At 34.3% G+C, this 72,089-nt stretch overlaps 1 protein-coding gene across 1 annotated transcript; it reads left to right on the top strand.

The window, feature by feature from the left end:
- Positions 1-33,965: 33,965 nt before the first annotated feature.
- LOC143224166 (ectin-like) lies at positions 33,966-65,353 on the top strand. The gene is made up of 5 exons (XM_076452603.1): positions 33,966-34,136; positions 38,028-38,106; positions 48,436-48,492; positions 53,034-53,219; positions 65,182-65,353. The coding sequence occupies exons 3-5, from the start codon at positions 48,459-48,461 to the stop codon at positions 65,253-65,255; spliced, it is 294 nt and encodes a 97-aa protein (XP_076308718.1). The 5' UTR covers positions 33,966-34,136; positions 38,028-38,106; positions 48,436-48,458; the 3' UTR covers positions 65,256-65,353.
- The last annotated feature ends 6,736 nt before the right edge of the window (positions 65,354-72,089 follow it).

The raw sequence follows: 72,089 nt of genomic DNA, 5'->3' as shown, positions 1-72,089 counted from the left end.
GCTCTCCCCATCACGGGTATCGAAACCCAGTTTTTAGCATTGTAAGTCCGCAAACATACCGCTGACCCACTGGGAGGCCACCACTCCATGAGCAACTGTTTGTGCTAGTAATTACTAACTGTAGCATTCAAACCTCATTGAAATTGATTTCTAAAAAGTTAATATTTTTTATTAAAAAAACTTGTTTTGGAACTACTGCATGAAAAAGTGTTCAGATTCTGCTTTTAAGTCATATGCAACTCACTGCATTAAATGAGTGAATGTACAGTGCTTGATATAAACTGTAACATTTTTATACATTTAAAGTGATTCCATTTATTTTACAAAATAGTTTCTACGAACTTCAGTTTCTCAGTACTACATTTAAAAATTACAGCAATAAAGATATAATCAAACTTTCATGCATACATGTGCAAAGAGAGTACTTTTAAATAAAATTGTGTTCTATTATAAAGAAATGATTGTTACACATACCATAATTATTTTTCTAACTGCCTGATTCTTGAATACCCAAACAATGAAATTTTTTTATGGATTTTTGTTTGTGGTGTCATTCAAAAAATAACACAAGATATTTGGTTACATACATAGATACTGACATACACACCATGTTTATTATAGTAGAGATGTTAAAATGTACCTGACCATGAAAAAGCTGCTTGAATATATTAAGTCTACTTGTTTTGTTTTAAAAATTAATATAGCATTAGTTTATGTTTAAACATTCTACAACACATGAAAAATTTCTTTACTTAAATTAACCCTGCTTAAAATACCTTTTCTTGTTGTTACATTTAACCATTTTACTATTTTGGTCTCTTCTGGATCCTCCACTTGAATATTCAACTGAAAAAACAATGGCATTTTGTTTCTACATTTATCTAATATTCAATAAAGACTTTGAAATTAGTTAACTTTAGTATGATACTGGTAAAATCACTGATGTTGCACCTACTGTGCTAAAATACTACAAAATAAACAAACAAACAAACACAAAATGATTTTGCAAATATATGAGTACTTCAAAACTATAATCTGAATATATTCTGCTCATATAGTAAATTGACCATGATGTTTAGATCATAAACCTTGTACAACTCCAGCTTTTTGTATTATGCCTCATGCCAGTATGAATGTACATTTTAAAGTTATTCAAAGTAAAAGATTATTATGTCTGTTGAAAAGCAGCATTAATATACATTCTGTTGAAAACACTAACATACATTCTACATACACATTATAATGCACCCATGGTTGAAAAGGCAAGCATGTTTGATGTGACAGGATATCAAACCTGCAACCCTCGGAATACAAATAGAGCACCCTAACCACCTGGCCATATTTTCTATGTATAAAATCCAAAATCCTATCTACCCTAAAACTAGCAACAGCACACTGCTTGATGGTTACAAGAGTGATTAAGCATAACATCAATATCATTTTCTTCTATAACACTGTCATTTTCATCAAATTTATACTTTTAAGTTATGATAACTCATGTGCATTGTCTGAAATTTATTGTAGTTAAAAACTATCTGTTATTTATTCATAAATTAATGACATGCTCTATGTCTCTCGCCCTGAGGCACCTAATCGTATACAGTTGAATAAACTTCATTGATAACAACCCTTTGCTTTTTTCCATCCAGCCCTTTTTCTATCCAATCATCTCACTTATCCTTCAACTCTACCCACAGAGATTATTTTTAACATGTGTTTGTTGCCCAAAATAAACCCACACGATGATCACTGAAGCATAATCTGAGAGGTACTTTGAGTACTTTGAAAACCTCTGAATATAGTTCAAGCAATTCAGGGCCATTGATCTATTGTTCAGAAGTTTAGGCCTCTCCTTGAAGGGTAATGACATTTCATAATACCCTTCTTCATTTTAATGGATGGACTGATCTATGATCTTCTTGAATTTCAAGTCATCCTGTGAGAATAGTTGATTTCTCTCTGCATGGACGCCATTGAACCTGGCTCGAGGGTCCTGTTGGTTTCTAGAGTGGTGCAAATTTCTTCCCATATGGATGTCTTGTACACGCAGTGGACTTCATATTTGGTGCTCCCTCAATGTGCCACTTGGAATGCCTCTGGGATTTTTCTCACAAGTATTCTGTGAGAAACTCCTATCATGTCTCATGAGTCCTCTGCCAGGTCTATGCACCTCACATTGCTCTATCCCAATTCAGTCTATGGAAAATGGCTGGTTGCCCTTACCAGTAATAAAGTTCTTTGGGGCTAAAGCTATTGGGCAGTTGTACCCAATCAGAAGGCAAATCTCACAGTTTTACAGCAGTGCAATTTTGTCCACTGCTCCACAAAGATGGAGCCAAGATTTAGCTGTTTCAGGGGTCAGAATATGTGACACTTCGACAGGGATGTAGTTCCTGGAGTAGGCAGATGGCAAATACACATTTGTGTAAGAGTGCAAACTGCATACCATCAGGTTCTGGACTTGAAAGCAGCTAACCTTTTGGTCCTTAGACATTATTGTTGTGAGCCTCAAAGTTGTTGATTCTGCTTGGGCTCCAAGTCTGTCTGCTGAGTCTCTCAAAATGAAGGTGGTATCAGACTGAGTGTTCAGGAGTGCATAAATAAGATGTTCCCTGGTTGGGTCATGTGCACTAGCACAAATGACAGATACAATCATTGAGCAGATGACAGGTTCATTCCAGGACATCAAAACTTCACGGCACACTACACTCTGAGTTCATCCCTAACTTGGCTTCTGCCGGTGTCTCAAGTGTCTCTGACTGAAGTGTCTCTTGTCTCACTGGATATTGTCTCGCAGTGAAGTCTTGTTGGGTGTTGTTGCATTTTTGGTAAATGCACTTCTTGGAGCATTTTCAAGCTAAGTGTTCAGCTGTGAGGCATCCATAGCATAGGCCATTTTTTAATGTAGTCCTTTTTTCAGACACAGCTTTGTAGGAGAAAGTCCTGCATTCCACCATAAAGTGGTCTTTACTGTCACAGTACAGGCAAGTTTCATTCTGCATTGTCTTTTTGGGTGTGTCAGTTGTTGATGTAAAAACCTTGGCAGCTATAATCTGTTTCTCTCTTTGGTTTGATGACTGATCTCCAAAGATCCTAGTGAAGAATTGAGATCATGGGCCATCTCTGCTTCACTCATCATGAAGAATGCAAACTGGTGAAATGATAGGTATCCACAACTGGTAGTTTTTTGTATACACAACCTTCAGCCATCTTGTCACAACCTAATCTGGTAGTTTTCTGAGGAGCTTCTGGTTCTCTCTGCTGTCATTCAGGATGTCCAGACCTTTCACTTCAGCCATGGCTGCTTTGCATTGATTCAAGAAATCTGAGAACTTCTTGAATACTTCCCCATCTCTTCCTTTTATCTTGGGCATCTTTTCTAACTTGTTACTGAATGCCTCAGTTACAACAAATGGATTGCCTTATTGTTTTTCCAGGACTGCCTTAGCTCACTGGAAGGCGTTCTCTGAGCTGAGCATGAGATAACCACTGATCTCATTTCTTGCTGCTCCACCAATATATCTCTTGAGGTAATATGTTTTCTCTGCATTGCTCACCTTCTTTGTTTCAATGAGGGACTTGAATGCCATGTTTCAGTCATGATAAGTGAGTGGGTTACCAGCAAATACTGAGGGTTCAGGAAAAAGGAGGCGACTGAGGCTGATTGTTGTGGCCAATGTCTCAGCTAGTTTCTTGATGTCCATCTCTTCTAAGCAGGATTGCGAAGTGTGTGCAGACACCGTTGTTGGTGTTCTCTCATTGTTATTCAGTTCCATATTTTGGCTTGCTGAATCAAGAGGGATGACACAGCTGTTTTCGACCCAGTGTCTGTATAAGAGGAATGTTGATGGCTGTCTATATTGTGAACAATTTGGAATTATTCTTGGTTGCTTTCAGTTCTTCTGCATATACCTGATATCTGACATCCTCCACGCACAGTAATTTTTAGATCTTTCATTGTTCCAATGCCTGTCATTTCCTTTTCATCTGGGATTCTGCTTCAGCTCTTCTCCTTGTTTCTTTGAGCTCCAGTGATTTCAATACATCTTCTTCCCTTATTTCAGCCTTCTTGCCTCCAGCTTGACTCTGTGGGCAGCCGCGTTAGCTGTTGCCTCTATCCTCTTCATGGTGATTGAGGATCTTGTCGAGTTCCTTGATGATGTGGATGAAACTGATTTCCAAGAGTGAAGAGATTTGGGGCACTTGTCATTATGGGAGGGGAGTCTCATCAGGATTATCATCATATGTGTGATTGGGTTTCTGGATCGTTCCCCAATCCAAATCAAACTGGATTCATATAGAAGGGCATTAAATTAAGATACTGTTAGGATTTAGATTTAAAAAAATGAAATTGAGTTAGCTATGGTTACAGTATTTATATGGCACCTTATCAAATTCCTTTTTTAAAATTCAGACAGACTTACCCACATTATTAATTTGTCCAAAATAAGAAAACTTAAATTCCAGTACTTAGTATATATGATCCACTAAATTGTTTAAATATGATTCTAGAAAAAGTATCTATCAAAATATATTTAACTTTATTTCAATAGTTTCCTTAAGATGAAAGATACTAGGTTCCAAGTTAAAACTATTATAAGTTACACATTACAAGAAATTCGTGTAATTTTTCATTACTTTTGAATCATTAAAATTGTAACTTCCATTAGCAGAATTACCACAAGATATATGTATATTGTTGTAAGCAATATATTTAATTTCTCAGTTTAGAGATTTTATGCTAAAGGTTGTATGTTGTGACATCATTTACAATCTCATGAATGTTACAATGTAGGTCTAGAAGTTTTCCTGAAGTACAAAATAAGTAATGATATAAATGCCAGTTAGTAAGTTAGTTAACCAATGAGTTAATGGGTAAACCAATTCAGTGCCAGTCAAAAATATTATATATAAATATTTAGCTCTTTGATTTAGTTAGCAAGAAAATAGTAAATTAATCAGCATTTTCGTTATTGATCAATGCAAGAGGGATGCACTTAAAATATTCTAGTCAAGTACCATAAAATACAAGTAAGTTACTGACACCATAAATTGTAAAACTTATATCTGAGAGTACCTGTTTTTGAACAGGATAGAGGTCTGCATCAATGCATAAAACTCTAATGTGAACTGAAAAAAAAATAAGAACATACATGTACAAGTGTATAGTTGAATTTTTCATTGCAATGGAAATATAAGAACAACTTAATCAAGTACTCTGTTAGACAGCTACCATAAATTAAACTTAATTAAACTACTAAATCATCAGAATTTAAAGAAGCAAAATTTAAACTTCCATCTTACAAATTCTAACTGCTTTTAATTAATACAAACAAAAAGATAGCTTCATATGAAAAGCAAATAAGTTTGTGATTCGTCTATATCCCGCTAATTCCATAATTTGTTTTCATCTAAAGCCCTTCATCCAAAAGATACACTAATAAAAAAATTTTGATAGTGACAAAACATTGAGCATGTATCTGTTTTCAACAGAAATCACACAAATAATAAGACCTCTCCAATATTATATGCGGCCCGGCATGGCCAAGCGTGTTAAGGCGTACGACTTGTAATCTGAGGGTCGCGGGTTCGCACCAAACATGCTCGCCCTTTCAGCCGTGGGGGCGTTATAAAGTGACGGTCAATCCCACTATTCATTGGTAAAAGAGTAGCCCAAGAGTTGGCGGTGGGTGGTGATGACTAGCTGCCTTCCCTCTAGTCTTACACTGTTAAATTAGGGACGGTTAGCACAGATAGCCCTCGAGTAGCTTTGTGCGAAATTCCAAAACAAACAAACAAACCAATATTATATACACAGACACACCAAAATGCAATCTGAAGATGACCTAAAAAGGTTGAAATGTTGCGCTGTATTTTATTTTAATTAAGGTGTTAACAGCCGTACCTGCCGTCTTCATATGAGTTTCTCATCACACGTCAAAACTTATGACTCTCATAAACGTCACGGCAACCTCTCATTATGAAGTCACATATTAACCCTTCCATGACTTATTTGAAACTCGTCATACTTTTAAAAGATACTGTTTGTTTGTTTCTTTTTTCTCAATAAAAATATATACATCATTGAGTAAATAAATTTTATTTCGTCTCTAATAGTACACTGAGAGGTAACGAAATACAAAAAGATTAAGTGTCAGAAATTGTTTAAATGCATGATAATCAAAAGTTGTTCAAAATATTAAACTGGTGACAGTAGGCGAGTACAAACATGCCAAGTAAAAATTATAAGGCAAACTCATGTACTCTTGAAAGTAAAAAATATCTGAGAATTATCATGTTGTGTCAGGATAAAAATGTTCTACTATGTCTCATAGGGGAAAATAAGCGATATCATGTTATTTTGTTATAATTATATTACAGGAATTTGCCGACAAGCGAAGTCGTAGAATACATTTGATTCGTTGGCGCCCACGTATAACGAGTTTCGAAATTACACATTATGTAAATTGCCAAACAGCACTAGTTAAGTGTTTCTGTAAATTTGGGCATTATTGTGTGTGTGTTTTCGTACAACAAATCCGTATCCAGCTATCTGCTGTGTCCACTGTGAGGAGTCAAACCCCTGATTTTATCGTTGTAAATCCGAAGACTTATCGCTATTCTAAGAAAAATAGGTACGCAACACTTCATGAGTGAAAAGTGTAGTATCTGTTTGTTTTGAATTTCGCGTAAAGCTCCTCGAGGATTATTTGCGCTAGCCGTCCCTAATTTAGCAGTGTAAGACTAGAGGGAAGGCAGCTAGTCTTCACCACTCACCGCCAACTCTTGGGCTACTCTTTTACCAAAGAATAGTGGGATTGACCGTCACATTATAACGCCCCCATGGCTGAAAGGGCGAGCATGTTTGGCAAGAGCGGGATTCGAATCCGCGACCTTCGGATTACGAGTTGAACGCCTTAACACGCTTGGCCATGCCAGGCCAGTGTAGTATTGTTTTCAATATGTAAATAGCATGTGTTACCGCTTGGTCTCAATTACACCTTCAAAATGTCCCCAAGAAAACGTAGTACCTGTGACCTCTTAGAAATGTATATGTCACGTAATAAACTGACGTAACACAGGTACCAAATTGTGACTATAGAGTGTCGTCTCTGGTGGAATTATTTTTTGTATGTTATTTATAATAACAAACATTCAAACTTTATTTTACAATAAATATTTGTATAAAAACAAACAAAGTAATATTGATATTTTCTTTCAACTATACATGCTAAGACATATTTCAAGTAACCATTTTTGTGTTAAGTCTTCACTGATGCCACAACTTGTTAATACTTTATAACAAAATGATTTTATGCATAGATACCTTTTTCACCAGGTGAATATTTTGACTTGTCAGTGTCAATAAAGGTGAGCACTCCTGCAGAAGAAATTTGAACTTTTCTTTTTTCGCTGATCTTAAAATGTGAATTTGACAGGAAGTCCACTTGTACTCGAAGCTCAGCCTTCTTAACTTTGACATTATTAACAGGCAGGTGAGAACAAGAAAGAAACAGATCACCATCTAAGTGAAATAAAAATTAATTAGTTAAACGAGCAAAATATCTTGAACTTTGTGTAATATCAAACGATTCTATTCATACCAGTTATTTATGTTGTTAGTAGTTTCTGTTGCAATAAAAATGCGAGGCCAAGTCACACAACCGTGTCTTTTTAACTTAGATATTTTAACATTAAATTTTTACAAACTTATACATTTTTATAAATCTTGGTTCTTTTTGAAGATTATAAGTTTACCTAAATTGTAATTTTAATTGTAAGCACAACATCTTTTTGTGGTTGGTTCCTTTAATAAAATTAAGCTATTTTTTATTTTTGTATGCAAAACGTTTTTGTTAAATATTACTACTTTTATTTGAAAATTATAATTTTAAATAACACATAGTCTAATTTCAAGGTTTATTATTTGATATAAAACATGTTTTTATCAAATTATGAAGATATTATACCTGCTTATCCAAATCGTTTAAAATTGTTTTTGTTTTTTTTTGGAATTTCCCACAAAGCTACTCGAGGGCTATCTGTGCTAGCCGTCCCTAATTTAGCAGTGTAAGACTAGAGGGAAGGCAACTAGTCATCACCACCCACCGCCAACTCGTGGGCTACTCTTTTACCAACGAATACTGTGATTGACCGTCACATTATACGTCCCCGCGGCTGGGAGGGCGAGTATGTTTAGCGCAACGCAGGCGCGAACCCGCGACCCTCGGATTACGAGTCGCACGTCTTACGCGCTTGGTCATGCCGGGCCAAATTAAGTGTGTGTTTTTCTTTTAGCAAAGCCGCAAAGCCACAAAGGCTATCTGCTCAGCCCACCGAAGGGAATCGAACCCCTGATTTTAGCGTTGTAAATCCGGAGACATACCGCTGTACTAGCGGGGGGCAATCGTTTAAAATAATGAAACTGATTTTCTTCAAAATTATTAAAATCACAATGAATGTTCATGTATATGTTTCGTTTAATTAAAGAAGTATGAAATGTTTTAAAGTAAAAATATTTTTGGATTGATAACGCTGTTATCGTTTTGACAATATTGCTATTAAATTTAACGCCTTAACAGGATGATGAAATGAAAACAAATTTTAGTATATTGTTAATAACATATTAATTTCAGAACATCCTAGAGTGACAAAACCATGTATTCGCATTCCCAGTTCAGATTTATATGGAGCAGATGTATCGGTACTCCTTTGTTTACTTTTTTATCATCTGCATAAAGACAACATTAATTTTACGACTTCTTATTTATCATTTCTCTTAATTTATAATAGGCATAAGGCCAACCTTTCTATTTGATATTAATAAAGCGTTTAGATCTACCCAAAAATATAAAAGTAGTGTCACTATAATATAATATTGTGTGTATATATTCAGTATATCTTAATACTGCCTTTTTACAATTTTACTAGTTTGTTGTGACTCTTGATTGTCAGCTTCATGGTAACAGGTCATGTTACACTCTTGTGCTAATTAATTGAAACAAATAGTCATTTTACAATATTTTCAGAATGGCGGCCGGTGTAGGCTCGCTGGACCCGCTGATTTCCTTTAATCGTCATTTTTTCACACAGACGGCGTCATTAGCTGTGTTTTGCAATATGGTCGATCTATTTTTGGTATATATGACGAAATTTTGAAGAATATTACGTCATTCAAAATTGCGTTAGAAGGGCAAGGCGACGAGTCAAAAAGCAACTTCTTACCAACTCATTGAAGAAAAAACGGTATCAGTGGGGTCTGAAATACAAGAACTGGACGCAAGAACAATGGAAGAAGGTGTTATTCAGTGAGGAGACTCATTTCTTTGTACAGGGTCAAAGAAGTCTGCATGTTCGCAGATCTCCAAGTGAGAAACTTCGAGAACCTCACATCAATCAGTTCCAAAAACATCCCTTGAAGAAGATGTTTTGGGGCTTTTTCAGCTACTATGGCGTCGGAGGCTTACATATCGTAGAAGGTATGATGCGAGGATCACAATACATCGAAGTTTTGCAGGAAGAGTCGTTCCAGAATTGAAAAAGAGATTTCCAGATGGATCTGGTATTTTTCAGCAAGATCTGGTTCCGTGCCACACATCGAAACTTGTAAAGAATTTTATGACTACAAGGCGAATAAAGGTGCTGGACTGGCCTGGAAACTCTCCAGACTTAAATCCTATTGAAAATCTTTGGGCGATTTGTAAAGAAAGACTTCGGGGAAAAGACTGTACTACGAAAGATAAGCTAATTGAGGCCATAATTGAGGTGCGGTACCGCGATCCAAAATTAGTAAAGATTGCAGTCAACTCGTGGACTTGATGTCAAAGCGGATTAATGATCTTCTGAAAAATAAAGGCGGTCATATCATGTATTAATTTGTTAGTAATTTTTGAATTCTCAGAAATAAAACGCAATAAAATGGAAAAAATCGTAATTTTCCGTCTTGTTTCAATTAATTTGTACAAGGGTGTATATTGAAAGCTGAAAGCTGATCATTGTTTCAGTGATGACGTTTTGTTGTGGTCAGATTGGGGTTTATTTCCATGATACTTGAGCTGCGGTAACTGAGTTTGTAAAAGTGCTAGGGTGAGCTACTTTTCAAGGATCCAAACTCTGGTTAAAGAATATTTCTTAAAATTCTAAAACTTTATAATATATAAAACAGAATGTTTATGTTTAATATTTTATGACAACTTAGCTTGGTACATAAACGTTATGTTTCTTTTCACACATTTATGAGATATCACAAAATCATTTGTTCTATTTTGTTGTTACTTAAAATATATCATACAACTTGTTCTTTTGTACAATTTCAGTTTAACAGCAGATATATTCAAGAACAATGAAATAATAAGCCAGAGTTATACCTGGAGTAATTACGTCAAAAGTCTCTGCAAGAACAGTGCCTGAAGGTATTTCATGAAGAGACACTTTCAAATTGCCATTTCCTGGTGGCTCAAATACAATTAAGCAAATTTCAGGCTTAACACCGTGAAGAACTTTAGGTACTGTAATTACATATCCACGTTGTCTGAAAATAAAATATTAGTGAAAGTCAGGAGTCTACAGTCGATTTTATTAAACAAAACACATAGACCTTCTAAGTACTACTTCAGTTTACTATATATCTGATTGGGATATCGAATAAAACGCCTAAATTAATAATTATCCTATAATTTATAAACTAGAAAAAGCTTGCAGAAAATGAAAAAAGCATAATTTTAACCACTACTCTTTAGTGCAACTCACACAAAGAGAAAATATACTGGGAACCAATAATGACAGGATTTGGCACAACATACCTTCGTATTTACATTACAAACTATAATATATTACTTTTAAACACTATGTTCTAAAATACGAGATTCGCTATTAAAGAGTGTCACAAATCATAAGTTTAGTATTTGTCTGTAGTAGTAGTACAAACCTACACAATGGTTTGTGTTCTGTCCATCACGGGTATCAAAACCTGCTTTCTAGCGTTATAATCCTGCAGACATACCAGTGTGCCACTGGAAGAGGAGGGGGGGTCATTCATTTTAAAGGCACTAATGTGAAGTTTTACATACCTAAATGTAAAGTAATTAATAAAAAACGAGAAAAAAATACAAATATATTTTGTTTTCACAATAAAAAAGTAACAGTCTAAAAAATTAAACGCCATAAATGCATCAAAATTCTTGGGCAAAAAGCTATCAAGAGAATAGTAAGCGATAAAACATCTTTTAATTGTTCACTCTCTTTCTATATGTTTCTACTAGTAAGATTAAGTGTGTGTTCATGTACAAAATTTCATAAAACTTTAAAATACAAACACTAAAGACATAAAAAGTATGATTGAATTTATGGTGATAGCCTGTGTTGCTTTTTCAAAATAAAACGGTAAAAAATTCTCTAAGACCCAGTGAAGAGAAGAACACTCGAAACAACTATGTTAAAGCATAGGTTGATATGCCAGACAGTATTATTCGTATAATCGTTTTATACAAAGCACTCAAAATTGTGTATTTTACACCTGAAATGCCAGCCCAATAAAAAATAGTTCTCACGTCTCAGATAAAATTTTCAATCTGATTAAATCTACACCCAGGTAGAATACTGACTACGTTTTGTTTTATGATTGCAGCTGCACCTTATTTATGGAAATCATTTTTGTTTCAACTAATTTGTTAAATACTGCTTCTTGTTCATACGGAATGAATAGGTTAATAGGAATTTGCACTTCATAACGTTCTGTCGTGGGTGTGCGGCAAGGATTTACAATGTTAAAATCTAGGGTTTGATTCCTCACGGTGCACAAAGCAAGTAGCCTAATGTGACCTAGGGGCTAAAACAAACAAGCAATAAAACAACAAAGTGTAATAAATGTTTCGGAACATAATTAAGAACTTGGGTTGAGAATGAAAAAGTAAAACATACTTCAATTCTGTTCTGGATGTCTCTGTAAGTAGTAGAAGTCTCACAGTAAAAGCCAAAATCAGGTGAAGCTTCCAAATCATGACGAAGAATGACCACCACGAACCCCTTATGCTAAAGTTCAGTGGTGGAAATATAACGATATGACGGACTCACGTTGTGTTTAATACTAAATCAAAATTATTAATTTTAATCGAGTGAAAAGATATCTTTTCTACGATTCTGACTGGAATTAAGTTCTGATGATGATATCACATGGTCTGATCTATCTTATTCATATGATTGGTTATCATTTCTGCAACAAGAGAAAGCAGTGAGTTTGCAAATCATATTTTTCCATTAAGCGATAACCTTTGATCATTTCTTAGACTTCAAAATCTCTGATGTAGTTATCACATTTATTGGATCTTTGCTTACTTATATCGCCTCTTCAGCATATAAACAGCTATATACCGGCAAAAAGACTATTTGCTTTATGGTACATGATTACTTCCTGAACTGTGGGACAAAACATTCTATAAATTTCTTATTCGCGTATATACAAAAACACTATATATACCTTACTATATATTTATTTATTCCACTTACCATACTTTACTTATGATTTTTGAAACTTAATCAGACTTTTACGTTGTAAGGTAGCTTTTTTTTTTTTTTTTTTACAAAAGGTAATATTTTCCTAATATACAAGAATGTAGTAAACAAAAAATGGAATTCGATATTTGATAGGAAATATCAAACTGTTGGCATAACTCCCAGTAAAAAGAGTTATTTGTGTACTAACTCACTAATACCTAATGAAATTTTATATGGTAACATTATTTGATAGCATATTTGATTTAACTCTAATAAATCGAGAAATACCTTGTTATGTGACATTTAACCATTCCAATTGCTACATGAAACTGCCAAAGCCTTACCGTAAGGTTGGTTTGGTTGCGAAACCTGTTGTGAGAGTGAAAAAACGTGGAAAACATCATTTCTATTTAACATACTGATAGTTCTACAGGCATGAAACTTTCATTGTGAAAAAATCAAGAACTCCGTGTTTTTAGATCTCGTTACTAAGTTGATAATGTGTCCTGTAACAACTAGCGAATCATTTATCATCCAATAAAGAGTGTGCTTTGAAATTCATAAAATATAAATGACGGGTATACTTTCAAAATAAAGAAGAAATTAAATTTTGATAAACATTAATATATGTAAACAATGTGTGCACAACCTCGCCTTTTTTATACTTTTCTGCTACAAAAAATAGGTTGAGAACAGAAACAGGTCTGTACACACTTCCATGGTAGTATATAAAGCCATTTATGGATCGTAAAAACACCAGTAAGTTCACTATCATTTTTCCACGAATGTTCTAGACCTACGGTAAGTTGATAGATAAACATGTATCCTATATATGAAAGTAACTTGTGCTGATTGGACTTATAAAATGCCACCAAAATTCGATCGGTGACGTGAGAATTATGCCACTACTACTATTTCCGAACATAAATATTGGTCCAATATTGTCATTTGCCTATATCCAGTTATTATAATAAATCACCAAATGCATTTAAAACAACAGCGAGCTCTGAAACCACAACACAAACAAAATAGGACTAATACCCTCCTCTGTAAAGTAAATACATGACCGATTTATTTTTGTATGTTCTACTTGTTTATACGTTTTTGAAATCCTACTGTACTTAATAAAAAATAAGCAGTTTATTCACATTTTTATGACTAGAAGGGTTCAACATAGATATGGCTATTCTCTGAAGAGTGTCTGATCTAATGGAGAAATTGGTACAGAGCCACTGTATCGTTACTTCAGCACTAGTGTAGAATTTAATTATTATTTCCAATATGCGAAATTTCTTATTTTTAGCCTTAACACCAATTTACGCAGTACATGAGCTACTTGGCCAAATTTAAACATATCCAATTTAAACCTTCTGACTACAGAAAAAGCAAGCAGTCAGCAACACTAAATGTCTATGCAGCGTTTTAGCTTTCAATATTGGATTTTAATGATGTAGTTACAAATCACCCACAATTATAAATTATTATTAATTCTGAGTCAAATAGTGGCTGTTCTTTGGAACAAATTACAGGGTACTAGATATATTTTCACCAGTACACTTGAATGTTCATATTTCTTCCGTGTGCAGAGAGGGAGTTGTTTTCTTTACTAATCACGACGTAGGTGACATGTATATGAATTTCAATGAAACAAGTTGTATTTCATTGGATTTAGCTGTACCTACTTTTCTGTAACGCCAACTGAAGTTGTTGTTTAACTCATATATAACAATACATTGTCCTACTAGTCTATGGCTGGCGGCCGTTTCAGATAGAAAAAACAAGATTATTGTGAGCATGAATATTTACCTAAGGTTGATATGACATATATTGATATACAAGGCTGTGACAGGTTGGATATTAATCTGGCGATGAGGTCTTTAGCTGAAACGTCCAAATTCAAATAAAGCCTGAAACTATATGGAGCAGTATGTAAAGGACTCTCACATCTTTAGTAAAGTAAATCAACTCTAGCTCTGATTAAGACTACACGGGACTATTTAAGAGAGATTGGATGTACCACTGCTGAAAAAGGTCTTCCATCATTAGAAGTCGGTGAATCATGAAATAGTCGTCAGCCCCTCAGAGTCAAAACGTATCTTTCTGGAGTGATCATTGCTAAAAGGCATTACAGAAGCCTTGGGTCACTACTGAGAGCTGAAGTCCTTGATTATGCTTTTCACATTATCATATCTAGAGCACTAAGATATTGGGCAACAATCATGTGAAAGGGGCTATGGTTTTGTGAGCGAGACAAGAACACCTTATCACAAATATTCAAGGGCATGTTGAAATAAGAACTGGACTCCTTTCTGAAGCACTTCAAGCAGGTAAATGATTGGAATGGTTGATCTCTATATCAAGTAAAGGAACTGCCAGACCTGGAGGCAGGAATAGTTAAACCAGTGACATCAGAGAGAGTTTGCCTACTTACGTACATGATCCATGCCATTAACATGGTACGGCTTACCATGCAATGGCCTCAGAAGATTGTGAGAACACTATCATTTACAGATTTGGTGAAGAGCTATTCATTGAACTGATAAAAAATACTTGGGTGTAAAAGGTATTTTCATCCTTACAGAGATAATTTCTGCTGCACAAAGTTACAAGGTGGTACTTCAAACCAGCTAAAGAAGATGAAGAATCTCCAATAGTAGTTGTCTAGTAACACCTCAAGCAAACTGTCTTATTCGAGTGCCCACATTAACCCAAGCTTATGCAATACAGACGATTAATCCACAAGCTAAAAATTTCAGTGTTATAGCGTAACTACAGTGATTCCTAATGAATAGGAAGTGCTATCCCAGTCCCCATACGGTGTTAATTCTATGCTAATGATGCCTTTATTCAGATATCACTAGAAAGGATGGACAAAGTATGTGCTTTAGATATGGTGTTTTGGGTCACTAAATACCTTGTCATGTCGCTGGGTAGGTAAAACTATCAGTTACAACCAATGATTCAGCAATTACAGGAAACTTAACAGAAGTGGTAAATGCTGCTGCTATAATTCAGTAAAACTAATTTAGACCAAACAGGCCTAGTCGAGATACATCTTTTTCCCGAGGTTTGGTGGTCAGCACAACTCTCTTAGGGCTAGGTAAAACATGGTTAGCATCTGTCAGAATATCAGAGCATCAAGGCGAGAGTTCAGAAGTTATACAAGAATGGTCATAATCGGTATGTACACAATATATTAAGCATTCTGAGCAAAGATACTACTCTGACCAGTTCATAAAGATTTTATTCTGAAAAATGGAGATAAACAAGGCATAACTTGAGTAGAAGTAATTTATAAAACATCAGTGTTTGCACAACTAACGATGGTGGTTAGGTACTCAAAAAATCGAATTAAAGGGTACTCTGACCCTTGTTTTTGAGCTATAGAGTGATTTTCTATGGCAAAATATTGTTCAAAATTTTGTGAAGGTTATTCACCTAAGGTAGCTGATTACTGGAAATTCTAAGAAAAATATTCCATGATGCTGACTGGACTTTTGTTTAGCTTGTCTAAAGAGCATATACAACTTCTAGTTCTACAGTTGAGAAGTTGTATTTCTATCTTAGTTTAAACTTATATATATCGCAGTAACAGCATGAATATTAATCTTGGCTGATGATTATTTCAGTTGAAAACTTAGTCTGGCTGAATTTTGATGATGACTATTTATTTTGTGATGCCAAAAATTTGTTGAGTTTGACAGAGATAGCGATACATTACAGTACAATAATTATTGAAACTGAAATTGTTGCTGAAGGTAATTACAATGAAACAGAGGCAATCTTTTTCAACCTTTAGTGTGTGTGTATGTGAAACTATGTATAAGTATATATATCTCTGTGGTATTACACACGTATAAATACAGCGTAAATCACTCATGACAGTTGAATGACACAAATGAATCAATTATGTAAAGAAAATAACTGTTAAGCAACACGAGAAAGAAATTAAAGTATTTGATACAAGTATTAAGACTTTGTGATAACTGGTCTGGAAGACATTATTTGAGGATATATTTCACTTATTATTTACATTAATACTAACGATAAAAGGATTCAGTTTTGACATTGAAGTGTTTAGCAGATATTGAATTTTCATGGCAGAATAAAAGTAACAAGAACCGTATACTATATTTGAGAGAAAAAATATAGTTTTAGCATTCAGGGTAAGATGTTGCAATTTGACTGAATCAAAATATTTTTGAATGAAGGAAACTATCTTTTGTAAGTTAAATTTACAAACTGGTCCAGATATCAAATCAAATGTAAACTTTGAGTACACAGCGTTTATTTGGTTATGATGGAATATTTTCAGTCGTGCAGATTGCAAATATTTAGCAAGCACACAGTTTTATAAATGTTTTCAGTGCAACGTGCAATTAGCCTACATGGAAATGTAGGCTAAAGACGGAAATTAACATTGCACGATTCATACTTTGTAATCTCATCTCGCTTGGTGAATTATCTTGGTTGGAAGTTAAAGGTTAACACTTATAGTGGTTGGTCTGAGTCAGCTATTGTTTGTAGAGAGCAGTAGTCACACTATAGAATCTATTTTGGTTGCAACTGGACTCGAGTTTAAAATAAAACTAGATGTTAGTGAAAGGAATATGCTTATGTTGGAGGGTATACCCCTAAAAATAGCTTGCAAGACTAGAATATTCACGAGATTTTTTGACCAAAGTTAATTGATAGGCTCTACATCATGTTCATTCCAAGAAGAGTACTTAAGACCCGAGATTGGTGACGACTATCTTCTTTATGGGTGATACCTCCTAGACTAAGTGGGAGTTTTATTTCTCCTCTAATGAAGTTAATATTAACTGGCTATACTAGTACCTTCACTTGAATGGTCTAGAAGAATATGAGGACTCCAGGGTCTCGTTGCTCCTCTTGTATGCCAGGAACTTATCCTTTCTCTTTCACCATTATTTACATGTCAGATTCTACCCACCTAAGATAAAGCTGGTATACAATTCTAGACAAGGGAAAACCAACCAGTGTGTTTCAGCAAACCAGTACTCAAGTCTGGCTTGAGCTCCATTAATTTTAAAGGGCACAGACCTCGACATTCACAATTTTTTGATGTTCATTTTCGACCTGTAGACCCAAAGAGTGGTACCTATAGCCTAAGACAGGTCGTTATTGATTAAAGTACGGATACTTTGAATTTAAGAGTACCTTATGAGTGATTAGAAAAGGCAAATTACTGTGAAATCTTTCTGGTGCCACAAGGTATGAATATTTCTTCTGTCAGTGTCAAGAAAGATCATAAGCGAAGCAGCTGCTGTGATCTTTCCACTTTACATCATTTCTTGTCAGAAGCATTTACTGTAGCTGCAAAAGATAGTCTGTTGGTAGGCTTTATAGCAGCAAATACTATGTATAAGAGCTTCTGTTGCAATGCCTAGTCACTTAAAAGATAGCTAGTAGGTATCCTTTGTAGTAGGTTTGGGCTACTTTGGCCAAAGCATATGTTTTGCACTTTTTTGTTCACAGAACCTTTACTGCACCCCTCACTGCAGAATTTTTTCTGTTTGACAGCCTATTTGCTGTCATGACTTTATAACCTTTGCATCAGTGAGGGTGTCCCTCATTTTCAAGTGTTACTTCATAAATTCATTAGACAGTCCATTGCTAAACTTCTTTATATAGATTTCCTCTTGAACAACATAGGCCATTGTCAGGTAAGCCTTCCACTTCAAACCGTGTACACCACCTGCACTGTAATCCAGAGACTGGATGACACCTCTTTTTCTGGCCTTAAACTTCAGTGCTGAATCATAATGCAGCTTACTGTTATTCGACCTCATTTTTCCAGTTGAGAAATTGATTTATCTCAAATGTATCAGGAACAAGGCAAAGGTTTCTCTCATAGTTTCCTTGAACGCCTGGAATACAATGTCTTTGGTCTCACTCACAAAACCATGCATGCTAGGTCATAAATATTTCCCTCTCGCAATCGTGACATATATCAAGAAACTGTAATATTCTTGCCTTCAGCTCATTATGGAGGACATCATAGATATTCTTTCATTGTAATGGGTTGGTGGTCCCAGGTCCAGAGTTACAGGACGATGAGCCACTCATGGTCACTCGTCATATAGCCCTGCATGACACCAAGTGTCTTGAGCCACAACTGAGGTGACATGGAACAAAAACTTTTCTTTCGGCACCTTCATAGTAAATATCTCGGTAGAATGTTCTAGTATTCAGAGGATCTATCTTATTCACTTTTAAAGTAAATCAATTTTAACTTGAAGAGGACAGTTTGACACCTTTAACTCATTCTTTAAAATATTCGTGAAGTTCAAACATCTAAAGATGCTACTGTTTCACTTTGTTGCTCTTTTCTGTAAAAAAATTATTTTGTGTAAGCTGATTACAGTGATCATTTCATGTGCCACAACAAAATTGACTTCTGTTTCATTTATTATGCATTATTTTGTTCATGAAAGTCATTCTATGAAACATTTCTCTTGTATTTTGATCAACTTGTGTATTTTCCCTGATGTGATTCTATAAATATTCACTGTAGATAACATTGTATTTCAACTAAGGAAAAACAAAGAGAGATGTTATACATATACAAATATATGAAAAAAACGTTTTGTCGATAGTAATACGATAAACGCTGTTAGAAAGAAATTATATCATGAAATGTACAAAAAGTTTCTTATTTTTTATTTATTTTCTACTTCTTTTCATATTTATTTTAGGAGTTGAAACAGCATTTTGTAACTGATTTCAAATACATTTGATTGGTTTGATTTGAATTTCGCGCAAAGCTTCACGAGAGCTTTCTGCACTAGCCGTCCCTCATTTAGTAGTACAAGACTAGAGGAAAGGCAACTAGTCATCACTACTCACCGCCAACTCTTGGGCTACTCTTTTACCGACGAATAGTGGGATTGACCGTCACATTATAACGCTCCCACGGTTGAAAGGGCGAGCATGCTTGGTGTGACAGGGATTCGAACCCACGACCCTCAGATTACGAGTCGCGTGAATACATTTGATAACCTGAGGTTGAGACTATCATTGGCATTTCACTTTTAACAGACGAATACTATTTACAATACTTATTAGTTACAGAGGCAATTGCTACATCAGCTATAGAGAAAAGTCGTGATGCTATGTCAGCTGAATTCCAATAATCTGAATTTGTTGTAGCAAAAAACACTAGCCCTTCAGTATTTTATTACCATTTACATCTGCTCTCTATTATAATTTATGAAATATTGCAACAAACAGTTAATTCGATATCAACTGAAATGTCTTGTAACTTTCTCACTATAATATATATATATTATTTAAAATTATTAGCATTAGCTAATTATTACTTATTTTACTGTACTTGTTGTATTTTACCCAGAGATTGAAAACGAAGACGTAAATGTATGACTACAGCAGTGTTTAAATATATATGTTTTACTTTTCGCTTATTTTGTAATTACAATTTGAAAGGAAACATGTTTTTAATTTTGACGTTTTACTTTCCACTTCGCAATGAGCTGGAAAGTTCAAAGGCCACTGCTACGTCAGCTGAACGGAAAAGTTGTGATGCTATGTCAGCTACAATCCAATAAATTGAATTTTTTTGTAGTAAAAAATACTCGCCCTTCATTATTTTATTACTATTTAATATCGTTATTTAAAAAATCAAATAATTAAACTAATGGCGATGCCACAATTAGAATGAAGAATATTATTTGTTTACTGTTAAAAGCTACACAATGAGCTACCTTCTGTACCGTACTCATCACGAGTGTTGAAACCCAAATGTTAGCGATATGAGCCTTAAACACATTTCTCGTTGAGCTATTATCGGGAGAGGAACATGTAATACAGACCCTTAGATATCCAATTAATTAATACTATAACTTTTATTATCTCATCAAAACACGATTTATTTATAAAAACATTATACACATAGTTTTGTTGTTGTTTTTACGTCCAAAATAAATAATTAGAGGTTGAGCAGTTGAATTTTAATTTTTAATGATCTCTGTGCTCTTACAGTGAAGCAACATTTGGCTATGTATGTATGTTTTCTTATAGCAAAATCACATCGGGCTATCTGCTGAGTCCCCCAAAGGAAATCGAATACCCTGAGTTTAGCGTTATAAATCAGTGACTACCAAATATATATATATATATACATATGCTGCTACTTAAAAATCTTAAAAACTCCTAAATGTAATTAATTTAGCGTAATTGTTGCTACTAGATGTAATTACATCCACATCTTGAGTTGTTATATAACTTTAACATTCTATAATATTAACAACTGGGTAGACTGCTTCACATCTATTGCCAAGTACTTTTATGTATAGTGTACGATTGGTTCAAAGATGCTAGTTATAAAATTTTAGAATCTGTTGTTGTTGTTCGTAATTAAACACAAAGCTACACAATGGGCTATCAGTGCTTTGCCAACCACAGGTATCAAAACCGAGATTTTATCGTTGTAAGTATGCAGATATACCACTGTGTCACTGGGAAGGGGGTTTCATAATCTGGCAACTGAAGTGTGCACAAAGTACAATCATTATTCGTATATACAGCAACTTCTTAAGGCTATCTTTTACCATCATTAATTTTCAGCTAATGACTATAGAGATGGTAGCCCATCAGCAGCTACCTACCACCCAGCTCATCCACACAAGGAGAACGATTATTACTTTTATAACGCATTCACAGCTTAAACAACAGGACACCAGATGTAATCGCTTTTATAATTGTACAACGTCAACATAAATCTGGAAACAATGAAAAAGTAAATGCCCTAGATACATACATAGATGCTTGTAGGTTCCTACTAAAATTTCCAGAATCTGTCATAAGTCATCAAACTTAAAGGCTTAAGTGTTCATTAAATGCAACAGCAAACAAACAGAGCTATAATCACTTGCTGATGTGCTTTACCTGGAGGTTTGACAATGTCACTCATTTACAGGATATTCGAATCTGAAACATGGGCTTATTTCAAAAATGAATAAATTACAGCCATAGTATAACTTAGTACACATGTAGTATGCGTCTAAAATTTTTCTGCATTCTAGAATTAATGTGACGTGATGACAGTGTCTTAATTTTCTAAGAATTTGGGGACACAGTGTAAAAGTACTTAATTGTAAGGAGCAGACCGTTTAGGCTAGTCACTGAAATTCGACTTTATTACTAGTCACAACAGATTTATATTAAATCCAGAAATACAGTCATGAGTGAAGTACACATATCACTAACTCGAGATAGCTTATACATAAAAAATAATCAACTTTGAGACCAAGGCTTCAAAAACTCAATTTAATACACATATCCAAAATAAAATATTTACACCAAATATTCATTTAATTCAGCAAGTAACTCTTATATAATTCTCATCAAGTTGATTTTTAAACTCATCTTTCAGTTGGAATGCTAGAATGAGTATATTCAAACATGCTTATCCTCTAAGTTTTTTTCATAATTATGTCTTAACTGCCTTAATTGATCAAGAGAAATATCATTCATTACTACGTTAAAATTGGGATGGCGTATTAACTTTGTTACTGGCTTGAGAGTTTCAACATTTCTTCAGACTTTCAACATCTGAATGACAGTGAGGTTAGAAACCTTTTTTGTGTGTTGTTGCTAGTATTTAAATAGTATTAACATCTACTTGCGAGTACATCTGAAACACAGTTAGACAATTTCTGCCTATTCCTGCGCTATTTCAAAAACAAAACCAGAACTTTAGCATAATTAATTACAGAAGGAGTCGGTTAATCAGCAGCTTATTTATTGTAGTGCTCCAAGCTTTTCAGTCATTAATACTATATCAAAGTTCTAATACACTTCCCTTTTGCTGTTATCATAAAGTTTCTTGATAGCACTTGCTTTGCTGGGGAGACATTGGTTTGCAGATACAAGTCTCGAGATTAAATTCCATCTAGCACTCTTACGGCTGGGCGAGTGTTAGTTTGCATAAACTATTTGTTTTCAGTGTCCAATGCTGTGCCAGTTAACGGTTTCTTGCCTACTTCTTGACCTTTTCCAGCTCAAGTATTCTTTCTCACTTTATCCCCTTCACATATGCACCACACCTACAGCCCTTCTAGCTTGTAAATTCTTGTATTTGTATTTAATTTTTTCTGAAGCATTTGGATATAAAAAAATGCTTAACTCCCCCTACCTTTTGAAAAATTTTTATTCTCAAGAAAATATTTACTATCCAACTTTTCAGTTTCTATTTCTTTCACTTATCAACTAATGCTTACAATAGCTTAAATTAACAATTTTTGACGTTAATTTTTCTCTAGGCCACTACCATTTACTAATGAGCTTGATAAACAATCTATTATTCCTTTTGACATAATTTGTTACTCATCATGTTATCACTTAATCAAGTCATGTATAAACACGTTTACAAGATACTTTGACCCTTAATCATTGTGGTCATTAATACAATACTGATTACACAAAATATAATATTATACTCAATTAACTCAACATTAATGTATTAATATATTATATTAAGTACCATGATTATATAATGTCATGCTCCATGATAATTTCTTTGTATATACTACTCAAAATATATCATAAAATAAGAAAATAAGATAATTGGTTACCAAACTAATTATCGTCATTTATCGTATAAAACAATCAAAACACATTAATTTCAAGACCATCATTTATACAATTAACGATATAGTCTCTTCTCCTGCTTCACCATTTCCTTGTACTGGGGTCATCTTCTGGATGTATACAGTTTAGAAACCACCATCAAATCAGCTGAACACATTAAGATCACTATTGATCAATTCAGTTGCTATCCATTTAGGACAATGTTCTCTGAGGTGTAGATGATAATCGCACAGTAGTTCGTTATTGTTTCTCAGATGTCGAAACGCTGGACTACCATATTTTTTTGTGTTGAAACATCATAGTCCTGTAACTTGTGATATCATCCTGCCCTTATCCATTCACTTTGTGTACAGCCTGGTGTAGTGTTGTGGAAGATCTCTATACTTCTCCAAAAGTTATTGGAATGAAAACTGACCTTCCTCCCACTGAAATAAATGTATGTCCCACGTCAATTTACGTCTCACACATCTTCACTGTAACTAGAATTGTCAGTCCACCCTGTATAATAGTCTATTGCTGTTAGTTCTTTGGTGATGGGCCAAAATATAATCCTGGGCCAAAATATTGTGAACATGGTATTTTATAGTTGAATCTGGTTTTGCTTTCTCGCTGTCCATTATATTAATATGCATTCGGGTTACTCCAACCTCCTCGTCGCAATCGTGTTCCTACTTCAGTAAAAACGTATTTTTTGCACACTCAAATCGCGCACACCAATCATACTGTTGATCATCACCCGCTTACACTCACATAAATTTTCTCGTTCCGACAACGTCAGTTTTTGAGCCCTGCTGCCATTAATTAATTAAACCTTGTTCTGATAGTTTGGTTCTTGAACTTTTCATCGTCATTGCCTAATAATTTTGACCTATAAGGGCCACTTTACAATCACATAACCTCTTCAATTTGCTAAACTAACCTAATTTTATCATCAGTCTATGTCCTGATTGGATAGGTCTCAGTCATTTATTTCAACTACTCGAGTAGCCTCAGAATAAGAAAAACAAAACAGAAGCGTTTATTGTTGCCCAGCTCTGTTCTTTTCTTCTTTTTCAATTTACTCAGCCAATCTATTTCACTGACGTTAGCAAAACCAATTTGTCACTTTAATTATACGACATTATACTTACTAACAGGGCTAGATTAAGGACAACTGATGCCATAAGCACAGCCCAACAATGGTGCCCCCCTCGGCTCCTCCATTGCTTAACTGACAAGACATTAAGACTCAGAAAGTGTTGAAAGTGAAATAAAAGTTTGAAAATTTATAACCCTTCTTTGGTTTTCTTCCAGGTGAGACTCCACAACTATATTAAATAAAAACTTTTTATTTATTCAACAGAGTGGGCATGGATCAAAATCAAGTAATGACTGAGGTCTTTTATTTAGAAATGATGAAGAAAATCACTTTTTTGATTAATGATAGTGTTAAAAATATACGCAATGCAATGTCTACGTTTGAAAACGCACACTCAGATTTGTCTTCTGAAATTATTTTATAACGTTCAGCATGACTGAATTTAGTTTTTACAATTTTCGTTGCACTAAACTTATGGCGCACATACGAGTGAAACTGCTGAAGCTCGGGAGAGAGATTAGTGTCCAAGTCTTCTGAGTAAGCATCAATTGGCTTTTGGGAACACTGAGAGTTCCTGTCAGTTTCGGTAGATGAAGTGACATAATTTGACATATCACTTAGGAAAGAAAAATCTGTTTGCTATTTCTTTGTACACTTCTCCTCTTCTTCTCATCTTTGTTTCTAGTTTGTCAACAATTGTGTAGAAGATGGTGATACAAAATTTATCTCTAGCATTTAGATCTACTTCTTGTTCATCTCCGTCATTAAGTACCTTCTTTCTGACACGTTTGCAAGTTTGAGCTGCATTGTAGTCATCATCTGGTAGTATTTCCTTTGTAATTGTTTCATATATTTAACCTGTTCAGTGCCGTAACTCGTCCAAGCCGATCGGTAACACAGTGCCACGGACGAGTTAATTCGTTCTCAATAATACCTAACTTCAACGCTTGATGTCAGCACCATAAATGCACTTGACTTACTTACAAATTGTTTCACTTTTGATCCAAAGTGGTGTCACGAAAAAGTTACAAAATGAAGAAGCATTAGAGTTGTATTGTAGCAGCTGAAATACTTGGCAGTCAACAGGTTAAAAGTTATCCCTTAAAGTGTGTAGTTGGTCAGCTATTGACCTGTACAGATCTGCACGTTTTTAAGTTCACATCCTCATTTTGCAGAACTTGACTTGCTTTATGAAACTTTTGCAAAATCTCATCCCACATAATCAACATAAAAACAAATTCTAGCTTTTCCATCTTATTTGCAATATTGTCTGCTTCTCTTCTAGTGTCACCCTTTTGTGACTAGTCTCTAACTAGACATTCTAAAGCTTCCAAAATCTTAATTAAATAAATACTTAAAAACCGGTTGGTTGAGACTGAAAAAAAATGTATAGACCAAATGCATTGTAGAGAAAAATTAACTGCCACTTAACAGCAGTCAACAGTACTTCGGCCTACCACATTTAGTAGATGGGTTGCACAGGGCATATATTTGGCAAACTTATTTTCTTCTAAAGTCTTTTGCTATATTCCCTTATAATGCCCAGACATGTTAGCAGCATTGTCGTAAGAATGACCCCTACATTTTGAAAAATTAAGTTTGCAAACTTCACGTAAGTACTGCAATACCTGGTTTGCCATTTTTTCACTGGTATGGCTTTTCAGTTCCAAAAAGATTAAAAAGCTTTCAATAGGCTGCTCATCTTTTAGGTATCGAAGTACAACACTTAACTGATCTATATGTGATAGATCTGGCGTCGAATCAACTGCAAACCTAAAATAACCAAAAGAATTTACTTCATCAACAATGAACGCGTGGATCTTCTGAGCCATTGGTTCAATGAGTTCTTTAAAGGTGGTTTTGGACAAGTAAGAGAGATAATTTTCCATAATTTGAAATGTGCCCTGCTAAACATAGTTCAAACTGACTTATGAGCTAAAGCAGCCCTAAAAAAGTCCCGTTCTGCAGTGAACCAAAATTTTCATCTGTTCCTCGAAAAGCCAGGCCGCGTTCAGTTAACGTACAAATAACAGCCATTACACGCTCCAAGACATGTTCTCAGTAATTGCACTCTTCTTTAATTTGTTTTTCCAACCGTTGTCGCCAGCCTAAACCTTGTCTGCGAGTTAAGTATGTTAGCATAGAGTCTCGGTGAGTAGTGCTTCTTTCATGATGATCAGTTAGAATAGTATTTCGCCAGTCACTGAACCCTTTTTCCGTGATGACGAGAAAATCCACTTGAAGATAAAATTATATATTTAAAAATGGCGCGAACCTCTAGTGCTTTTTCTCCCATATCAGCCGTTTTTAAATATATAATATATAAAGTCACTGAACCCGTCTCTTTCAACCAAATGCGAGGAAAATTTAGAAACAAACAGTTTACAAACAAAGCAGTAAACTGACCCTGTTGATGGTGAATACTGTAACCACTCTCTTTTATATTGCTCACCATTGGCTTTTACCCCAAAGAAATGTTTTTGCAAACGGTATCTTTTTGGTTTTCCACTATTGAAAGTCCGGTCCGGCAAGATTTGCCAAACGCCCCACTTGTGGTGTTGACAGTCAGTGGGTTTACAAGCAAACCAATAAGTCATATCATCAGCAGAGAAATCGAGCCACAACCCTGGATCTTCTGCTTTTGTATCTTTTGTAAAATGAAGCATTTTACCATAGTCCAGTACATTTTCACTTTCAGCAATTAAACAGGCACTCAGACAATCTTCAGAGTGTCTTGTAGGTCAACGTGCATCAATATTAACACTTGAGATATTAGAATTTACAGGCAAAGTGAGATCAGTTGTGAGACTTGTGCCAGTCTGTGATACCTCAACGTCATCATGATCTTCTGACCTTGAAGTGGAGAAAGTGGTACTTGTAGGTGTGGAGCTTGGTCCGACTTCAACCTTGTCAGAGTCAAATGAAGTACAAGTGACTTCTGATGACAGAGATGGGTTTTGATTTGGAATATCATGTTGAGAAAGTTGAGTGAAAGAATTAATCAGCTTTCCAGTCTTGGCCACTAAATCCAAAGCCTTTGTTGGTTCTTTTTTGCCATTTTTCTCTTTTCTCCACTACTTAATTGAACACGTTTAATCTTGCAGTTTGAAAAATACAGAAACAAAAATAAAAAATAAAACATAAAAGAATATGGATCATGTATGGTTATAATGATTAGGAAAACACTGAAATTTATAATAAAAACATAGGTAAGATAGTCAAACATACTAAATTCTAGGTCTACATTTAGATAAAGATTGTCAGAAAGTCATTCTAGGACCTAGGCCCATCAGCACATAAACACGAATTCATAAATATCTTTATTGATTTGCTGCATTCTTATTTGTTGAAAACCATTCGACACCAGTCTCTTAAATCACATTTAAGAACGGACACCCTTGTATTTATCCCCTAAGTAAATCTCAGCTTTGAATCTGTTTATATTATTACATAATCACAAGGGAATACATAGATGTCTACATACCCTTACAGATTACATGTAATCTATGAACAGTAGCATTCCTTTCTACATTTTTTCTTGGTATGTTAAATGTCTAAACATAGAGGAGGTTTTTTTACAGAAAGTTGAAGCCAAAAAATTACGACTCAGAAAAGCTTCAGTGATAAACACACTAATAAAAATATTACAAAACACACATGAATAATGCAATACTAATGCAAATAAAACTAAAACAAACGAGACAATAGCCCAAATATATAGCACGAAAACAGAGGCCGAAAAGAACATAAAAGTAGCCTCGTCTCCGTTAACATCTGTCACCATTTCGTTTGACTTATGTTTTTGCGGTATTATACACTTATTTTTCTGTAGATGTTACTGAATAAATTAATAAAAGGTAAAACAAAACAGTTCCACTGCCTATAGTTTCTTATAAATAGTCACGACAAAAGAAATGATTTAAAAAAATATTTCATCTTCAAGGTCAGACATCATAACATACGAACATCTTTTACCTAAGTTTCATCAACATTTTGTATTCCTCTTCACAGTAATCTCTCGCAAAGCAATGACTTCTTACTTGAGATACATAGTTTAGTAGTTTTTCAGAATTTTAGTCACTCACAGAGTCAAAGAAAACGTTTTTTTAACAATGCATAATCAAGTCGAACACAGCAGATAATGACAATTACAAAAAAAAATAATTTAAGTTGAGTGTGGCAGTGAAAAAGTTAAGAGCATGATAGCTGGGGGAAAAACTCTGTGGTGCCTCCCTTCCCTTGGTGCTCTAAGCACGTGCTTATTTTGCCTAATGGTTAATCCAGGACTGTCCTGGGCTTAAGTTAGTATTTTATAAATAAACAAAATATAGGAGTATTGAAACTACAGGAACCAGAAATTTTCTTAATAAAAATAAATTAAGAATTTTCTTTACACAATAGTAAGGACTCTCCATTAGGAAACAATGATTCTTATTAACCAATGGCTGCAAATGAAGTATTTGAAAAGAACATGAGCAAATTTCTTTAACCAGGAGGAAAGAACCAAACTAAAACAGTGAATATTTTACAAAACAAGGAAATAGAACGATTAAGGTGAAATGCACTAAAACTTAAGAATTATTCTTCTCAAAATAACATTATTAACTTTGTACAGATAGTATTTTCAGGTATTCATATAAAACAACAGTCGGGAATACGAGGTCTGTTAAAAAAATACGCGGACTGACGTCATAAAACAAAATGTACTTTATTTAGAAGTTACAGGTCTGGGACCCCTTCAAAGTACTCTCCTCCCCAACGCACACACATATCCCAACGGTGTTTTACTTGTTGAAACAGATATGGTACGCTTCTTTTGTAATGTCCTCCAGCTCCTTCGTCGCATTTGCCTTAATCTCGGGAATCGTCTCAAATCTTCTTCCTTTCAAGGGTCTTTTGAGTTTGGGGAACAAGAAAAAATCGCAAGAAGCAAGATCAGGTGAGTAGGGGGGGTGGGGAAAAACAGTGATCGATTGTTTGGCCAAAAACTCACGAGTTCTGAGGGCTGAATTTCGCAGCAACGCGGTGCATCTTCAATTTTTCGGTCAAAATCTCGTAACAAGATCCAACTGATATCCCACACTCTTCAGCAAGCTCCCTGACAGTCAGACGTCGATTTGCCCGCACCAGGGTGTTGATTTTGTCGACGTGTGGGTCGTCAGTTGACGTAGAAGGACGTCTAGGATGCTCATCATCTTTAATGGACTGTCGACCATCCTTAAAACGTTTATGCCACTTGAAACATGCCGTACACTTCATAGCAACATCACCGTAAGCCGTGTTAAGCATAGCAAAAGTTTCAGTCGCAGATTTTCCAAGTTTAACACAAAATTTCACAGCAAGTCGTTGCTCCTTCAGGTCATTCATTCTGAAATCCGCCAAACGAAAAAATCGCACTTCACTTAAAACCGCGTAGCTAATACACAAATGAAGATATCTGCAATCGGGAAATGGCGTTGTAATCAGCTGATCTGTGCAAACCTAGCGACACCAAGCGGATTCCCCTGGAACCAACTGGAGCCGCGCAATTCAAACAGTCCGCGTATTTTTTGAACAGCCCTCGTATTACTGGCCGTAAGCTGTGTGCAGACAATAGAATTTTTATTTGATAGAAGATTAAATATCTAAAGGTAATTTTAAAGAAATGACCCAGTGCTTAAAGGTGTTATATTAGTAAATATGTATTGATTTTATATGTCATTTATTCGCAGAGTAATCTTATATTTGTGTAAGAATTTCATGATTGTGCGTTCTTTTGTACGACTAACTGATTTGTATGCATTACTCTGTCTCGCAAGATATTTAACATATTAATTGTTGGCCTAATCAATTTTTGATCCACTACATATTATCAAATTCCACCCCTCATCAGTAAATTGTCACAAAAAGTATATAAAGTTAAGAGTGATCTATATATACTCGTAGTGTTGAAGTGTATATTATATGAGTGGGGTGTTTAGACGTTTTTTACTCCTACACTAACCCAATATTGGTATTAAAAATTTAAGTATATGTGTACACGACCATACGAATAAATTCTTATGTATTATTTAACTAAATACACTGTCCAACAATCTACGAAATAAACATGCAATTCGGTCAGACTGTCGTCCAGTTTACAACTTTTTACCGAGTTGTGCTTGTTTCATTACATTGTAGCTCTCGTTTGTGATATCTGAGAATATGTAATATTTGTATATATATTTATGTGTATTAAAATTTACACATACTGTCATATTTCTCTTAATCAGATGTTTTATTTTGAATCGGTTTTTGTTTAAATACCCGTAATCCACTTAAATTTTCCTTTCTGTATCATATGAGTTGTTTTCAAAATGGTATATTATTAGAAAAAGAGCAGCTGCTTGCGTCCTACCTTATTGGTGAATTTAAGGATTTTAAACACTAGTTGAAAATAATCGTTAAAACTTACTCCGTAACTACAGTTAAATTTTTGTAGATCAAGGTAGTGTAAATTGTGTAGATGACCACACTCATTCTCGAGAATAATTTTGATATAAAAATATCAATTCTATCGTCCAGACAAACTACAGGCAGAACTTAAAAGCTTTATTTCAGTTTCGCTAACTGAAAAGGCCAACATGTTATTTGTAGATATAATCCATTATTCCTCTTACTTTGTTTTGAGTAGCTATGTATTTTAGAATTATACTACTAACAGGGGGCCCGGGCCCTGCATAGCCAAGTGTGTTAAGGAGTTCGACTCGTAATCCGGGGATCGCGGATTCGAATCCCGGTCGCACCAAACATGCTCGCCCTCCCAGCCGTGGGGGCGTTATAATGTGACGGTCAATCCCACTATTCGTTGGTAAAAGAGTAGCCTAAGAGTTGGCGGTGGGTGATAATGACTAGCTGCCTTCCCTCTAGTCTTACACCGCTAAATTAGGGACGGCTAGCACAGATAGCCCTCGAATAGATTTGTGCGAAATTCAAAACAAACTAACAGGGTATTATTCTACCTATAATAAGTAAATGTTTATCAAAAAAATTGTAATCGATAAGAGAAGGCTTCTTATTATGTTTGAATGTGCAACGTATGAGTGGTATATTGAAAAGTTTGTTGTTTTATCCTACACTAACCAAATATCTGTACAAGAAATCAATGAATATGCGCAAATGACCATTGAAATTAATTCTCGTGTATTATTTTGACAGATAATATATCTAACTATCTAAGAAATCAACATGTAGCCAATTATTGTCATCCAGTTCACTACTTTGCACTGAATTATGCTATGCTTGTTTCGATATGTTTCAACTCTTGTTACAAATCTTTGAAAAGATTAAAGATTATCCATTTAGGTATATTAAAATATACATATAATGCCATATTCCTCTTACTTAGATGTTATTGGATTTTGTTTAAATGTGCAATTCTTTAAAATTTTCTTTTCTGTATTATTTTATTTTGAATTGTTTTTAAAATGGTATATGTTTCGAAAAAGAGCTGTTGCTTACAGCCTACATTATTGGAGAATTTATGGATTTTTAAAACTGGGTAAAAATAATCGTTAAAATTTACTCTGTAACGAGAGCTAAATCTTTATAAGTAAAGATGATGTAAATTGTGTAAGTGACCAAACTTATAGTTGAGAATAATTTTAATATAAAAATATAATCTGTATGTTTCGTACAAACGACAGGTCGAAATGAAACGCAAATGCTAATACTTGGACATCGCACCATCGCTAAATCTCTCACTAGTTTTCTAGTCCGTTTAACGTTACATGCTTCTCATTCCAGAAAAGAGTAGAATGTTATAAGCACCTATTATAATTATATAAAGTGTTATACCTAATATATCTTTTAATTCACTACTTATTATTGAACAATATCTCTCAAAGAACTTCACCTACAATCAGCTGATGTTGATGAAAGTTTAAAAAACAGAGAAGGCCTCGTTACTGTTGGACTGTATAAGAATTTTTTGCTTAAATGTTTTTTTTTTTACTTCTTTACTAACCCATTACTTATACTGAATATTTAAGAAGATATGTATAAGGCGGTACTAATTAATTCTTGTGTATTATTTAGCTGTCCAACTTTCTAAGAAAATTCACGAAAAAAAACGAAGGTTTGGTTTCCATCTGACAGCGCCACTATCGTATTCGTACACTACACTGAATTTGGTATTTGAAGCTGCAATAGGTTCAGTTAGAGTGGCAAAGTTGTGCTTATTATTTGAGGTTGTAACTAACGAACTTCATGTCTAAACAAAGTGTAAGCTTGTCAGTTTAGTTGAATTTATTCCAGCCAGAATAATTAAAAATAAAGTTAAATGTTTACAAAGTCTTAACTTCTCTCATCTTACATTAAATGAAGAGCTTGACAATTAAGCCAGAAGAAGGAAGGTCAACGCTAAAGTTATTTATTCAACAAAGTAGCACAAGCAGGGGCAAGAAATGCGAAAGTTTAATAGTGACGTCTGAAAAATATAAGTAGTTGTGATGAAGCAAATTCTTTGTTTTACGTTTCATTTTACATTTGGTGGGAATTCAAATTGGACAAATAGTTGAGTTAATAACTTGATGCATATACCACAGAATATTAGTAAACATGAGATATCAACTAAACATATGAATAACATGATTAATTTTTCACAGTTCGGTAAAATCAACATGGAAGCTCAACTGAACACAGGATAAAAGCTTTCGGTTGCAAAGCACAACGAGCTAGCAAGGAAATACATGTTATCAAAAAATCGTAAACCATGTAAAAATTTGTGGAAAATTTTAGTTTCCACTTTGAGAGCATGAGCAAACAATGAAGCTGTGATAATGCAATAATATTTCTAGGTTTACTTGATTTTTCCTGTGAACTGGATTCTAGTCTAGGCTTCTATTTAAATACAGTAACAATTTTAAAGGGAATATCCGAAAATTACAGAATGAAATTTTACAATATATGTATATATTGGTCGTCTGTCACGGTAAGATCAAGGAAGAAATAAATAATGCATGAGATTTGGCAGTAATTTTTGATGAAACCATTAATATGAACTACGAGTGAAGCCAAATGAAAAATCCTGGAGATTTTTCAAACGTGCCTTAGCTGTTGTGTTACTTAGCTTTCGATGTTGAAAAAAGTTAAAACATTTTTGCGTAATACCATGGTGAATGATAAAGACAAATTGAGTTAAAATCGATCCCATGTAAAAATGGTTACTTATCAGTGATCCCTTAGTGGAGCAGTAATAAGTATTTGGAGTTACAATGCTAAGCTCATGGGTTCGATTCCCCTCAGTGGTCACAGAAGATAGTCCAGTCTGACTTTCCTATAAAAAAATATATACACTTAACCAGTGAGTTGTCAAGTGAGTGGTAATATGGAATTCAATCTTTAGGGTCAATCGAGGACAGAATATAAGTTGTATATACACTTATATTTAGCCAGGGAGTTTAACAATGTTATTTATGCACCTCAATCAATCGTTTTCGAGAAGGCAACCTTGTTTATACTCTTTTGTGATGGAAAACACTGTATACGTATGCATAACCTGATTTACGCAATATTAATCGCACAAAAAAAACACCAAAAAACTTATGTGATGCAAGTAGGTCTTCGGTGTGTGTGCACATAAAATTGCAGTTCGATATCTCTGTAAACGAATTTCTTTTTAATTTTAAGTTCGACCTCAAAAAATACGAACATGTGTCGGTATGACTGACTTTATCAGTGACACAAACTATTTTTGGAAGAACGACGAGGAGAAATATTTTACATGTCCACCAAGTTTCATGAACATTTGAAGATTTTTCATACGTTACATCGCAAAAAAGATAAGAAAAATCGGTTCCCACGTTAATAGGTAATGAATATTTTTCGTTACTCATCTGTGACGTTGACCCTCAAGAAATCTTGCTGGCAAACACGCAGGATGAAAATATAACCACCATCCACTTTCAGGGTTGAGGTAAAATTTACTTAACATGGCGTAATGCATAATCGACGCTTAACATAGTTTTAAGTTATTAACAGTAATCACATAGAGGGACGGTATATGTAAAGAAAATTTTACCACATTAGCGGTAATTTTGAAATAGACTACTTTTATACATGAATAACAATTACCACGTGGAACAAGAATACATACGTTAGTAGATTCGCATATGTTGGCTGTTGTATGTAATATTCATTGGGTTAACTTTTCTTTAGGAATAGCAGGTTCAAGATAAAACTGTGATATACAGGGTGGCCCGTAAGTCTCTACCCATCCACATTGTGTCTAAACAACGTTATAATACTAATGATGAGTTGAAGGCAGCTGTTACCGCGGCACTTGGAACAATAAACCCTGCTATGTTGAGGAAAATGTCTCACAGAACATGGCGTCGCATAATATTATCCAGCGAGAATGAGGGACAGCACACAGATACACTGGATACATGATATATGGATGGGTAGGGATTTACGGGCCACCCTGTATGTGACGCTATATAACTAACCATGGTGGTTGTGCTTAGGCTTTATTTAGGGTACTGTTTTCAGGAATAACAGCTACTTCGTGAAACTACAATATTTGCAACGTACCTTTACTTAGCATGATTATTGTGTCTAAGCTTCATTTGGATTTGATAACCAGAAACTCACTTTTCAGAAAATAAAGTTTAGAGACAGCTCATTAACTTAGGTTACTTTTATTCAGTAATAATGATTACCATATAAAACCAAGATATATGTAGCAGAAACCAACTTACCATTGTGTGTATATATAATATTCAGATAGATAAATTTCATTCAAGAATAAAAATTACCATACTGAAAGATACTTATGCACTGAACTTAAATTACTTATCATGAGAGTTGTATGTAATTTGTTACTAAATTACTCTCATTTAGGAATTGTAGTTCCCATACAAAACATGCTGCACTGTTGCCTTTTTTAAACTTGTAGATCATTATATGCCTAATGTACTCCTCAGACACATCAATCTTCATAAGGGTTTATTTGATTAATGATCTGAAAAAGTGGAGTTGGATTAGATTCTTTTATTTGTCTGAACATTTTATTCATGTCTTACTACATATTTTAGTCATTAAAGCCTTCTACATAGACAGAAATGGTGATGCACTTTCTGTATTAAATTTTTGGACATTACTTAGGGGATGACCTGATATTAGAATATCTAACCAGGTCACAGTGCTTTTACTGTGTTGAATTGAAACTGCTTGCACAGTCCTCAACTAATGATCTCATCTGTTTTGCAAGTCATGATGGAAACAACAGTTGTGGTATTGCTACTCATAGCTATCTCCATTTTACTCACCATGCTGACTACCATTCCAATGAGAAGATGAATATATAGCTTTCCTAAATGCAGAACATCAGACTTATTCATCTCTGACATATAGTTCCAACTAATGCTGCCTACTTTTTGTATAGGAATTAGTGCACCTTGATGCCTTAACTCTGTTACCTTACTAACATACAGAAAAGATAAACACTTGTGTATATTTCTCTTAATGGGCCTGGTCTGGCCAGAATCAAATGTTTTTTTCCTATGAGAACACAATTCACGTTTGCACTGATAAACTGACAAACAATTTAAACAGTATGACTATCTCTAAGATAACAATTCCAGAACCTCTATTCTGGGGTTGACACTACCTAGAAATAATTAAAAGGATTTGAGCTACTCCGTTACCTCATGAATTTTACCAAGATCATTAGACACTTCAAAACTATTAACTCTTTGCCTAAGAAACTACATCTGTATCAAACACTAATGTTACCTGATAATATTACAATAAAGTAACCATGGAAAATTCTTTTTCTGGTTAGAAGAATATTATTTACTAACTATGTAACAATGAATTAACAATAAAATAGCTAAGGAACTTACATACAAAATGACACTAAAGTTTTGTGCTGATTTCTTTCTTTATTTTCTCTTCATGTTCTCTAGTATTCTTTCTAGTTCTTTTCTGCCTAGTTTTGTCTAGGCAAGCCTGAAAAGACATATCTATTGTTACCACAAATAGTAATTATTAATATTGTTATTTATGTTAGCAAATTAAATTACTTTTTCATTATGTGGTATATAGCCAAACATTTAGCATCCATCATTTTAAGGTATGATGCATTCTGGAGATGAATATGGCACATATCATTTATCTAAGTAACCTAGCTATCTATGAGACCTGCTTCTGATGGGTCAGCTGTCCTCTGCTGGTACAGCTGTAAGTCTACGTATTTACAATGATAAAATTAGGGGTTCAATTCCCCTTGGTGGACTAAGCAGTTAGCCTGATGTGGCTTTGCAATAAGAAAACACACACACACATGCTTCTGATGGATAGCTCAGATCCCTACTTGCTTAAAATGTTGTTCCAGTCTCAGAGTTGCTTATCACTCAGGTGTGTGATAGAAACGAGTGTTAAGCCATCCAAACTTAAGATCAGTTGTTACACCATCTGTTTCTGACTTTAGCTGTTCCAAACAGTGATATGTTTAACTTTTCAAGGAAATGATCCAGGTTATTTTTAGCTGCACCCTTAAATGTTAGGAAAAAGATTTGTTTAGCCTTGTTCACAGAAACCTTTGGTTTTGGACATATCTATCATATACTGGCTGTTGCATGGCTTTTAGTAGGTTGAGATACTCTAAATATCTGAGATACAGTATAATTGGAATGCTTATAAAACAGTTAATTTGGACAATCATTAAGTGAGTTATTATAGACTGCTTCATAATAGGCTTTGCTTGTCTTCACATTTCTGAAGGATTCATATCCACCCTGTCAATATATCTTCAATTATAAAGAGGTTTATGACTGTTTTATAGACCATAAACTTTACCAGTTCGTTCTTATTGTCTTACCTGCTAGCAAAACAAATTAGGCTGGCAGACATCATCCATCAGTGGTACTTCCAGTTTTGTTTTGTTTTACCAATGTTGACATTGGTTACTATACAGAGGTAGCCCCATTTATTGTTGATCTGCTAGAAAAAACATCAATACAATATCCCTGAATTGTTTTTTTTTCTTCCTATAAACTAAGATATAGCCTTATAAGAAACTTAGTATATTTGTTTGATTTTAGCAAATCTGGCAATCCATTCTCCTGTGTCTGCAGGTGCAGCACTAGCAAAAATCTGATGTTCAAGACAGGACTTCTCCAGGACCTAAATACTGTCTTTTTTGTTGTTGTTGTTGTTAAAGCCCCTCAACTGATGGAAAATATTATTTTTTCAAGTTTGAAGTTCAGAGACATTTTAAGTTAATAATTCAAAAGTTAAGAACATCACTATGAAATGAATGCATTAGGAGAAAAAAGTAAAACTACAAATACAAATTCTGTGATCAAGCTCCAAAATTTTTCTTACCTGTCTAGTCTATGACATCATCAAATGCTCATGCTATTTTCTGTGGATGATTTTGTTTGCTCCACAGAATAATAGACTTAACAGAATATGTATCCAAGAATGAACCTGAATTCTCTCACTTTGATCATGAAGAATGAGAGAGAGGACACACAAACAAAGGCCAGGCAAGATGGTGTCTTGTTATGGATGTCTGTAGCACTGAAAAATCTAGTTGCAAATATATGTGTATATATATGTATATTACTCATATTTTATTATTAGCTGAAGAGTAAAAGCAATTATTTTCTGATTTTAATCATGCCCTATAGGTAATTCGTTATGTTAGTAATGCCATAAAACATCTAATGATATATTAGGAAATGTTATTTTAGAATCTGGAACAATGTGATATTTCAAAAATGCTATCTGCCTGTTTAAAAGCTTAAACTATCTTTAAAAAGTATGATGTTTAATAACTGTGTACTACTTATCTTTTCAGACTATGTTCATTGAAATCATAATTCTGGTGTTGGGTATTACTTTGTGTAGCATCTCAGAACCTAGTCCAAAAATCTTAGGTATGTACAACTTTTCAGCTTTTACTGAATTGTTTAAGATATTCAGTTTGTGATTGAAATTATATGTTAAGATTTACTTTTGGGAAATAAAGTATAATTTTATTTTTTCATTAAAATATTTCGCTAGAGTAGAAAAAAATGTTATAAAAAGCCATAAAGCTTCTGACTTCTAAGAATTTAACACATTAGTAAATTGAATTACCATTTAGTTGCATATAACTAAATCATAGCTATGGTACTGATGTTGGTATTAACCTGTTGACTGCCAAGTATTTCTGCTGCTACAATACAACTCTAATGCTTCTTTATTTTGTAACTTTTTTCATGACATCATTTTGGATTGAAAGTGAAACAATTTGTAAGTAGGTTAAATGCATGTATGGTGCTGACATCTAGCGTTGAAGTTAGGTATTATTGAGAACGAATTAACTTGCCAGTGGCACTGAACAGGTTAATGGTTTAAGCATTTGATTTGGAGGATTTGATGTTCAATTTATCTACAGTTTAATATTATTTAATCTACAGTTTGACATAGCGAGTGTCATAGACTTTATCTGTAATTGTTATGTTCTGAACTAGGATAAATAAATTGTATTATTACATAAATATAAAGACAAACTATTTGCCATTTTGCATTCTAAAGATAAACATAGCGACTTTAGTGAGAAGATAAGGCAGTGATAAAACATCATAATACATTGAACACAAACATTAATTTTAATGGTGTTATCAATAGTAATATGTTGATTAGTTATTTGTAGGCTACAGTGACAAAGAGGTAGTGTAAGTGTTAGACTTACAATTTGTTAGGTGTGAAAGATCAAGAATTGGGTTTTGATCAGGAATTAATAACTAGCATGCACATTTAAAGAAATTAGTTGTGAAATTGAACAATTTTAATGCATAGCTTATAGGTAGGATAGTGTTCTAAATAGGGAAGAAGTTGAACCTATGTATGAAGATAATGGAAAACTGTGGGAAGTGGCAGCAGGGTTTAAATAGAAATTAAGTTTTTGCCTGAGAAGAATACAGAGTCTATTAATGGCTTTAAAGTAGTTAAAACCATTATTAATAGGATTATTAATAGCAGACTTAATTATAATGAAGAGATTTCAACTTTAATTTATGATGATTCTAATGAACTTGAGAAAAGAAGGTTAAAAAAAGAGAACTGATAGGGATGGTAACAAAAAAAAACAAGAAAGTTATTGTTGTGGGTGATTCTTCAGAATGGCTCATGGATATGTATTCTGTAGTGCAAATGAGGAGAAAAACAAAATTACTCTATTCACGGGCAGGAATGGAAGATTTAATAAATAGAGCAGGTAATATAGTAAAAGGTGTTGGCAGTGATTAAATTTTTGTAGTGCACATGGGGCTAATAATGTAAGGAAGAGTATATCAGAGGATCTTATTGTTAAATACAAGACATTAATAAAGGCATTCAAACAAAATGGCCATAATAACTTAAATCTATCAGTAATATTCCCAAAACTTAACTGTAGGGATGAAATTGTAAAAAGGTGAATCGGGTTGGATGCTAAGCTCAGTTTAATATTGAATAAAGAGCAGGTTGGTTATTTGGATTTTGGGGATCAGTTTAATTAGGAATATGAGTTTTTCAAAATGGATGGTTTATATTTAAATATATTAGGGGCTGGTGTGTTTGTAAGGGCTTCAGCAACCTTAAACTAGGATTAGACAGTGAAGAGAGCCAGAATAATGAATTAAAAATAAGATGTAGAGAGTGGTATAGTATGGGAACAAAAATACACAGGTAGTTTTAATGATAGGCTAAACTGTTACTATTTTAATGAGGCATATAGTTCCAGATGCTGCTGGGTATTGATTGTTCAAATCCATTGTCATGTTAACTCTGCTCTTCAGAATAAGGTATAATGGCTACCACTATATCTGATTATGTGGTTGTCTGGATGCTCCAGTGCATTTTTCCCTCCTTTTTTCTAGAAAAGTAGATGAGTCCTTGCTACTTACCAGTTCCTAGCCACCATGGTGGTGGACCATGGAAGTCTGTACTATTGATAGATGAATCATACTACTCAGCTCAGATTATGGTAGTGGCATTATGCAGATGTTGGTTGCATAAAGAGCTTTCTACTGTGATCCTGGCATATCTGTATACTGCTAGGTTGAGGTTGTAGCAATATGCTATAATAATATATTTGTATCTGACAGATTGCTTTTTACTACCACAGCATCCCCTCTTCCTACCATCCTTAAATCCTTAATGTGTACATTTCTTATGCATATGGTGTTCAGTGAAGATAGCCTAGTCGGGATTAGAATCATGTGTTGATAGCGTAACAACATTTCTAATATGGACCTGATACACAATACTCAACACTTACCTGTTCTTTAATAGATTGTTTAGGAAGAGTATTTATGACAGCACCTAAGTTTTATCACATACTTATCCCTTTCACTCAGTTTCTCCACTTCTGGTGATATGTGTCATAGGTATCCTGACTAAAGTAATTATTAATTCAAGTGTGGAGAGAATGCTGATTACAGTAGAGATTGTGTCATGCTCCTATTGGTGGAGAGCTGCTGTATAATAAGTTTCATGTGGATATGTAAAAGTGGGCAGTGGAAAACTTTGTGCCAGTAGAAAACCGTACTCATCAAGAAAAGGCATCTTGTAAGGAGAGGGAAGTATACTCTTCAAAACAAGAAACACAAAAGGGATATTTTTGTTATTTTAAAGAGAAATATATGTAATAACGTTACAAGCTCAGAGTATGTGATGTAACACGTGTTAAGGCACTGCTTGTCAGACCAAAATGACAATAAAAGTTGTGCACTTTGAAAACGGAGGAAAACATCGGATTTTTTGTCAAAATGCATGTGTGTCCAATAAATTTGTTTGAGAGATCTGCATGTTCTGCAAGTGCAACATGTGCAAAATCCCTATAAAAGTGACAGGTTCTCGGTTTCCATAGCTCAGTGTTAAGCCACCGACACGCAATACAGTTACACCAAGACTGACTGAAGCACAATGCAACAACGCCATTGGTCGTTTGGAAGCAGGCGAATCTCGATCAGATGTTGCCAGAGCTGTGAATGTCCACCCAAGCACCATCACAAAGCTATGGAATCGTCACCAACAACATGGATCAACTCGTGACCGTCCACAATCTGGCAGACCTTGTGTGACCATGCCCGCACAAGATCGCAACATCCGGTTACTTAACTTTCAGGATAGGACCATCACTGCAACGTCTACTGCCTCAACCATACCAGGGCTGCGTAGGATTTCCGATCAGACCGTATGCAACCGTATACGAGATGCAGGAATCTGACCTCGACGTCCAGTCAGAGGCATCATCCTCACCCAGCAACATCGTCAAGCACGGCTGCAGTGGACTCGGGCACATCGGGTATGGCCTCATCGACGATGGAGGCATGTTTGGTTCAGCGATGAATCACGTTTTATGCTTCGTAGGCAGGATGGAAGGACCCGTGTTTACAGTCGCCGAGGTGAACGTTTTGCAGCAAACTGTGTGCAGGATGTTGACAGATTTGGTGGTGGCAGCATCATGATGTGGGCTGCCATTGCCTACAATGTCAGAACAGACCTTTTGCACATTCGAAGGAATCTTACGGCTCAACGATACGTCGACGAGATTCTTAGGCCCCATGTGCAACCCACCATGGTGAACATCAACAACGTTTTTCAACATGACAATGCCCGTCCTTACACAGCCCGACTCACCACTGTCTTCTTGAGACACCACAACATCAACGTTCTTCCCTGGCCCTCCAGATCACCAGATTTAAACCCCATCGAACATCTTTGGGACGAGTTGGACCGACGTCTGCAACGGCGACAACCTCAACCGCAGACTCTACCTCAGCTTGCAGCAGCTTTGCAGGCTGAGTGGACAGCCATTCCACAGGATGTGATTCGTCATCTCATCACTTCCATGGGCAGGAGATGCCAAGTAGTTATTGATGCTCACGGGGGGCATACTCATTATTGACGTTGAGTGACGTTAAACTTCAACTAGTGAGCGTGGACTTCACCTTTGCAAACTTTGGATGTTCAGCAGTGAATGTGCAAAGTTTCACACATGTCATACAGAACTACCCGGAATAAACTTGTTAACAAGTTGTCTCATATTTTGCCTTTTGCGTTTCTTTTTTTGAAGAGTATATTTGTTGGAAATACATTTTCAGTTTTGAAAAATGCTAATTTTTGATATGGAAATAACCAAAACCTGATTACATTAAATGATTTAATGATATTAATGCTACTGAAATGTAAGAGTATTAAATGGAGTGGGGAAGGAAGAGTGGCTTTATATTCAAAATGTAAGTAACAGCTTGGTCCATTGATTATACTGAAGTTAACAGCAAAGATATTGAATCTGTTTGATTTCTGTTAGATGAGGGAAGAAGATTTTTAGTTGGAATTTATTCCAGAATGTCTGATGAAACTAATGAAATTAACAAGGAATCTTACAGTGGGTTAAAAATATCAATGATAATGAGACTATAATTATGGTTGATCATAATATTCAAAATAAAGATAGGGAAAGACTAGAGCAGGGATTGACAACTCTCCAAAGTCATTTTTTGTTTGTGTCCAAGATCATAACATTTTAAAAGGTGCAATATGCTCTATCGATCTAACCTTATTAATAATAACAATACAAAATCCCCATTTGGGACAGTGGTAAGCATTCATATTTACAACACTGAAATCAGGGTTTCAATTTAATAGCCTAATGTGGCTTTACTGTAAGAAAAACTCATAAAGAAGAAAAATATTCTTTGTTCAAAGAAGAGTTGTTGTTTTTTAAATCTTATGTAAAACTCTGGGTCTTTGGAGCCATAGTGAAAAAAAATCACTCAATTAATTAATTTTCTTCCCAAAACTTTATGCCCACCTGCAGTTTAAAACAATCCACCTCCTTACTTTATCTCTGGAGGCAATTTTCATTACATGATTAGGTCAAACAGTTGTAGCCATAAAAGTTATGTTGGTCAATACGTTTCAAAAGCTTCCTTTAAAAATGTACAGTACAACTACAGTGGTGGAAAAAATTATTGCATTGCCCAATCTTTTCACACTTTTTGGTTTCTGCAATTTTATATGAGATTTTGCATTGCAGAAGTGTCAGAACTAACGTAAAACAGTTATGGACATTGTGTGATGAAGCTGACTCATATTTCAGTCATCCAACCTATGTCTATCTTTATTAACAAGCTATCCATGACAAACAAATTGTGGTAGTTAATCAATAAATATTATATCATGTTTTGATATATAGTTGTGTCTTGCCTGGCCTTGATAACTACTTAACATAAATTGTGGCATAGAATGTACAAGAGTCTTATTACTGGTGAAGGTGAGTGGGTTATGTTATATTCAGATTAGGGCTTCTTGCACTTCTAAGATGCTTCTCAGTTTCTTCTCTTGCACTAATGTTTCAATTACCTTCCAGCAGTTTTTGATAGGGTTAAAATCTGGTTTGTTGTCTGGCCAGTGTAATGTCTTTATCCTTTCTCTTCAAGGATAATTCTTCATCTGAAGCAATGAAATAAAATCTAAGATGTATTTTCAGTACTAGTAGTGTAAAATTTATTCTATATTTCATGTCTACTTCATAGATTGCATGAATATAACCAACCTTTTTACTGTGTAGTATGAAGCAGGTAATCCTAGAATGTACTTGTCAAATCCACTGAAGTATGATTTTAATTTGTTGGTTTTAACAAGGACTCACAAATCTTAATGTTGCTTGTTGGCATTGACAGTGCTTTTCACAAAATGCAGACATCCCACATGCTGTACAGAAATGCACCCTCAATATAACTAGGCCATGCAGATGCTTTATAGTTGTATTCAAGCATGCTGGATGAAATTGTTCTTTGCATTAACATCAAAAATGTGCTTCCCATCAGACACATCCAGGTTGAACATTTGAGATGTCTGAGAAGGTCACTTTGTTTCACATTGCTTCAGCTTGACCACCATGCTCTGTAGCCCAGTTGAACCTCATTTTTCTGTTATTGTTGGTGAGGTGTTTTGTTGTTTTTTTCCATATTTCTGGGAATATGCCTGAGAACAGGCAAGATCAGACAGTGTGTGCCATGACAGTAGCCCTTAAGTTTCCTACCATACTGTTTTGAGATCTGTGGTTAGCTGTTGGTGATTCTACTGGCATAGACATTTCAAAACAGGATTGTCAGCTGCTTGGGAAACATTCTTCCAATGTCATCTGCCAGTCCCTCTATTTCTCTGTATTTAACAATTAACAGTAGATTGATTAAATTTAATTCTTCTGCCAATTTGCCATGTCAAAAGTCCCTCTGTTCAAAGAAACCCCCAGTGTGAATTTTTGTATGTGGTGAGAAGACCTCTCAGGGAAGGTTTTGTTCTTTAAGTTTACCTCCCTTAGGATCTAAACATCCACCCATGTGTTTGCCATGCATGGAGACCTGTGAAGGGGAGGAGAGAATCCTGGTGGATGAAGGGTCCAACCCTAACACACTGCTTCGGCCTTGAATTCCTGTAGACGGGCAGCCTTGGAGTGGCCCCACTTGGGTCAGTTGGCTGGCTCACTTGCACTAGGATCAACCAAGTACCAGTGTTGGATGTTCTCAGCAGGTGTTGTGGACACTGTATCGGATGCTGGTGTTTGGGTATAGTGCTCACAATACCCTGGCACTGCTGCAGTGTCCTTGTTTTGCATTGTAGTGTGTTCCCTCTTAGGGTTCTGTGGCAGGTGGGGTCAGTGGGCACCAAAATATTTTTTAAATTATGGATCCTCCAAATAAAAACTTATAAATTAGTGTGCATGTTTGTGTGTTTTTCTTATAGCAAAGCCACATCAGGCTATCTGCTGAATAAAATGGTGGAATAGTGAAAAAACAGTCAATAGGTAAATGACCATGTCTTGAAGATTCTGAGCAGCAATCCTCAACATCTGTAACACCTGTATCTCATTTTCTTATACAACCTTCTCTTTCAGACAAACATTTAGGGCAGATGTCTCCTTTCTTCATTTAGAAAGGACTAGAGGGACTTGCTGGCTCTCCAAAGTCAGTAAAGAAGCTTTGCTTTGGTGACATATTGGTGGAAACATCCACATCTCAACACAGTGAACTCCTCTTGCATTTAAAGGCAGTTTGGGGATATACCTATTGAGGTTATGCCCCATGCTACTTTGAAGTTGTCATGAGGAGTTATTGTTGAGAGGGTTTTGAAGAACATCCCTCAAGTCAGAGATTCTCACTGGTTTTTCTACCAAGATGGAATTATGATGACAACCAGTATCCTCATTTTAACATTTACATCATCACTTCCACCAGCCATCATCAAGGCAGGTTATCTTAATTGCAAGGTATGACCATACATTCTAAACCCTCTCAGATGTTTCCAGTGTCAGCAGTTTGGTCATGCGAAGACATCATATTGTGGTTCCTTGACGTGTTGTGCTCGTTGCTGTGGCAAGGACTATGATGCCTATGAGTGTGAAATGGACCCTCTTTGTGTCAGTTGCAATGGCTCTCACCCATCCCACTTTCGTTCTTGCCCTAAATGGTTGGAAGAAAAAGAGGTACAGCGTTTGAAGATGGTTCAAAACATTATATACCCTGAGGCTCGAAAGTTGCTGTCAACCACTTCATCTCGAACGTATGCTCCTGCACTTTGTTCCACTACTACAGTGGGAATGCAGACAGATCTCTCTGTGCCTCCAAAAGAATTGTTCTCAAACCAAATAAAAAGTCTTTTGACCTCCATGGTTAAAAAAGTTGATGAATCAATGTTAAAACCCATCTCTTTCCCTGACATACATTCCAGCAAACCCCAATATCCACTTCCTTTGGTTCTGGGTAAGGACATTTTCTTGGGTACATCTTCTCCCACCCCAAGATGCAAAACGATCATTCATTCATATCATCAGTTGCTGGAATCCTCTTCCAACAACAAAGACTTGCCCAATCGACCCAAGGCAGGATCTATGGAGGTTGACAGATCTCCCTTGAATAAAGACAATAAAGAAAAATAATGTGATCATAAATAGAAGGGCTCTCCACCCAATTTGCCTATACATAAATAAAAATAACCACCTTGATACGATAGAACTGTCTAGGTTTACATTTTAATCTGGATGACATCAAAGAATTGATTGTTTCCTACCATCCTGTATGTTTTTCCTCACAGGAAACATTTCTGAAACCTGTCAATACAGTCACCTTTCAGCAGTTTTCTTTGTACAAAAATGGCAGGCTGTGTGATGGACGAGTGCATGGAAGGGTGGCACTGTTGGTTTATCAGTGCCACTCAACACTGGAGAGACCTATGATCAATCAGACCTTCATGCTCTCATTGAACTGTTGCCATTTCCTTTTTTAATCCTGGGGGACTTTAATGGACATCATCCTTTCTGGGGAAGTGCTCATATTGATAGGAGGGGTCACTCTGTAGAGTGTACACTCTCTTCACAACTTTTCTTCTTTCAGTACTGATTTTTATACTTATTTTCATGTACCTTGTCAGTCCTTTACTGCTGTTGATCTCTCAGTTTGATCCCCTTTACTATTCTCCCACTTTTCATGGAGGGTTAACAATAACCCATGTGGCAGTGATCATTTTCTTATAATTTTGAGAGAGACTGGCCATGATCAGTGCCATCTGACCCACATGTCCTGGTGGAAGCTAAATTGAGCAAATTGGCCCTCTTTTTACTGCTCTTGCAGAACTTGATCCTGCCATCAACTGTAAGCCATCAATAGACAACTCTGTGGCAGCAGTGACTGAATGTATTATACAAGCAGCTGTTTAATGTATTCCTAAAACCTTGACACATTTTCCATGATATCCTCGTCCGTGGTGGAATCTTGCCTACCATGTGGTGTGGAAGGCTCAAAAATGAGCCTGGGATACTTTTCATAGGTATCCCACACTTTCTAACGTCATTGCTTTCCAACAGGCCCATGCACATGCTCGGCAGGTAAGACCTCAAAGCCAAAAGGAATCTTGGATTAAGTTCACGACCAGCATGTCTTGTACCACCAGTTTTTAAGTCATATGGGACAAGATTCGAAAGGTCAGCGGGCAATATAATTTTGTCCCCCTTTTGATCATGCTTTCTGATGGCCAGGAAGTAGCTGATACTTAGAGCATCACTGATACTCTAGGTGAAAGCTTTTTCCAGGTATCTAGCAGTTCTGCTTCATTCTCCACCTTCTTAACCATCAAGACTCAGGCAGGGCAATCACCTCTTTCCTTTTGAGCTGGTTGTCTCTTTGATTTTATCATCCCTTTATACTGGTGGAACTCAAACTGGCCCTTCATCGGTCTGGCAATACATTAGTTGGACCTGATGATATACACTATGAGATGCTGCACCATTTATCTCCTGCTTCTCTTGCTATTCTCCTGATTGTTTTTAACTGCATCTGGCAGGAGAATATTTTTCCTGATGCATGGTGCTAGTCTATTGTCCTACCTTTCTCTAAACCTAGGAAGGATTCCAAGATTCCTTCAAACTACCATCTAGATGCTTTGACAAGCTGTTTCTGTAAGATCTTACAGAGGATGGTTAATGCTCATCTTGTTTGCTTTCTTAAATCAAACAACCTCCTTTCGCCTACCCAGTGTAGGTTCCGATGACAACGCTCCACAATGGACTACCTGATATGATTTGAAACATCAGTCAGAGAAGCTTTTCTCAAATGATAACATCTTGTATCAGTAATCTTTGACATTGAAAAGGCTCATGATACAACATGGAGGTATGACATTTTGCGAGACCTCCATTTATATGGGTTATGTGGCCATTTGCCTATTTTTATTAAAATGTTTTTAATGGACAGATGATTCCAAGTTTGTGTGGGTTTTACACGTTCCTGTTTTTTTCTACATTCTTATTTTTGTTTATACTAAGTACAAAGCTTCACATTAGGCTGTCTGTGATCTCTCCACTGCATGTATTGAAACTAAAATTTTAGGATAAAGCCTTCAGACTTACCACTTAGCCACCAGAAGGTAAACATTCTGATTGTTTAATTTTACAAAATTAATAACATTTAAGGAATTTAAAGTACTAGCTTTTTCTTGCAAGGTGTGTTTCTTCTAAACTTGACAACTCTCTCAAGTATACTGCAAAATTCAAGTAATTTAGGTGTAATGTCTATCAGTATTATTAATTTCAATAGAGTTTGAAGACAATAAGATATTTCTAATTTTATTAATATTATTAGTACTAATGATAATTAATTGTACATTTTCAATATTTTCAGAAGTATTCATTAGCTAGAGTACTAATTATACTAATTTCTTCCATGTTTTAACAGGAATATTTCTGACAAACCTATGAATGTCTTGTTCATCCAGAAAAGGTCAGTGCCCTGGTAAGAAAAGTCTTTTTTATCGTTAAATGATTATTATTGTAAAGTAGATTTGTGTTAATTTTTTTACTATTGGTATTCATCTCTCTCACAAATTCCTTTTTATCTAAAGTTGCAGTAGGTGGTAAAGAGCTGTCTAGTGCTGATGAGTCTACACACCTCTTGCATCAGTTCTTAAGTAAACTGGATCCATCTCTTAACAAGGCTTCTTTTGGAAAGTTTACTCTGCATTACACTTTCAGGAGGGCTTCAACTACTCTCTCTACCTCTAGTTTGGCTTTTACGTAACATGTACAATCAACCACTGTCAGCAATACTGGTTGCCCTTGTCAGATGCAGGTGCTAATAGTTTGATGAAATCTACCTACTACTCTGTTGAATGGCTTTTCAAAGAGAGGCATCTTAACCCGTGGCATCTTTCCTACCTTCTCTTGTTAGATGGCCTGTAGAATGTTGTCACAGATCTAATAACCTCTGGCCAATGTAAGTTGCTGGCTATTCTGTCTGCCATCTTCTTTACTCCTATGTGCTCTATCACAACTGACTCATGAGCCACCTTCATTACTTGAGTTTAATATTCTGCTAGTACTATGGTCTGTTTAACTTTCATAGTAGAATTGCCTTGATAGATCTGGTACAGTACTCCCTTCTGGTCCGCTGTTCTGTAATTCTCTTTCTCCGAGGCACTTTCCCAGTGTTTCTACATTGGAGGGTCTTTTTTCTGTGCTTCCTTCAATTCCTATAGGCCTACATTTGGAATGTCAGTTTTTGAAACTTGGAGAGGCTTAATGTCTTGCTTTATTCTCTTTTTCGTGGGATTTTGTGGTGACTGCAGATTCTTCATCTGTTTGCTTTATACCTGGTTCTGCAAAATTTCCACTGCCAGATATATTGCTGATCACCAAGTTGTAGATAGATGCCTTTTGACACATGTCCTTAAGGTGTTACATGTAATTTGGAATTTCCACCTTTATTCTTGCTATAATAAAATTTCTCACTCTCCCATTAATCAGCACACACAGCTATACTTTAACCATCATATGGTCATCAGATACTAGACTGGTTTTCACTGATGCACTTTCTTGTTCCAACCCTAGACTTTGCCCACCAACAGTTGGGGTTTTTGGCACCTATTTGTGTTTGTCACATTTCAAATCACTATTGGCAATTTTTATCCCTTTGGTAACTTAAGCTGACCATCGATTATGCATTGCTTAACCAAGGTGACAGCACTTCCTTCTTGTGGCAAATCTGATGAAATGACTTCTCTATTCTCTTTCTTCTTGCAGCAACATCTGTGGTGGTAGTCACTCTTTTCTTGTTTCTTGCCAACATTCTATTTGTAGGTAACTCCAACATGTTCTTTCAGTTTAATTATTTCATCTACATCTTTCAGTGCTCTCTCTTTAGGAACAGTGATACCTCAGAAAACCATGTGGTCATGAACTATTAATGTATTAGTAAATCTGCCAGTCCTTCAAAATTATCTTCACATTTGGCCATGTCAATCCATCTAGTGAAAGATTGATGTAAACATGCCACAAACTGAAATGCAGTTTCTTCACTATCAGGTTTGACTTCTCTGAACTTTTGACAAAGACCTTCTTCAGTGAATTCATGTTATTTGAGCAAATTATCTTTTGATATTTTGCTTACTAACTCTTGTAGGCATTTTCTTGTGAGAAGGGGTCTGAGGCAGAATACCCAATTGCTTTTGTCCAGGTTTGACTTTTAGCAAATCTTTCTTATCTCTCCAGGAAATTATCCATGTAGTCTTTCTGCTTATCAGATTTGGACAGCTTAGGTTCATTGACCCTATCCTCAATGTTATTCTTGGATCTTTCATCATTCTGTTGGGTGAACTTGACAACCTCAGTTTGTGCTCATATTCTTTTTCTCACTTTCATTTTTTCTTTTTCCATTTGTGCTCTTATTCTTTTATATCTGTTTCTTCTCTTTTCACCTCTATTGATGGTCTTTTCTCTATAGGTTGTGTTGTTGTTTAAAAAACTCTCATAAATCAGCATCTTTAAGCTAAAGTTTCTTAACCCTCTCTTTTTGGTTATCAGCCAGTGAGGTTGTATAGCATGTTTGTAATCTCAACAATATTTTTGCCATTATAACAGGCCATTTCCACTGTCATTTACATCTTCTTCTACTGCTACTCACCACTCTGTAAACCTTGGTGGATCACCAAATGTCACGTTTTGGGTATAGATGGGCCAGATTCTTTACAGTAAGTGTCTCTGACTAGTTGATGATAAATTTGAACATTAAACAAACGTCACATTGTCTATTTGTTTTAAAATAATATATATCAAGTAAATTGTATATACAAATGTTTATTACACTGTTGGTTATCACAGTTGTATCCAGGTCTTTAATTGATTGTCTCTTTTCATCAAAATCCACCTCTGCTGATTCAGTTAATTTAAAACACAAATAAAATTATTATTCTCTTTTTTATTATTGCAATGCAGTTGGTGATAAGTTAACTTATGTTACACTTTTTGTTACCAGAGTTGTATCTAGAGTTTTAAGTAATTGTCTCTTATTATTAAAAGTTCATACAGGTTTGTTTAGTTACTTCACAACAACTTATAAGACAGCTGATAAAACAATTTATTTCTTCTATACTTTGTTGTTACAATACAGTAGTGATAATTCACTTTGTAATTGCCAGTATACGGCCTTTATGGCTCACCTCATAAGCATCCATTCTAAATTCATATGACTACATCTGTCACTAAGATTCTAGATAACTTTGTCTAAATTACTGTAATTACACAAAGTATGAGTCACACGGTTATATAAATACATCTATGGTAAATTATCACTTCTAACAATAACTAAATTTAACACTTGTGCTATACTTGGATTGAAAGAGCTTTGTATATTTAATAGTTTGATGTAAAGGTTGTGAAGCTTTTCAATAGTCCAATTAATATCTTGTGCTCAACGGACTACAATAATTTAGTGATAATAAAGTGGAGATTACACTTTGTATATGATGAATGCAAGTTGAAACCATGGAAAGCAAACATAACTAATTTATTTCAGTGATTGGGTGGTTGGCCTTTTAGTTGTCCTAGCTGTTGATAGTGAAGTTTAATCCCAACCATATTAACTGACAGGTCTTTGTTGGTAATTTTATAGACCATTAGAGCCAAGTAACACATCTAGATCTGGTACTTAGTCATAGAACTCATAGTGAACAGCTAGTCAGATACTCTATATTTTACTCCTCTTTTTCAAATTCAGAGTCAGATAAGACACTTGTGTCATTTTCATCTGACATGATTTCCTTCTCTTCCAGTTTTTTTCAGTTAATTTTACCAGTGGTTCATTGACCATATACAGACTCAACTAATTAATTTGATGTGTACTACATGCTTTTGCATGCCTTTTGACTATTCTAACTTGTATGTTACCTTGTGCATTTGGATGGATGATAGTTTTACATTGTAACCACTGAATAATCATGAAACTTTAAATACTATAACTCCAAATATACTTAATGTGTTTCAGTGAAATTTGACATGTTGTATATAAAAATTTGAATTTAAATCAAATATTGTTATAAAGATTTGTTTGTGTATTTATAAAGTCTTTATTGGGTTACTTTGAGTAAAAGATAATTTTCATGCTAAGAATTAAACTGTTTCTCTTTTTATTACAGTTTTTATATTTCATTTTCATAAACTACATAATGCCTTAAATGATTATTAGCATTTTTTTGTAACTGGTAACTATATTTATCTGTTAGTTTCTCTATTCTAACACTGACTGCAACTAACTCATGAATGTACAGTGAAATGAAGATCAGAAAATTATAAATTTCACTTTTTTTTTCTTCTTTGGATGTATATCATTTATTGCCAGATCTTCAATTAATGATAATCAATATTTCTAATGCTAATCATTTCACATTAGTTTTATTTTATATGATTTTATTTCTTGGCACATATAAATTTTCTGAAAGGAAAGTCAACACATGCCAGCTGAAACACATTATTAGATTATTGTACAGTGATGTACTATGTGATATAAATTGGGTGCTCAAATGTCCAGCTAAGTAAATGTAATGTTTTATTTCAAAATTTGTGTTCAAACAAAAATATGTGTACATTTTGAGTATGCATTTTATAACACAAAACATATATCTTTCACTAGAGTAGAATATCCTAAAACTACTATTTAACTGGGTTTCTGACTATGCTGTAAACAGTATAAATAAATTCTCTTATGGTTTTATGAAGTAAATTTGCTGACTCACACATCAATCACTTCTTAACTAATGTATGTTTCTGCAAAATTTGAAAGAATGATTGCAAGCTGCAGTGTTAATATTTTTGTAAATTGGTGGTAGTACCAGGTTTTGGAGATTATAAAAAGGGATGAACAAAATTTATTAACACTATGAAGCTTAGAAAGTAGGGGTTGAAAATTTTTGTATGAAATATTTGTTTATTATTTCTGTATAAATAAATGTAAAGCATTACTAGTTTGTGTAGGTGAGTTAATGATATATTTTTTTGATTTAGTGGATGGTAGCTGGGGTATTTGGGGTTTATGGAGCAAATGCCAAGGAACATGTGGTCAGCAAGGTTTCCGCGTTAGATGTTGGACTTCTAACAATCCTTCACCACAACACAATGGATACCACTCTTCTATAAATAACAGAGAAGAGGAATCCTGCTTGGTGTTTGGTTGTGATATTGGAACAGCATGTAAGTTAGAATTCATGCATACATATGAATACGTATACATATTTCACAATTCCAAGCGAATGGTTTAAAACAGAAGTGTAACTTTTTTTGCTTCCATGTCTAATACTCATGTTCTGTAAAAAATCATACACTATAATTCTTACCATTGTAGACATTTTTTGATTGTTGATTCTAGTTTTTTGTCTTCAATATTCTGAATTTTGAAAAGTCACTTATGGTAACTTGTGCATTCAATTTCAAAAGTAAAAAGAAGATCAACTTTTGTATTGTGCAATAAAATTTTATATGGCAGACAACCAAAATTAAAAAAGACAATATGTTTGGATTGCTTTGTACTACCATGATAAGAAGTGAAAATCTACATGACGAGTGGGTAGTTTTCATATGAAAAAGGTTTAACTGATTATAATCTGTGAAGGTGATATGAGTATTGTACACAAGAAATCAATATTTCTTTCCAAAACTTTGCATTATCATCAACTAACCTTTTATCTCTATTTAACAAAGAATTATTTTAAAAAGGGACAAAAATTAAAATTAGAAACTTCTTTTGGGTATAACAGTTCACAATAAATTAAGGTTGTCAATATGTTAAGGAAATCAAAGTATGTTAAAAGGTTGCTACTGGCCCTTAAAGTTTTTTATCATGTGATGTTCTGTTGTACAATGTTCAACTGTACAGGAACTACCCAAACAAACAGAAAGTCTGCATACATGATGAAGACATAATGAAACATTCAAAGAAATACAAAAAACTGATTATAGAAACATGTAAAAATGAAATACTCAAAGCTGCTGTTATGCTCTCATGTTACAGAATAAAACAATATTTGCTTCTACATCTTTCATGATAGTACTCATCTTTGCATCTGTAGTGTGAAGCATGCTGTATTTATTCATGATTATCACACTGTTCTTCACTGTGTCATTGTTGACTTAGAAGAACTCTTTGTCTTGTTTCCATTGGCCTGAATCCTGAAAGCATTTGCTTTGACATCAACTCTTGATTTTAAAAACACTGGAGATTGTTGGCTATAATAAAGTTCTTCAGGGTTTAGGCTTATGTTTCCAAGTTCTTCTCTCTGACTGTTGCTCTGTCCTGTAGATTTTCATTTCCAAGGTTCTTGAAAATTTGGGCTGCACTTAAAGACAGATTAATGCCCTCTCAAAACATGTAGTATTTCCACCATAAATAAATCACTTCATTTTGATTGTATGTGATTATTTGCCTACTTATTATTATATTTACATAATGTGCTTCCTTACTCAAGTAAATACTATAAGAAGATAGAAACAGTGCAAAATATACCTCATCATTACGAATGATTAAAAGCTTAACAAATCTGAAAGAAAAAGGTTGTGAAATAATGTTGTAAGTGTGTATAATATTAGAGAATTTACTAAGATTATGAAATATATGTCATACAATAAGTAGTTTTCCTAATAAAATATAAAACCAAGTTTTAATGTATTTTATATTGGAAACTTAAGTATAGTATTTGTCTGTGACTTATCAAATGTCACACTTCTATGGAACTTTGTAAATTAAAACAAATGTCGTATGGTAACATATACTTTTTTCAAGGCTGATTGATCAAATTGGCTTCTATAATCAAATAATAACATTGCATGAATTTATAATGTTGTTGGAAATTAGCTGAAGCTACACCAGATCCATTAGTTGTTATGACATGCTTTAGGATATATGTTGAGCCAAGTGTTTAATATTCAAGCCTCATTTCGATAATTTTTCTTCTTATTTCTTACATCATCTGCATGTATAATACTGTACTTCAGTCACACAGCTAATAAGATTTCTAACATGTAGGTAATTCTTCAGATATAGGAAGAGCATCTGCTTCTACAAATGTAGAGAAATTCCACAAGAAGTACCCAGAACTGTATCTATCATGAATAGATGAATGTCTGAACATGTTGGAAGTGGTAAAAAGTTGGCTGTGTATCTGAGATCCAGATAATGACAAGTTAAATTATAAAGTACAGGGTGTTCGGAAAGTCACTGTGCAGTTTTGAAATCAGCAATAACAGCATTCATTCAGTCTGTTTCAAGCCAGCAACTGACAGCAGTGTTTAGAAACAAAATAAGAAGGATCCAAGTCTATATTGATGCCAACGTGGGTCACTTTCAACATTGTTTATAATTGTCATTCATATTTATGTTTTGTATTCTATATTGAAACATGTCTGTTAATAAATATTTCAGTGCACAGTGACTTTCTGAACACCCTGTATAAACAGGCCACTTTCAAGGTTTTAGCTAATGCTTAAAGGGCTGTAAAGGAAGATATGTCTGATCTATTTGGACAGTTCTTCACCAAATGGTTGCATGTTCCAGTCTGTGTCTAAGAACCTGAAAATAGTGTTTTGATACCATGTTTTATCTCTTCTTACATGTGTAGTTACTCTCATTTAGTGCTGCCATCTATATGCAGAAAAACATTTTAGCCTTTCACTCTCATGTGCCCCACAATCATTGTGATTCAACTACAACTCCTATTTATATAATCTTATGACAATCTTTCATCCTTAAGATTGTAACACACTGTCCTGATTCATGTGATTCCTTCTGTTGGATTTGACCATACATCTCCTTTTTGAATCACTCCATGATTTTTGCTAAATTTTCCAGAAATGCATTCTTACTTGTCATCTCCACATTAGTATGATTATCCTTTTTGGCTTTCTCCCTTCACACATCGTTTCTATGATTTTGGCATCCACTTATCTTTGGGACTTGTGGATTGGTATTTTTCTCCATCAGTCTATTTCTGGGGATGTTCCTGAGAATTTGGAATCACATATGGTGAGACAACATTTGATCCTTACATCTTTGGCTGCTTATTTGTCTCATTCTGAGCTCTTATATTCCTTTCTTACTGTTTTATGTCCTGGAGCTTCCCATCTTTTACCTGTTTCACCATTCACCATATTTATTGGCATAGGACTCATTTGTGCCAGCAGTACCAGTGATCTCTGTGGATTTCAGTCCAGTATGGACTTTTTAGCCAGCTATATTCCCCTATTTCAGGCATTTGTTGCTGAAACTTGAGTTTATCATATTTTGTCCACAGGAATTTTTATCTAAATCCTTTCTTCTCCCCTACTGTTTTCAATATCTGCATCCTGTTTGTAATCTCAGGATCATACTACCATTCAATGTTTGCCTGAGCTGGTACAATCTCTTCTATCATAGAGAGCTGTTGAGCCTGTCAGTTATAATTACCTAGGTTTTTATTCCAGAGTGTTTGTGGCACTTTCTCACACTTAATTGGGCATTTCTCCAGTAGTGTAGATGACTAAGATAGATATCTTGAATGCTTATTTTTGGAATTGTTTGCAACACATGCATATGCTCCTAAGAGAAGCAGTGGGATGACTCTTTCATTTTATCTACCCATATCTTATTCACTTGTGTATTTTTCTTTTTCAGCATCCACCTCAGTTGGAACTAATATTTTCTTCTTTGACTCCATTTTATAGAGCTTTAAGTTCTCCATGCCCTTGCTGCTCCCTCTCTTTCTGCTCATGATTCTCTGTTGCATTTTGGGACATGAGCTTCTATGGAAGCACTTATCCCTTTTGAATCTAACATATATGTAGTCTCTTTAGTAATCTCTGCATGACTAGGAGGATCTTGCTCTGGATTCTTTGGATTTTCCCATTATTTTTTCTTCCCTCATTGATTGTCTGTGTTAGTGGTTGATCATGATCAAAATATTGTTGTACCTCTTCTTCCATCACATCCAGATTCACATCTCTTCACTGATGCTTCCTTGCATAGTTTGGGGAAAAGGCCAATCGCTCTGAGGCTTTTGAATAATTCTTTATGGCTATGTGGCTTTACCATTTCAAAATCTTGGATAACTTTCTTCCTATTTTACAAATTTGACTTGTCATAATGCCTTCCAACAGTTTTATTGTGGTGGCTTATATCAATCATCAAAGGGATATGCATTCTCGTTTCTTTTAAGTAGAACCTTAGGTCTCCTTTTTAGGGCCCATATGCTTAGTGTAAATTTTTTGTATGTCATGTTATGGGTGTTTTTGTCTAGTGGTAAATTGCCTTTGTTTAATCTGGACAGATCTTCTCTTCGCAAAACCTTGGCTGCTTGTGAAGGAAGTTCTTTTTTTCACTCTCTCACCTTTATACTTGTCCTGTTCCAGATAGGCTTGTATGGTCTGTATGTGCTCTTGATTGTTTCATGGCTTGCATGGCTTCTTTCCATAGTTTCTGTTTCTGTCTTTTCACCCCCTAGCAATATTCTTTGAGTTGATGTCCTTTCTTATTCCACACTTACCAGCTGGGTTTGGCTTTTCTTTCAGTTGGTTTATTCATCCTTGGCTCCTTCTTCCCAGACTTTGTTCCAAGTATTGTCACATCCGATCAGGCACCCTGCCTTTACCTTGAATTCCACTTCTGTTATTGGAGGAAATGTTTTTGTTAAGGCATATGGACTACACCTCATACATTCATCTCCCACTATCTTCATTCAGTAACTGTTTATTCCTTCTACATGTTGCCTCCATTCTAAAAGCAGGAAGGCTATGACTGAATACACTATTTTTTTTATACATATTTTAAATTCTTTCAGTGGCATACCCATTATTTGAAATTAAGGATCATGCACTGTAGTGAGCATTGCAAGTCCAGATATACTTAAAATATCTCAAATTCACACTGTATAGCCATGATGAAATTATGAAATACAATATATACCTATGACTAAATATGTACTCTTTTAAGATTGGGTGTTGAACAAGATCACTAATAGGTTCTTCTCTCATGATATATTTGCTTCTTTAATATACCTATTCCAGAACATACTGATCCATGTATTTACACTGATAAAGCAGAAAGTGGTAGATGCCCATCCCTTTATTTACATAAATCGTGGATGCTCTGCTTTTCAAAATAGGGTTTTTGTTTCACTCATTGCATTGTCTCCAGTGTTGGCATTCCTCAGAACTCTCCACTGTGATTTATCTCCCCTTTTTCTTATAATATAACATAGGAGTCTTTGCCATCTTCCAGTTACTAGCTGCTGGGTTGGTAGACCATGAAGTTATATTTCTCAATGTGATTATACAATAATAATAAAAAACTATAAAAATCCATTTGGTAGAGAGTAGGGCAGTTATATTCTGCTGGTGTAGATGGTGTATTGTCCTCTACCTGTGTGCTCCATTTCTGTGTGGTGGACTCTGAAGTTTGATGTTGTGCTTAGCTTCTGTGTTGCTCTGTCTGGTAGGTGTTGTTGCATATGATTGGTTCAGGTGATCCCCTTCCATGCACGGTAATCCAGAAGTTTGCAATGCACTCGAATTCTGTATGGTTCTAACCAAGGGGATGATGTTGCGTACGTCTGCTGAAAATAACTTAACCCACCTTATGGTGGGTTCTAAAAGCTAATGTTGCTCATGGCTTCTGTACAGGTCTATACAAAGAGTGAGACTGCTTGTAATTATGGATGCAGTCTGTTTCCATGCAGTGGGACCCAGAGGTTGCTATGCTGCTCCAACCTTTGTGCAAGCTTGTCCAAAGGATGTTATTGGAGTTGATCTGTCACATTGAAGTTTACTCCTTCACTTGGGCTCCTCACCCTATCATCACATGAATTTTGGTTTACAATAACTGGTTTTGGATTTAGAGCAGGACCAATCAACATAAGTCATTGCACATGTGTTGCTTGTGTTTCCTGTTCCTCGTTCATTTTGCCTCATGATCATAAACTCTGTGTGATGTGTCCCCAACATTGCTGTTCCACTAATCTTCTCTGGATTGGAACCCTGAAGGGCACTTTGTGCTCCAACTGTCTGTGGTTCTATTTAAACAATAATGGTGAATGAGATGATAGTTCACCATTATACACTCCACCTCAAGGAGTTTTGCAAACAGAGGATGATGTTGTGTAGTGGGGTGCCCATTTTGTGTACCAGTTTTCACAGTATATATTTCTATTCTATTAAACTTGAGCTGAAGATGGTGTGAATTCTTTCCCTACTATGGATTAGAGCTGACCTGCTGCATGTGGTCTGTAGTGCCCTAGTCACTCCACTTTGGTGCACATCTGTTTTAGTTTTTTTTTCTCCACATTACTGCCTGTAGATGTTTCTTACGTTGTTTTTTTTTTCTTCAACAGGATTGAGATTTTAATCTAACTATTTTCTGTACTTTTTGGTTGTGCTCCCTTCTTTTTCCACCCATGCATGCAACACCTCTTTCCATCTAAGTGTAAAATGTACCTTGTCTCTCATACTTTATTATCTGCTACAGAGATCACAATTCTTTGGTGTTCTTCAGATGTTTTCAAAGGATGCTTATTTCTATTTTTTGCACTGGTCCCTGTACCTGTTCAGTATGAGATTTTAGCTATAAATATGTTGGCTGAAGTAATATACTGTATCAGAAATTATAATTTTTCTACACTGAAAATGTATTTCTGAAAGGTAACTTAACTCTTCTCACACTTCTCACTCTTTTTCCCCACTGAAATATGGTGGGTTTTTTTCTGCCTAAAGTAATTGTGAGAGCCATATGCTTTAAGAGCATGTATCACTCTTAATGATGAGTTACTTTCAAGATGCAGTTGAACTACAATGATTGTGGTGTACATGGGAGTGGAAGACTTGTGGTACGCAAATAAGTTTTTTGCATATAGAGGGCAGTACTGACAAAAATAATTATATTTGTAAGAGGAGATAAGAATCCATTAAAATACGTTTTGAATACAGGAAAATTATGACTTTCTGGAGACAAAAAAGACAGGGTTAAAACTGAAACCAATAACATTTGCAATCATGGACATGAAGCTGAAATTTCTTGGTCATATTGTGAGTGGAGAAGGAATATCTAGGGAACCTACTAAAGTATCAGTACTGCAAAGTTGGCCTTTGCAACCAAATGAAATGTACACAGTTTCATTACTTTTTCATTTTATCACCAACAAACAATTTTGGCCAAATTCTGTGAGATTGCTTCATGTGAAATGTTTTCGTTCTTGTGTGTTTAGTAGAAAATTCCTTAGTGCACCGTGTGTCATTCAAATAGCTCAAGAACTTTAGAACCCTGAAGTGGTGGTAGTACAATGGTTAAGGGCATTACAAAAGCATGATTTAATCATACATTATTTCTCACACTTGCAACATGGAATTGCAGATGGGCTATTTTACAGAATGATGAGGTGCTCTCCATTTGTTGAACATCCTGATCCTGAATACCAGGTAGGAGATAAGGCCATTTTTGCTATAACAACTGACCATAAAGTAGTAGATTCTACTAGTATTTAGATGCTTGAATTAATGTTTCAGGAGTTCTGGAAGCAGCAACTGAATGATCTAAATCTTGTGCTGACACTTTTTGTTACACAATAAGATGAAATTTGTATGACTCGGATTGAGAGATGTATCATGGGTGCATTTTAACAGCACATACATTATTAGTTATTATTATAAGAAGGTGTACTGTGTTGTTGTTACCAACTGTCAAGCATTTGTTTTGAGCTAGTGTCCATATGCTCTAAGGTACAAAAGTTTAAAAGCTTTGCATAACACAAAGACTAGAGGACATCAAAGTGTTGCACAAACTTATGCTAACATTCAATGGTGATTATTTTGGTTACATTAGAGTAAAATGTTCAGCATTTATGTTGGTACTGAATAGTTTGGTTGGAATATCAATTTTGTTAACTTGAACCAGAGTCTTTGATATGAAGATTTGATCTATATTGTGATGTCTTATTTTGCAACTCAACAGGGATCAGTGAGTTCCTTGCCAAAATGCATATGCTCAACTGAGAAATTATGCTTCCAATGGATATCAGGTATGATCCTTCACTTAGATCAAAAGTCCCAAATTCTCAATATCAAATTTTGGAGTGATCGAGTTGTGCATTAACTGATGCACTTTGATTTATGTATCAGTATTTACAAAAAGCTGCAATATATCCAAAAAGTTACTGTGCTAAGAAAATGAAGAAAGAGATGTACCAAGTTGGGTGTGACTTTGGTATGTATTAGTTACACATACCATATCTGATTTTGTAATCTAATAAGCTCTTAATTTATTGTTTGAAATCTAACAGTTATGAGGCATGCAAAAGTGTGTTTTATATATCAAGCAGATGTATCTATATGTGATTGACAAAAAGTTTTGTAAACTGGCTTGATCATAATGAGTCAGATAAACAGTTATAGATGATGATGAGAACTTGGTATTATTACAATAAGACAATGAGGATGGGTTGCTAAGGGCACATTTGTGCTCATGATAAGTCAGATGAAGAAGCATTGGATTCAGAGGCAGTGCTGAGCTCATTTGGTTAGCTGAATTGCTAGCAGAGACCTCACAGAAGATACCACTGGGAATGAGCTCAGAACAATTTAGATCATTCAGGTAATCAAATGATTTCTGACTGAAAATCATCACGTCTATTGCTCTTCAAGCTGGTGAGTACTACTGAAAGGCATGATGTATGCCTTATCTTCTAAAATTACTGCTCAGTTAAAACCAGCCAAAAAATTAGGTAGTGAAACAGTTACTGACTGAAAAAGAATCATTACCTTTCTTTCAAAGTCCCTGAGAAGTGACATAAAGCAGCATATATATGTTGCATTGTACATTTGCCACACATTTAACAACTAGGATTATTATTATGACAAGAACTTGATTATTGAAAGTAAGCAACAATCCTTGCTTTGAAATTGTCAAGTAATCTTCTGTGTGCAATATATATACTGTATTGTTTGATTTCCTCTTGATTATCATTAACTAAAACAGTCATAAGTTACAGCAACTGATGGTTGCAAAAAATAACATTCCATGCTTTCTTAACTCTCAGGTAGTAATATGCAGTAGAATGAATATACTGTATTACATTTTACAATAATAGACAATTAACTCAGTTAGAACTGCTTGTAATGGTAAATATAATGTCTAATGCATTAACAGTTTGTATGATTGAAGGTGGTAAACATGTATTCAAGCACACAGTGAACAGTACTTTATAGCTCCTGCTTTCTGGGCTACAGAGTGATCTTTTCCAAGGCAAAATATTGAACCCAACAAAATTACCCATCCACAGTGAAAGTTAATCTATCAATTTAAATTATTTCATGGACTTTAGAAAAGCTAATTGTATTGCACTTGTGGTTTCACTCAGGGCAAATCTCTGAGTTACTTATACCATCCATCATAAGAAAGTAATTGTTGAGCATTTCAGTCATGCTAAGAACTACTCAAAAATAACGTACAGTACATCTATATTTCTATTCCTTAAGTTATGTCAGATTTTGAAATATTAATTTAGTGTGATTATCTACAAACAATTTAGTGCAAATATCCCATTTGCAAAATAAATTTTGGCATCAACCTTATTCATATCAAAGTGAATGTTTAGCTTTGCCTGTGTGCACAGCTTTTAAAACAGGAGACAGGTGAACACCCAGACAGATACCCATTCTACAGTATATACAAGATTTCATGAGAGTCAATCATCTAATGTAGTAGAGTAGAAAAACTACAAAAATATCACTAGCATCTTTGTCAAATTTGAGCACTTTTTTTCAGGCTCTCATGCAATGCATAATCACAGACTAAGTTCAGCTGAAAATCTTGTAAATCACAATTTTTTATTGGTGCTGCCATTAGAGTTTACATGTGTACACATTCAAATAAAAACATAACTCAATCACTGCATATGGAAAAGTTTTTGCAGTCTTAAATCAATAATAAATAAAAATTTGGCAAAGATGCTAGTAATATTTTTGTAGTTGATGACAACACCTAACTGAGTTAAGAAAATAACTCAAAATAAATATATAATTTTAAAAACTGTTAGCATATTTGGTAATATAAAATGGAGATTAATGTATACAGCAATATTCATGACTAAATAAGTATGTGGTGTTAGAATGCTATACAAAATTATTTGTGAGTGTTTTATTAAACACATGAAAAACACAATTGTTAAATTACTTGGGAATGGAAGTAAAGGATTTGACTTCAGTTTGACCAGCTTAACTGTGGGTTCCCCTTTTCATACCAACTTTCTGCACTTTCTGCACATGGAATCATCTTTCAAACAATTTAAAACATCCATTTTTGAGAACGACATTTGACATCTGTAAGTTCATGGCTGGCTGTTCTTTAGTCCTTTGTCTTAGAAATGGTATTCCCTTTAGAGGTGGCTTTAATGTTGGCTTGTTAATGCAGATTCTCTTCTCTGACAGTCTTATTTAGCTTTAGACATGATATATTTTACTTTTTCCATCTACTCAATGAATTGCTTTTTCTTTGTATTTTTGTTGCTTAATGATTTTTCTACAGCTGTTTAAAGACTGCTCTATCTACCACCTTCTGGTGTCATGTAAACCATTAATCCATCTTTTTGCCCATTTTTCAAAGACCTGTTCTAAGCCTTTTATTTCCGACATCTCTGAGCTCATAACCATTGTTTTAAATGGGACTTCAGTTTAGTCTTATGTCTCTTGGCTTCTTCTAAGTCCCTCTTAAACTCGTAGTACATGTTTTCATTGTACCATCTTTTAATGCTTGTTTTGAACATAAAACAGTCTAAATTTCTCAATGGTTCTGGTACATTATTTTATTGAAAGGCCTTATACCTAAGCCAGTCTTTCCTATATAAAGCTTGAGCTATGAGAGAAGGTTATCACTCTTTCTCAACTCTTGTATTACTTACCCTAATTCTTGTTCAGAATAACCATTTTTAAGACCTGTCATGTCTGTTAATTGTTTCCTATCATATACTAAATCTTTCGGGGGTCTCAAAGAAGATTATTAATACCTTACTAAAAATCATTTTCATAGAAATTACTCCAGCTACATGAATAAATTGGCTTATATAGTTGAGCCATCTTATTTATCATGATGTTTTTACACATTAAAAAAGTTAATTAAACTTTCAACTCCTAAATAATATATATTCAAAACAGGTCAAACATGTACAAAATTGAGTTACACTATTGGTTATCACTGTTGTATCCAGAGCTTTAAATAATTCTCTTTTTGACCCACTTTAGAACACCCTTTGACAAGATAAACTATTTTACTCTCTATCTGTTGCCCAGTGGAGCTTACCAACTTTATACAAATTAATGAACTTTATTAGGTAACACAGCTCACTTAGCACGATGAGAAAAATTCAAAAGGTTCAAGTAACGTATGTCAATTCACAAAAATTGAATTAAATAACTAATGATTTGTAAACAGTTATGTAAGCAGACCTGTGATATTACTGATTATTGCTTTTAAAAATTCTAAATTTAACACTCACACTTTTTAACTCTCTAACTTATAGAATATTTCAAATTAAAGTGAATTTTAAACAATTTATCTGAAATAATTACCATTCATTTCACCAAAATCTGAGAAATGTGGTTATCCATCATGACTGTAGTTGCAAAATCTTGATTTTCATAGTAAAGCAGTGCTTATATACATCTTTCTCATGCTGGAACAGTAAGGCACGTGGAAGAGTGGAAAATTCTGGGTAAATTGATGAATGTACTGCAATGTTTAAAAAGTATTTAGAACTTTAAGAAGTATTATATTGTTGTAAATAGTATGAAGGTAATACAACAAGGAAAGGATTTTGGTAATTCAGAAGCAAGTGCCTATTTGAAATTCCATTCAGTTCAAGAAATGTAAAATGTAATAAGTAATTTGTTTAATATAAATCAGTCAGTCACTTGCTTTCAGTCATTGGTTTAATGTAGGGCTATTAAAATAGAATTATACATACAATGTGAAAATTTATGATGTGCTACCAGATAACAGTAAAGTATTCAAAATCATTATGAATCTCTTTTTGACTTTTTGTACAGTTTTTAAGTATACACACACATACCCACACACATTTATATATATATATATACTAACTATATATTAATGCTCACATTAATGCATGTACGACATTTATTTCAGTTCCTGGAAAATTTTCTGAGTGGGAAACATGGGGTGCTTGTTCAAATATGTATGGGAAAGGTCAGCAGTTTTGAATGAGGATTTGTGACAGTCCACAACCTAACTCTGAAGATTTTGGATGCACTGGTCCAACACATGAAAGTTAAAGATTGCTTAAATGCAGAATGCTTAGACAAAAGTATGTGCTTAGGATTATATTTTACTCATCATAGTCATTTAAACATGTGTATTGAATGTCCTTGTTCTTGTTAGAAGAGAATTTCCTTTGTTATTACAAGTTTTTATTTATTTTATGAATATATTCCATGTTTCTATCATATTGTAATATTATAGTATTTATCATTTTATTCTGTGTGTGTGCAGGTTTCACATATGGCATTGTCAAAGAAACTATCAGGTTAATTTTGTTCTTGCTGTCTTTATTCCCTTTTTTATTCTTTAGGAGATATCTGTTTTGTCTATACGAGGATGTCAAAGTAATGCCTATCAATGACAGTCAGGTGATGCTTTGAGATTACAGTCTCAGCTGTGCTTAAATAAGAATGATCCAGTCAGATTAGCTGCACTAGTAACTTTGATAAAATACAGAATTCCTTTAGTCTGGGATATGATTTTGAAGAATGATAAAACTGAGATGTGGAATTTCCACAAACTGGTATAAATCAGTGGCAGGTGGTGGCTTGAATGAGAGATAAAGCTTCATATTTATTTAATTTTAGTATTTTAAAAATATTAAATTATTAACATCACTGCAATGTTTTCTTTATGTTTCATTAAATTACAGATTTATTGTGGTGAGCAAAAGATAACTAAACAACAAATCGTCTTTTATTGTACATGTTACAGCTGGGTGATTTAATTTATTACGTGTTAGTAGCAATTGCATCAGTTAGTGTGACGTTAATTAATTTACTAATCAAACCTTGTTATTCCAATTATTATTATTTTTAATTATTCCAAAAACAGATTAATTGAGCTTATGATGAAGTTGATTGTCACAAAAATAATCAGCTAAGCTTTCCACCAAACGTAATGTCTTTGTTAAGGCAAAGCTACTGTTACTAATTCTGAACTGATGACTAAAGGTAAGGCAGTTGTTTGGCAGTAGTGTCACCAACATTTTATTTTACTGTTAAAGGACTGGAGTTATCTGGTCTAAGCTGCTGGCAACTTTATTTTACTTACTTCTATGTACCATGGTTTGAGAAACTGTATAATAAGTGATTAATTGAATATAATTGATTAGCAAGTACCGTAGCCTACTCAACTCTAGTTTTTATTTGTAAATGTATAATAACATAGTACCAGGCATAACATGAATTGGCCATGCAATTGACAAATCTTCTCAACTACACAACTTTGTAAGATAAGAAAAGTAAAAGAAGCCTTCTTATTAAAACCTAACAGGCCACCCTGAGCTTTGATCAAGGCCTTAATTGAATGAAATTTTAGTCTCTGTAATCTGTAAACACCTTATCACACAGGCTGAATAAATTAAAGAGAAACTTTACAGTGAGAAGAAGATTTCAGTTGCTAATGAGGTAATAGTTTGGGGAGAAATTTTCTGGGCATATAGATTGGGCAATGCTAGATTTAAACACAAAGGTATTCTCTCTTTTTACTAAAAACATACAAAAAATGTAAACAGTCCCCCTTCTTTAACTTTTAAAGTAGATTGTATTGTGGGGCTGATAGTAATAAAATGTTCCTGGAAGTCAGTTAATGTGTCATTGTCAGATTTCCACATCAGAAATATGTCTTCGACATATCTTACACACAACTCTTTTTTTCTCATCAATGTTTCTAGTGCTCAAGTTTCAACATCAAACATAAAAATTTCTGCTAACAGAATTGGGAAAGGTGACTCTATAGACAAGCCTTTATTCTGTTTGTAAAATGCATCACCCATTTTATAATACTTGTAATTCACACATAATTTTGTTATATTTAAAATTCCATCTACTTTTGGACATGAAAACATTTTCTTCTGCCTAACAACCTATTTTGAAAACAACATAATACTTGTTCTGGTACATTTGTAAACAATGAAACTAATGTGTCATTATCTTTTTTTATTAATACATTCTGACAAATTTAACTGTAAATATGTGAGAATTTGCTGAAAAAAAAGAAAATTTTTTTAACAATAAGCTTATGAATAAAAAATGTTGATGGTTTCCTGTTATCAACAGTTGGGCAGAATGGTATCCCAGTTTTATGTGCTTTGGGAGGGTATAAGATAATTAGATAAAATAGGATGGTATAAGACTTCTTTATTCATTCATTGTTAAGGTGATGTTGGTTTTTACAACTGTTTTTATTTTAATTTGAAACAGTGAATTCAGTCAAGTTCATATGTGAATTCAACTCTACTTTCTATTTTCTAATGCAGGATTTAATCAGGAGGTTATTTATTGTTTCGTGGGTTGGTTGTATCATATTCTATATTGCATTGTGTGTGTGTGTATGAAACTATTTTATGTTGGACACATAAAGCAGAAATTTATTTGGATACTTGCTATTTATTTGTCAGCTACAGAGTAATGTGGATTGTAAGAACCTGTGGATTTTTGCATTTTCAATTACTTAGTTTTTAATACTGAAACAATTATGACTTGTAGCTGAAGTCCTTTCATTCTTTTTATAACATTTATTTGTTGATCATGTATGTTCTTATTTTCCATTTTTGACACATCATATAGATCTTTAGCATAGTCTAAAATTAATTTCCTCTTAAATTCAGTTTAATGTATTGGATAAGTGTTATTTAGTTTATATAGTAATTTAATATTTAGCGATAAGTTAGTTTTATAGAATATTAAAAGATAAGTATATTAAAAACAATAGTTATGACATGTTTTCTTACCTAACTCTGTGTGTCATGTGTTGTTTGTAAAGTTTAAGTGTTGTACTAGGGTTTTGTAATGTTGTTGATGTCATCTTACTCAAAGCTTCTATGTTTTCTCATTATGTGCAATAATATTATTAAATGTATACCTGTTGAGGAAAGCTTGCCAGCAAGACTTGATTATAATTTTAGCACTTTGTTGTTGTTCTTATTTTGTGATCATAATTTTCTTCTAGCCATTTATGTAATACTTTTTTATGCTTTTAATCTAATATAACATCAGGGTAAGTAATGTATTTCTTTATGAATGACTCAGTCAGTGACTTTTTGTTCTGGATGTTTTCTCTGTATGAACTTTTAGGGATCATCCCAGAATTTTTATTGACCTTTGGATGTTTAGATTTGTATACCTTGTGTTCAGCAGGCTCCCCCTTTTCTTTTATTTGTTTACACGTCATTCACATTTGATTCTTCCACTACGGTTTTCTTTTGATCTTGCAGTTTCAAACCTTTTAACAACAAAGGGACTTGGATACTGTATTTCACATTAGGTCTGTTTTTTTTAATCTCATCTCTTTATATTGCCACATATAATGATATACTGGAGTGTGGTCTTAGAGCTGTACAGTCTCATTTATTATCTGGATTTTCCTCTTTTCTAGGTAGAACCTATAATAATCTTATGAAAGTTTTTTAGTAACATTTTTGGATAACAATTAGAAAATTAAATCATCACTTATATATCTGATAAAGTGATTAATCTCCATGTTTGGTCAATATTTGACAATTTATATCTTCACATATGTAGTCATACCATTAACTAGTCTTCTACATAACACTCAGTAGGCTTCTTGCTGAGTGGTCAGCTTTTTCTCTGAAGTAGACTTTTCATGAATTCAAGACTTTGCGTGCCTTATCACATTCATTAAAGATTTCATATTAACATTCTCATGAACTATTCACCTCTTTCGTTTGGCTTTGTAATCCCTTGAATTTCAGGTATACAAACTTCTACATCTGCTACATACATTTGCTCTGATTCAAGAGTGATAGTTGCTTTTCACATAGCACTTCCAGTGTATTTTCTGTATTTTTAATAATGTCAATTGGATACTTAGATTATTGTTTCCTGGCATTTTTTCTACTTCTGTCAATTGAACTTCAAGTATTTGAGTTTTCTATTGTAGCTTTCTCTTTTCTTCCAGCTACTTTGGATATTTTCAACAGTTACTCTCTCTTGGGCTATGATGATGTGTTGGGGGACTGTAATCTTATCTGATTTCCCATTCTAATATTTTTGTGGTAGAGATTTATCTTGTTCCACATGAATGTCAGGAGTCTCTGCACTGGTTTTTCCACCTCTTTGTTGTTATACTAACAGACACTTTGATTGCACTGTCAGTCACTTTTAGTTGCCACAGAAGTCATGTGCCTCTGTCATCCTTACTTTAGTTTAGGTTTTTATATATATTTTTTTTATTTTCCTCAACTTTATTTAAATAGAAAAATGTCTTATACAAAAGTACCCAGCTGAGAAGAATGTTTTTTTGTTATTGTCTTTTAGGTCCAGTATCTTTATAAGGTTGATCCACTCTGCTCATTTTTGCTTGAGTTCAGTTATGAAAATTTGTATCTTGTTTTAAATGTTCTTCTAACTCTGCTTGGCTACATATTGGTTCAATTTGTAGTTTATGTTTCCACCTACTTTAGAATTTTTTTAAGCAGTTAAATAAGGTATCTCTTATCATTTTCTCCTTATTATATGTTTTTCATTTTTTTTTGTAATCCTCTCTTTTGATATCTTTTTTTTTCATTTAATATCTGTAATTTTAGTCTCCTGTTTTATGCTATTTATTCAAAAGGGAATTTATTTTATATTGTGTTTTATCTGCACATCTAAACTTCCTTTAATTTGGTATTTATCTTTAATTTTTTTATGTCCATAGTTATCTAGTTAGGCTTGACCCTCCCTGTAAAATAGGAAAATACTTGTCTTGATTTAAACAATAGTTTAGTTTAAAAAATATCTTAAATGTTGTTCACATTATATTTCAACTCATTATCTCAATTCAGCAATGATAAATGTTGCTTTATGGTCTCAAAATTGACTTCTGGAAATTATGAATTAATTTTTTTTCTTGTTATTGCCAATTGGTATCTTTCCAAACTTAAAACATGAAAATTCGATATTTGATTCCCTGCAGTGAATACAGCAGATTTACTCTGAAACAGACATTTCTTTGTGTCTCCATCATATATCAATGATATTGCAGTGATCACTTTTCCCCAAATGCTTTCTCACTTTAATTCTCTTAACCTCATCCTTATAGCTGTTAACAGTAACTCTAAATTGGCATCTCATTCAGTTGACTTAGTAACTATTCTGTACATAAAACTATGTGAAACATCTCTAGAAACTTCCTTACTTCTTGATTTTGTACTATCCAGTCAGTATTTCTAAAATTCTAATTTGTAATTGTTATTTCTTCAACATCCTTCTTTTTAACAGCCCTGGTTTTATCATGCACTTTCATATTGATATCAACTGTCTGATGTCAACAGTTATCAGTTAAAAACTTTCCACCTTTTAATCTCCTGATTGTAACCTTTATAGATTCATCTTTTTGATTACCATTTTCTGAGTCCTCATTCCCAACAAGCTGCAGCTCATCCTTTAAATAAAAATTATTCCAAACTTAAAAAAGACTTATTGTTATCAAAGAACTTATAACCTGATACTTGAAAATTATTTCTGTTGTCAGTATTTTCTTTATTTAATTAATTAATACACATTGTATAATTTTTCCAGTTTCACCTTGAGACCTGAATTCATACATTTTACTTCTATTGCAGGCTTAAGAATAAAAATAATACTATATGAAATATGATTCATGCTAGAATGTTTTGCTTTGTATGTGTTATTATGTGTGTATCTTGCATATTGTTGCATGATAATAATCTTTACTTTTTAAAGACAAATATTCACTGTATGAAAAACGTAACAACAGTGTTTACATTAAACAGAAAATTGTGACTACAGTGAATGGTCAAACTGGACAGAATATACTGCATTATATGGAAAGGGTAATCAAATTTGTTTGGGTCTATGTAACAACCTTATACCTGAAGGTGGTGCCACATGTGAAGGAAATGAAAAATAAGCCAGGAGTGTGAGATTGTTACAGAGATCTGTAAAGATAAAAGTAAGAAATTACTTAAGTAGTAATAATAAAGGAATGTTTTAATTTTTTCTCTAACCTGCATATATTGATTTCAGGAACATTTTTTCATTTTTTAAAGATTAAATTGGCTAAAATGGGATTGATAAAATTTTATTATTTCCTAACAAATGTGTTAATTCATTCATGAAAACTTATTTGATTTATTTGTATAATTATTATTTACTATAATGCTGTGTTCTTCCACTTTTTTTCTCAGTTTTGGAACTTTTTTAATATATTTAAAATTTTTGAGAAGGCATTCTTCACTATTTAAAAGCCTAAACTGAGAATACTTTTAGATTTTATTAAAACAGTATAAGAACTAATATTTGGTTCTGGCTTCAATTAATTTTCTTGTATAATCTGTTTATAAAATCATAAAGAATCTTTGATTTTCAATGTTATAGAATTTCTACCAAAAAGGAAAGAGGAAGCACTCAAAGATAATAAGGATGTGTTAGCATTTGGAAGTTATATTCAGAATCAAGTAACCAGTAATAATAACAAAATGAACTACACACAGTGGTCTAGTGGAGATTGTGTAGTCATACTTCTGAAGGTGTGAAGGAAATGTCACATTTTGTTATGGGAAAGTTGTACAATTTCAATTTTGTAACAGCAGTCTGTCACGGTTTGTATTTCAGTATTAATAAATATTTTATTTTGTGGAAGTAGTATTGATAGTTTTCAAATAATATTAACCGTATAAAACAACTACTTTCCCAAACAGAAAACCACTAACGAATATATATAAAAAAATAGAGATTTTTAGATGATAATTTTGTAAAGGCTTCAATTTTGGCTTTTTCTGTATAAACCAAAGAATTGTTTTAAAATGT

This window comes from Tachypleus tridentatus, chromosome 8 (genome assembly GCF_004210375.1).
Source record: "Tachypleus tridentatus isolate NWPU-2018 chromosome 8, ASM421037v1, whole genome shotgun sequence".
Classification (NCBI taxonomy): domain Eukaryota; kingdom Metazoa; phylum Arthropoda; class Merostomata; order Xiphosura; family Limulidae; genus Tachypleus; species Tachypleus tridentatus.
Note: the sequence above shows the minus strand (reverse complement) of the source record. Positions and strands in the feature narration are given on the sequence as shown.

What these genes read in the sequence shown, in the direction of transcription:
- LOC143224166 (XM_076452603.1), top strand. Translation starts at nt 48,459, where the DNA reads ATGTCTTGTTCATCCAGAAAAGGTCAGTGCCCTG. An exon ending in CAGAAAAGGTCAGTGCCCTG is followed by an intron (nt 48,493 to 53,033) that starts GTAAGAAAAGTC and finishes TTTTTGATTTAG; the next exon opens with TGGATGGTAGCTGGGGTATT. An exon ending in TTGTGATATTGGAACAGCAT is followed by an intron (nt 53,220 to 65,181) that starts GTAAGTTAGAAT and finishes CATTTATTTCAG; the next exon opens with TTCCTGGAAAATTTTCTGAG.